The following is a 71,516-nucleotide window of genomic DNA, read 5'->3' on the forward strand; positions in this document are numbered from 1 at the left end:
CAGCTGAAGAGAGGAAAAGCTGTTCCTCTTTTCCGCCTTCCCCATTCACTTCACTTTTGATACAATATTTTCCTTCTTTGTTAAGCCGGAGAGAGAGGGGTCAAGGCAGACTTTTTAGTGACCCTTTTCGGAGCGTTTTGTTTAATGTAAATACAAGCTCCTTCACTCTTACCCGCTTGTAATTATTACTATTTTAAAAACAACCAGAGGCTTGGGAGGGCGACGGCTTGGGCTGATCTGTAGGGGGAAAAAAATTCCTGAAAAACCCGGGGGAGGACATTCAATAAGGGAAGGGGAAAGAGAGTAGGGAAAAAAATAACAAACGAGGGGACGGGGTGGGGAAACTGCGGGGTTTTGTTTTGGGTCTTGTTGGTGGAACTGAAGTCGCGGGCGCATCCCACGGCCCACGGTGAAGCAGCGGAGCTGGGAGATGCGGAGATGCTCGGATCTCCCGTTCTCCCACAACAAGCAAGGCCGGGCAGCGGGGCTGCTCTTCCCATAGAGGCTCCGTGCTCCTTTCCCCACCCCGGCCACTCTTTCCGAAGGTTGGTTTGTGCTCTTGCCGCCAGCACCCGCGGGAGGGTCCCTGCATTCACTCCCTGCACTCACTCCCTGCACTCACTCGGGAGATGCCGCATCCTTCACGACACCCAAACCCTCTGTCGAAAGAGACAATATCATCCCCGCTGCCCATTGAACAAATTCCAGGTGTTTTTTAGTGGCAAAGAAATCCCGCGTTAGCAGACGCTGAGCGCATGTGCTCTCTGCTCTCTTTCTATCTTTAATTCGCCACAATAAGCGCTGCTACTCTGCCCGCAGAAGCCGGTGGAGAAATTGAATCCAATTCACCGATTTTCCGGGGAAGAAAAGAAATAAAGAGAGAACACGGTGTATTTCGGCAGATTCCGTTTCGAGGGCGAACACCGCTTTTGCTCCCAAAACAACCTCCTGGATGGGAAGCGCTGCCCATCACAGAACGCCAAACCCAAGATAAAACCCCAACCTCGTTTGGCGCTTAAACAGCACAGCCGGGCTCTTCTTGCTCGGCTTAAATCCAGAGGGGTTCAGCAGGCAACAAACCTCAGGGTTTGGGGTGCAAAGTGCTCTCCTGACCTCCCGTAGGTGGGTACCCCAAACTCAGGTGGAGATCCCTGCTCTGCCCCTGCTCCCCGCCCTGCAATGCGACCCCTCCCCACTCCTAAAATGTAAATTATTTGCCTGTCCACCAGGAAAAGAGCTGCCTGTAAATTTACTTGAAGAAAAAAGTTTAAAAATTCCTGCTACCTGCCTCATCCCTGGAATAATCTGTAGGGAAAACCAAGGCACACGCGTTTGGGGACGGAACGCAGCTTTAGGCATGAGGGGTGTAAACGCCTTGAATCCAGGTTTTAAATTCGAACTTAGAGAGGCAGAAATCGCTGCCTAGACGGGAATATCCGTCCCGATAAAAGGCAGCAGGGCTGAATTAAACCATCAGGGAGCTGAAATGCCCCTGCCCCTCGCAGGCAGCCGGAGCCGGGGCATCTCCCGCTGCCAGCGCTGCCCGGCTTCCCCCGGTGCCAGGCTGCGGCTGCTAAATAAATCGAGCCAAGCAATCAGCTTACCGGGGAGGCATCTCTCTGAGGACAGGCAAGTAAACGCGATGAGACCGAGAAGACAAAAAAAGCACAGCTCAGGCGATTTAAAGATCAATGTCAAATTGTATAATATAAAATCCTTCTGCTGGGGAAAAAAGCTTAGCACGCTCCTTGGACCTGGCGTTTGGTCTCCTCCAGCAAAACCGCCGCAAAACAAAGCGAGGGAGGCGGATGGTGGGGACAGCCACGGGCACATCGCAGAGGTCCCGATTTGGGGTAATTTAGCCCCCGTTGTGGCCTTTCACTGGCATGGAGAACTGTTCATTCTCCATCTTCTCCTCGCCTTTGCCAGGCGAGGGAGGAAGCTTAGTTTCCCCGGCGGGGCTGTGCCCCAGCCATTCCTCTCCATAATATTATTTTTTTTTTCATTTTCTTCCCCTCGTTCCTCTGAGAAAATTCACCTCCCATAACCCCCAGCGCTTCAGCCCTTGGAGGAGAAGAAGCCGAGGCGATGCCGCCTCCTTCCCTTCCTCGGGCACCCGCATCCCCCGCCGGCCCCGTTCCCGCTCCTCTCGCCTCATCCCGGCTCCTCCCAGCTCCCTGCCTGGCAAAAACATCATCCCTGCTCCCAAGGACCGGCTAGTTCTGTCCTGCCGAGCTGCTGCTGAAATACCCGTGGCCTCGGAGATCTGCTCTGCGTAAACCGGCGGGCTTGGAACAGACACCGTCATTTCAAAGCAGATGCGAGGGGTCGTTCACCAAATATTTTATTATGGTTTTAGGCTGCTTCATACAGTTTCGTCCTGCACATGCTCTACAAGTCACCTGTGCACATAGAGAACAAGCCAAAAATAATAATAATTAATAATAATAATAGAAAAAAAATCTACCATAGCAATCCCTTAAATAAGTAAATAAACATTATATATATATATATAAAAAACCCTTTAAAGTAAAGCAAAACCCAACCAAAAGAACAGCGTCTTTTCAACATGAAACAACCCCGCGTGATAAGAGCGGGGGCTCAAACATTTTGCAACTTGGCATTCTGTTTCTTGATGATTTTTTTTTTACGTTTTCTGGGCTTTCTTTAATTATTTCTTTTTAGGCATCAATTCTGCAAATCCTTCGAAATAAAGGCGACAACGATTTTAATGACGTGTTTTAATGCAGTCTGCTGCGGGGCTGGGAGGGATGCGCGGCCGGGGAGCGCCCGTACCCCGCGTTGGGCACCGCCAGCCCCGCCGCTCCGGCCGCGTCCGAGGCACCGCTGGGCCGGGCCTCCCCCTCCGCCCGCTTGGCCACGGCCGTGGTGTCAGATGTCACATTCACTGTCGCTGGATGTGATGGAGATGGCGGAGGTGGCCGCTTTGCTGGAGAGGCTGGCTGCGGGGCTGGAGGCGGCCCCCAGCGCCTCCCCGCCGCTCTCCTCCTCCGCTGGCAGCGAGCGCACCGAGCCCTGCGTTAGGACCTGCTGCTGTAGCCTGCAAGGAAGCGGCACACACAGCATCACCGCCCGCCCTCCGCACCCCCCGGGTCCCCCCAGGGGCTCCCCGACCCTGCCCCGGCTCTCACCGCTCATACCAGCGATGGGAGAGAGGAGGAGCTGGGTGGGCACCCGGTTTCTCAGCTCTGTCTGGTAAACAGGGTGCCCACCTCAGGGTCAGGCCCGCTCCTCGGCTGGCACACCCAGGGGAAAGTTGTCCCTGTCCTCCGCAGCCTGTCCCCAAAGCGGGCCTCGTCTTAGGGGTCAGTAATGCCCTGCAGCAGCTCCCGGGCGGCGTCTCCCGGCCAGTAGGCCTTACACCTTCTCTTAGCCCGTAAAAAAGGGCTCGGGGTGGCAGCACCCACGTCCCCGACCTGCGACAGCCCGGCTGAGGGGTGACAAGGGGAGTTTTCCCCACCCCGGAGTCCTGGGCAGGATATAAAGGGGGAGCTCTGCTCCCTCCCCTGCTTGCCGGGCCGCCTGCTTGTGCCACTAGTGTTGGGATAACGCTGCTCCTTTAGAGCCGTGATTTTGTTCTGTAACATATATATTTTAAAATTATATGTATATATATTCATGCTGTATTTCTATTATATATTTTTATATATATAATAGAAACAAGAACAATATCCCAGGGAATGTTCCCGGATGGCTCCGGTGGAGGAGCAGGGCACGGCGGCTGCGGCAGGGCCCGCAGAGGGCATGGCTGGTTCTGCTCAGGATGGACATTTCTCAAACCAGCATTTATACGTCCGGGCAAAACTTTGGAGGGGTTTGTCTCTGCTCAGCCCCTGAACACGGCCCTTCTCCCGCCAGCTCCAGCCGGTGGCTGCAGGCGCCCCTTCTCCTGCTCCCCCTGTCCCGCTCCCCCACAGGGCAGCCAAAAGGGAGCCCAGGGCGGGGATCCTCCCCTATTATATCGAAGTAATTAAAAAGCCTTAATATTTTCCTGCTGCTCCTGCTTTATCTCGCTGAAAAATCTCCCGGGATCGTTTCCCCCATCCTCTGCCGGCAGTCTCGCACCGCCTCCCCGCAGGCTCCGGCCCCGGGGGAGCTGTGTCCTGCACCTTACCTGTTCTTAGCGGCTGCTGCCCTGTCCCTTTGCCTGCGGTTTTTGAACCAGTTGCCCACTTGCGTGGGGGTAAGTCCCGTGGCCTGAGCCAGTTCCCGCTTTTTGCTGGGGTTGGGGTAAGGGTCCTGCAGGTACCACTCCCGCAGCAAATGCCTCGTCCGCTCCTTGAAGCAATGTGTCTTCTGCTCGCCGTCCCAGATGGTGCGCGGCAGCGGGAACTTCTTCCTCACCCGGTACTTGTCCACCGGCCCCAGGGGTCGGCCCCGCAGCTTCTCCGCCTCCTGGTAGTGCGCTTCCAGCCAGAGGGCTTGCAGTTTGGCGTGGGACTCCTTGGTGAACTTGTGGTTCTCCAGGATGTGGTAGAGCTCCCGGTAGTTCCCCGTGTGGAAGGCCACGATGGCCCGGGCTCTCAGCACCGACTCGTTCTTGTTGAGCGCCTCGCAGGCCGCGGGGGCCACGGGCAGGGACCACAGGAAGCGCCCCAGGCGCTCGATGTCCCCGCTCTCCTCCAGGGTCTCGCATACCCCGGCCACCTGCTGCGGGCTGAAATTGAGGATGGGCAGCTGGAACATGGAGGCGGCGCCGGGCTCCGCTCCGCGCTCCGCGCACCCGCGGCGATGCCCGCCGCCACCGCGCACAGCCCCGCGGCGGGGAAGGGGCAGCGGCCCCGGGCCGCCCCTCGCTCCGCTGCTCCGGTGCCGGCCGAGCTGCCGCGGGAGGGACGGCGGAGGGCGGAGAGGCGATGGGGAGCGCTCGGCAGCTCCGGCGACTGGGGGCGGTGGGCAGGGGCGAGGCGGAGGAGGATGGAGCGAGGAGGGAGGGCGGGCGGGGGGGGGGAGGGAGTGAAGGGAAAAAAAAAAAAAAAAAAAAAAGAGGAAAAAAGAAGAAGAAAAAAATGAAACCAGAAAAGGCACAAGCGCAGCTCCCCGCCGCCGCCGCGCTGCTGCGGGAGCGGCTGATTCGCTGCGGGCTCGGCAGATTGGCTCCCGGGTTTCCATGGCGGGGCTGCCACTCACTGTCAGCCGCTGCCAATCACGGCGGAAGGGTCCGCACCGCCCCGCTCCCCGCCCCGCTCCCCGCCCCGCTCCCCGGGCACCGCGACCCCGCCGCCCGCCCCGCCGACCCGGACAGGGCAGAGAGCCCCGGGGAACGCAGGGTGAGGGGAGGGAAGGCGGCTCCCTCCCAGGCTGGAGGGAGCGGTCCCAGCGATAGGACGCCCGGGACCCCCGCACCCTCCCCGGTAAAGCTGCGGGCTCCGGCCCGGTGATGCTCCGGCACGGAGCTGCTCGCAGCCGCCGGCGGAGAGGGGGACAAGGCAGAGCTGAGAAATCAGATAAAAAGATTGGCTGCGTATCGGTGACAGTGATGCTGGGAGTGTCACTGACAATGGATGCGGCGGGAGCACGGCAGGAACAGCCGAGATTTAGGGAAAAACTCTCCCCTTTCCCCCTGCAGGTGACTTCCCATTTCGGTTAAGACGAGGAATTGTCCGCAAAGAGCCCAGTGTCCTTTCCCGTTCAATCACAGCGCTATTTTTTAATTTATTTTTTTTTAAACATTTAAACCCTTATTGTTTTCGGCTGAATGGTCCTGAATAGACGCCGAGAATAGTCGCGAGGAGTGAGAAGTCATCTGTAGGTCAGGAAAGCGACTTAAAGCAGATTTCGGGAATCTTTTGAAATATCGATCACCTTGTAATAATCATTCCCCGTGGGTTTTTTTCCCCCCTCGGTGCCCCGAGAGAGCGATCGCGGGGCTGGGTGAGAGGTGAGCCCCGGCCGCCCCTTCGGAGGAACGGGGCCAGCTCCAGACGTCTCGGGGTGGGATGAAATCTCTTCCTGAGCTACGAGGATACGATTTATTTTCCGTAGAGAACGGGCGGATGATCAAGAAGCCACTCTTTATTCTACAAATAGCTGCTCAGTGGTAATTTCTTCCCGGGAATTAGGGACCATGCTCGGAAAGGCAGCATATATTTTGAATTAAGCTCAATATGTTCTCCCCTCTGCTCTTTGCAATGTATTTTTTTTTCTAGTATGCTTGTCAAAAAAATCCCTTCTTAATTTGAAATCTTGTTATTGTCTCTTCCCGCCCCCCCTTATTATTTTTTTTCCTATTGTTTTTGTTTTCCTTTCTTCCCTTCTTTAAGAAAGCTCCTTTGCTAGTTGCCTGTAGACCGAAATTAAACAGATTTACATTTTCTCCAATCATTTCTCTGCAGAAATGGAGCTGGACTGAGGCTTGCCGTCTTTTCTTTAGTATCAAGTACAATTTGTCTTTTGCTTGTGAAGATTTGGTAAATCAGAAGGCAGATAGATAGCGCAGATGGTCGGAGGTGTCGGGTCAGATTATGGTACGCCTCAGTACAGTGCTAAGCTCATTCTGACGGAAAACCCTGATATTATTTTCACAGATCTACACAGTTCACTTGAAAAAAACCCTTCGAGCCATTTACATCATTTATGTGAGGCTCACAGCTAGCGGGATGGAAAAGCTTTCAATACTGCTCATTTTCATAAAACCCGACAGAGCTGGGGAGACATAAAAGCGCACACAAAACTCACGAGTTCAGAGACACTCCACAGAAACTTAAAAAAATAAAAGGAGTGACTTTTCGGCTTCACCTTCATCCAGGTTTGATTTGCCGATCTGCTTAGGGAAAAAAAAAAAAAAAAGGGAGGGGGAAGAAGAATTGTAGAAGAGGAGAATATAATGTATAAATATTGCTGAGGGTCCTCTTCCAGTCTTCCATCCCACCACTGTCCTCTCCCTTAGGGAAAAACAATTATTTGACCAAGTCAACGAATGATCCCAAATAACCTTTTCGGGCAGGAATTTAAAAAGCCTCCAGACCTCCTCGGTGTGAGCATCGGGCTTCCCCAGCGAGCGGGTGAGAGGGCGGCGACCTCGGCGGCTCCGGGCGCGGCCCCGCGGGCAGGAGCGGCCCCGCCGAGCCCCGGCAGCGTCCTGGGACGGGGCCGGTGGAGAAAAACCTCTGCTGGGAGAGAGGGAAGGATAGAAAGTCTGTGTTAATGGGTAGCTAATTCAGAACGGACAGATGATGATGATGGTGATGATGGAGGTGATTGCTAATATTACTGAAGGGGTAATTTTTAAATTTTTTGCTATTTTTTAAAAATCATGCACATGATCTGGCGAGGGAGTTGCTGGGCTGCAGCCTAATGACCATGAACAGAGCGAGACAGGCTCCGTAATGAAAGCCAGGACTGTAGGCTAAAGAAATGAATCCTCATTAAGTGCGGCTGGCAGGGGCGAGGGGCTGTCCCCCAGGTCCCCAGCCTTTATTCCCCAGAAACCGGCCCGGATGGGGCGATCTGGCAGCGCTGCTGGGAGGGGAGAGGGACAGAAAGAAAAGCGACACCGAAATGGACCCAGGAGCCTTGTGTTAACCATTGGAAGGGTCACGCAGGGCGGAAAACCAGCCCAGCCTCAGTAGCTCTGCACCCTCTCCAGATGGGAGCTATGGGTTCTGATTTTGGGAAGTGGCACTGGTGTGACAGGATTGTCCCTGTTTGGGAAAGGATCTTGGAGCTCCTTGCTTTGTGTCACCAGGGCCGAGAGAGATGAGTTTCAAGGGGGCCCCTCCATCCCTTTCCCAGCTCTCAGGGAATTTTATCCATGGTCTGCACCTTGACCGGTTCCCCGTTTCCCCGCCGCTCCACAGGAGCTCTACAGCCGGACCGGGCCGGGCTTTGCCTCCGGAGCGGGATCCGGAGCGATGGCAGCGACCCCAGGAGCGACCCCAGGAGCGACCCCATCCCCGTGGGACGCGCTGCCCGACCCGAAAAGCCGAGATTCCTGCGGTGCCCGAGCTCCTGCCTCAGCCCCGGTGTCTTGTTAGAGCTGCGACCGAGCCTGGGGGGCACTTGGCAGTGCCCTCTTCATTTGGGCCCTTTCCCCCTATTTTCTTCTTTCCTATATAATAAACACTACTTGTGACATTGATAGCAGGCAATTTTAACTATTTTTATTTAGATGACAGCTTTGACCCTTGCGATGAGTTAACCCTGCAGAGACAAACCCACTGGAGAACAAGAAATAAAATTGTCCATAATAAAATATTTATCAAAAGTATGACAGACATCTGTAGCATCTCGGCGGCCTGCGTGGACACGGGGGTTCTGGCCTCAGGATAGGACATATTCCCCTCTCTTCAGAACCTTAAAGCCAAAATACGCTGAGCAATATATTTATACACCTTTGCATCAGCATTTATCAGCTATCCTGGGTCCTAGAACCTCAGTCACTGGGGATTATTTATCTAGACGGAGTTTCCAAACGCAGCAGAGGTGCGACGACATTTTTAAAGCCCTTGATTGGCGTTAAGTAGTGAATTAAAAAATACCCTGGGGAAGGAGAAGCCTCTCTTCAAAGTCTCGGTAGGGTTGTCAGAGATGCGGGAGTTCATTAGGGGATGCTGACGGGCAGAAGGGGAGCGCAGGCGGTCCCTGGGGCGGATATCTGGGAATGCAGCCGGGATTTCCCGGCCTCGGATGGGTCTGGGCTGGTGCCGCGGAGCGCTGCGGGACGGGCAGGGCTGGGCAGGGCAGGAGGGTCCCCGTCCTGCCCCGGCTGGCTCCGAGCAGGCAGAGGATGCTCAGCCCCAGGACAGTGCCCGCTGCTGAGGATAGAAAAGGTTACTGAAATATCAGCCCCCCTCGGGGAGCCGGGACCGGGTTCTGGGGAGCGTTTCCCACCGAGCCATCGGGAGCTTTGGTGGAGAAACTCAAGCTCGGGATGCTGGAGTGGGGGATGCTCCGTGGGGAAACGACCTGTGTTTCCACGTGCTTCATTGCCCTGCTATTTTTAAGGGCGCCTTCATTGTGGAAATAGCAGCTATCAGTCCTTTCATTTCCTCCTAAAGTAAATTTGTATTTAAATCTGTAATCTCCTTAATATTAGAGAGTATGGGCAGGTTGGATACTCACTTAAGCTCCTGATACCTGTTGAAATCACCAGAGTCCCTAAAATGCTGCTGGACAGAGAGAGATGTTCACCCACTTTTTACTCTCACACTATATATTTCATTAAATTTTTGTTCTACACCATATACTCATTAAATCTTTGTTCTTTGCTGTATTATTTGAGTTACTTGTCAAAAAAGAAGTATCAGGCCATGGCTGGTATATCTGAAGTTAAAATAAAGTTGCACTGAAAACACAAAATATCGAAATTATTTTGAGATTGGTAAGGAAAGGCATTCCTTGTACAGGCCTCTGGTCAAGGCCATGGCTGCAGACAGAAAGGATCTACTGCCCAAGATTATTCTTTCATTTTCTTTCAGGTGTATGAAAGGTTTTTTGGGTGTATGAACCTGGTTTTAAAGTTTTGACTCCTCTGGGGTTTGTCTGGCTGCTGCCTTCACCTGCAGGTAAGTACACACACTGCCAAATCTTCTTCTACATTGAGATGTTCCTGTGCAATCTTCAATCTGCTTCCATCAGGATTTCACTGAAAATTTCAACAAGAGCAACAAAATCACGAAGCATTCAAATAAATAGATTTTTTTGATTGATCGTGTTTTTGTCCCACATTGCCTCTCCTCTCCTCTCCTCTCCTCTCCTCTCCTCTCCTCTCCTCTCCTCTCCCTTCAAATATTACAACTTCTCTCAGGACAGGGACGAGGGTTGTCACAAAAACATTTAGCAGAAAGCAGGAATGAGGACAATTCGCGGGTTTGGGGAAGATGGAGACCCACGTTCAGATACCCTGGGGTGTCTAAATGTTTCTGGGAGAAATCCCGTGTCCCCGCTGGCACTGAGCTGGATTCCAGCCCCTCCTGGAGGTGACTCGCTGTGGTTGAAGGCTGCTCAGGAATTGGAGTCGCTCTTTTCTTGGGAGGGAGCTCCTCTGCAGCTTTGGGAGTCAGGCATCACCCTGGGCTTGGGCACAGGTTTGGGACCACGGCTGCACAGGTTTGGAGCCAGGCTGCCTGAGCTCCAGCATTACAGAGCTGCTTCAAGGAGAAAATTTATCTCGGAGCCGCTTCATGAGGACAGGAATCTTCCATCCCTTATCAGACAGTGACATTTCCCTGCTTTTTTCTGGGGATATTTGGCTGGGTGTCTCCAGAGACCTTCCCGAACTCGATCACTGCTGTGGGCACTGGGTGCCCTGGGCGGGGAAGGTCCTGGGTTTCCATCAGCTGGAAGAGGAGCAATCAGGACCGGGAGGAGCAGCCAGAGCACGGGACAGGGGCATGGAGCTCAACGAGAGGCAGCACCGGGGCCGTCCGAGAACAGGATGATGTATTTGAGGGTCTGCCAGCAGTGGGGAGGTTTGGGAGCCTTCTCTGAGCCCTGACTTGACTACGTTCCTTTTCAGAGCAACACAACCCATTCATCATTGATTGGAGATGATAACTATGAAAGAGCCCTTCCTTCTTGCCATCGGTAATGAAAGTGGTTGTTTACGGCTTTGGGGTTAGCTGGGGACTTTTTAGAGGGATTCTGCTGGGAAACAAGAGAAAAAAGAGTCAGAACAAGCAGCACATAAAATTCCTCTTTCTGCAGCTTCAGAAGGGTTTTTTCTTTTGGTGGGAACAGAGTGATAACCTCGGTTTGAGAGTCCTTATAATAAATAAATGGGTAAAGGAGCTCCCGGGCCCTGCCAAGCCCCGGTGGGAACAGGCCCTAGGAGGAATTAACCGGGAAGTCGCTGCCGGCTTTATCCAAAGCCTGTTGAACTGAGTGAGCACCTTCCGGGCGAACTGGCGTCTGTGGGAACCTCAGCCTCCCTTGGCACTGCTTAAATCACCGGGACACGGCGAGGTGTTAATGAACATGTTATCAGTAGTTATACCTGCTGCTCTGCTGCTGAGCTCCCATTCAATCGAAAAGTTCAGAGGGTCTTTAAGGAATGGCTTAAGGCAGGTTAAGCTTTGAAGCCATTTCTCCTTGGGGAAGAAATCGAATGTTTTGGGAAGACCGAGTGGCAAATGCAGAGCTCCAGAGGCATCTAGGAATTAGAATGTCCCTAGGGAGCAGGGCAAGGAGGAGGCTCTCACCCTCCAGGACAGGCAGGGAGATAAGGGGAGATGTTTTGGGAAGGAGCAGAGGCCCCAGACATCTACCTTCTGAAAGAACACGCCTCTTTCCATATTCTTATCTTTTTTATTTCCATTCCTCGTGGCTGACCAGAAGCCAAGAAGCTCAGCTATTTCTCTTTGAAGCTGCATTTCTTGTTGGTTGAGCTGAGTGTTCTGAAAGCAGCGTCGCACCTGACTGACACCTGGGCTGCAGCTGGCAGAGAGTTCTCTGTGTGTCTCTCTCTTCAGTCCTGTTTCTCTATCCATTCTTCTTTCATCGGCTGATTGTTTTTTCCCCTCCAGTTTGTACCCTATCCCCAAATTTATTTTCCTTTGCTTGCTGATAATCTTAAATCCATCTTCCGCCTCAGTAATTCAGTTTAGATTGAGATTGATTTAGATGCCTAACCAAGTGTGGAGGGAAGCTTCATGTTCTAGATTCTTGTACTCCCAGACTGTGCATTTTTGCCTTGTAATGCTGCACTTCCACAAACAAACACGACAATTTTTGGAGCAAAACTTGTGTTGAGGCAAGGGGCAGCATTCCACAGCATCCTTAGTGTGAAGCACTGCTCCGGGATGAGAAGGGAGATGCTTTAATGCCTTTTAAAACTATCTGAGGGCCGGGCCTGTGAGGGATTGAAGGAAGGAGGATTTAGGCTGATTTCCACCAGCTGGGTCAGCAACACGAGTAGGACCTGGAGGGTTGGATAAAGCACATTACACTCTGCAGCTCCTTATTTTTGTGCCACATCCCGGAGCGTGTATGTGTGTAAAAAACCCCCAGCAGGCTTCCAGACGATGTCCCGTTCCAGCGGCGCTGCCTCCTCTCCCCGCCCGGCCACCGCCCACCTGCGCGCTGCCCCCGGTAGATGGAGCATCCTCATCGCTTTTCGCCCGAAGCCCTCAGAAATGTTGCTCTTTCCCTCATAAGTCCCGCTGTTCAGGCAAACGGGTGCTTTGTGGGGCACATGCGCCCCGCCGATGTGTCCGCTGGGGGAGCGGAGCGCCGCGGCCGCACGCGATAAACCCGCCCGGCTGCTCCGCTGGGTGAGCGGGCTCAGCCCCTTCTCCCGACTGCCGAAGCTGCTTCGGGTTTGCCCGGCTACCCCGGCTCCAGCCGCCCCTGCCCGGAGCGCGGCGGGCAGGTGGCACCGGCCGCACTCTCCGCACCTTTCGGCGGGGCTGGGGTGCCCCGGGCCGCGGGGGCTGCCCCGCGGGGCGCGGCCGGCGCTGAGGGGCCGCGTTCGGCGGTGAGGGGGGGGTTGGCCCCTTCCTCCTTGGGTGAGTCTCTGGAGGCTCCTCGCCCTTTCCCTTCAGGCAGCGCCCGAGACGTTGCGGAGCCGCCGCGTTCTGGTCGCTTTCCCGGTGCTGATGGCCCCCCAAAGGCAGTGGATCCCCTGAGCGCCCCGGCCGCGCTCTCCGCCCTGAGGGACTCGGGCCCCGGTTCTCACGCCGCCATTTTGTGGCGCTCCTGTCCCACAGTATGGGGGGTTCCCCTATCTTTTTTTCTTTTAGGAAAAATAGTTTTATTTTTTAAACCCCAAGACTTTAGGGAATCATCTGCAGTAAAGGCCTTTTGTTTGGTATGTCCTGACAAAGTACATTGTGGCAGTCCAATGGGTTCTCGGTTCAGGTCTCCTCACGCGGTTCAGGTCTTCTCCAGGGTTTCCTAAAACAGTGTGGTAAAAGAAGGGCAAAGGAGCATAAACAACACTAAGAGAGGCTCAGTTTTATTTTATTTTATCAACAGAGATAAAAAGTTACGAAATGTAGGCTCTTCTAAATTTCAAGAAGATTCACACAACCAGCCCCTTTACAGTAATGAATAGCACGGGAGAAGCACAGGTTTGCTCCCAAAAGAGCCTCCCTAAAATGAAAATTATTAATATAGAGTCAGCTGGAATGAATACTGTTTCACAGTTTACAACTGGTAGAATCGAGATATTGATTTTAAGGAAGATATTTACCTCACAGGTTATGGGTATTTTCCACCTTTTAATGAAGAACCTGGTTGTTGCCAGATGAGTTTCTGAGAAGTGACATTTTTAATGTTAGTGCTGTAATGCCTTGAGACCACTTCAGGCAGTTTGTTTGTGGGTTCTGCACCCAATACAATCTCTTAATATACCAAACTTTATTGCCGCGATTGAATTCCGTGTAATTACATTAATGCCGTGCAAAAATGCAAAATACACAACAATACTTTCCTCCTGGCAGCATTCTGAATAGCCCCATTAGAAAGAACAGATGAAGTCTGAAGCTGGTTTACCCGGTCGCGTGTAGTACATATTTATCTTTAACAAAAATATCAGTCACATAGGAGAATTTCCTCTGAATTAACCAACATCCTGAGTTGGCTGATGGTTTGATGCTACTTTTCTGCAGTATGTCCAAGAATCAGCCTTTGCTGCAGTCATATCCTGGAAGACATCAGATGTCAAAAGTTTATTACAGGCTGGTGTTATCTACTGTTTTAAAAGTCTGCAAACACCATATATATTACCAGTGCCATTGAATTTCTCAGCGTTTTCTACTGGTGACACGTGTATCCTCATAATTCACAGCACAGAATAACATTTGACATTTGCAGTTACACTACTTCTTTTTAACAATACCAGAAAAATAAATATTTTACATATTCATGCTTTCAGAAGCACTATTTTCTGCACCCTTTTCATATATTTTATTGTAAAAATACACTAAAAGAAAATAAACACTTTCGTTCTCTCTACAAAAACATTAGCACTCTTCTACAAAAATATTCAAAAGGTAAAATTATTTGTATTTTTTTTGTGATAATACAGTAGTCTCTATCTCAATAATATACAGCTATACAGTCTGCTCTATTGATAAACTTCGTGTTGCAGTTTATGAAACAGTAAATAAAATTTCTTTGCCTTAATCTCTTACAGTTTTTATGGGAAGTTTCAGAAAACCAGCTAATAAACACTTAAATAGTTTCTTGAGAACACCTTTTTCACCTTTTTAATATATGCTTTTTTTTTTTTTTTTATTCTAAGGAATTACTTTGGATTTTTTTTTCACATGGTGAGAAAGCAAAAATATTCTGCCTTGATCTGTGGCTTGAGGTAGTATTTCCTCATATTTTCCTTATTATTTTCAGAAGATTTTTTTATTTGCTACCTTAAGTGTTTTCAGGCGCTAGGATATCAATCCTTTAAATACATTTGGTAAAACTATTATCTCTTTCTCGGAGTTTTTACCGCAGCCTGTGCTAATCCAGTCCCTTGGATTAGGTGTTCTGATCCCCCCTTAACGATGAGACAAATTCATTTCTGTCAAACACCCCGCCTCGCCCCTCCCGCTCCCGCAGCCCCAGTGCTGCAGGATGGAGCCCTAATGCCACCTGAGTCCAATTCTGCGGTTGTTTTCTATTCCCCCTGATCCTGGGTTAGGGTCTCATCCTCAGCACCGGTTTGCCGTGGCTTTGCTCCTCTCGCCGTGTGATGGGGAAGCCACGGTGGGACAGTCAAAGCCCAACTTTGCTCGCTGTTAATGCACCTGAGCTAACGAGCTGTGCCCGGAGCGTCCTGATGAGCGGTGTTTGCAGCCCTTTTAGGGATCGCCATCACCCCCCAGCTCCACAGACTGAATTTCTGCACGTAGCAGCACGGTACAAACAGAAGAAAGGATTTATAACAATCCGTTTTACATTTAGTGAGAATTGTGTCTTTAATCACACCTAGCGTTCCCACACCTTTGATTTAAATGGACTTGGTGGTTGGACAGGAGGAGTGTGCAGGATGCTGGAGGAGCTTTTCCATCAGCAGCACCGAAGTCCAAAGGCTCAGTAACCAGCTGGAGTACAGGTTAAACATCTTGTACACAAACATCTCTCCTTGCTTTCTTCATTGCCTTCTGAGAACATTAAACCTCTCAAACACAACTGCTCCAGGAGCAACGTTTTACCTAAATTATAAATGTCCTGTTTCCCTAAGTGTGGTTTAGACTCTTACAAATCCCTTACCACCATTAGTGAGAAATTTGGTTCCATTAGATAGTAATTCAAATGCAGCTAAAACTACTTTTCTCCCTTTTATGTTACAATGTGTGGTATTGTCTTGCAATTTTTACTTGTTTATTGTGTCAACAAGGCTTTTGACTGTGTAAATCCTTGAATTGCTTTTTTCTTTCGAAGTTTAAGAAATGAGTGGCAAGGTTTCGATCAGCTTGGACAAAATTCTGGTCAAGTTTGGTAGGTCATTATATCATACATTTTTTTTATTAACAATTACTTATGCACTTCATACAGTCTGCTTTATTTTCCGCTTTAAACAGTTATATTAACTTCAAATAAATGTATAATATTAAGCTTTTGTTCTTTGGCTACATAATGTTAGCTGGGAGGTTAATAATAGTAAAATTTCTATTTAGATATTTTACTAAAATAGTTGTTAATCAGAGTTTGTGCAATTAATGCTGCACAGCATGTTTGTTTCACAGCTCCACTCGTATATATGTATATAATGAAGGGTTAATTTTCTTCTTAAGCTTACCAGATAGAAAAGAATCACAGTGCTAAGGAACATGTGGACCATCAGATAAATTGTGAGTAGTGATAAATGATCATTTTACTGGATGCTGAACACTGATTTTGTTCCGTTAATCCTGGGACATGCTCTGTGTCGCGGGGGCGGAAGCGCGATAAACAATGGAAGCTGTCCCGTGTCCTGCTCTCACCCTGCCTCGTCTTTAGCCATCAATACTCGCTCATTCTCCCCAGCACACTTTGCTTTTGCTCAACACTTTCAGCCGAGGCTGCTCAGCTGCCTCATGGACAGGCAGCTTCATGCTGCGCCATTTCCTGCTCTGACTCTGCAGCTCCTCACAGTCACTGGCAGCCCTTTGATTCAGCTGTGCTTGCTCAATACATCTGCCACTCGCCTCCCTTTCTTTCTTCATGGTTTTTGTTCTTTCCAGATTTGGACCTCTGCCTCACTGCATCTTCTCTCTTTCTGTTTTCTTGACATAATGAAAGTTCTCTCAGTTGCTGCTACGTACTCAAGCCTTGTTCTTCTTTTTTTGCAATCAAGCAGCTGGTTACTTTATTTGAAATTCAAAACACTAAACCCAAAGAGAAAGTCTTGCTCTGCATCAAATTTGCTCTGTCCCAGAGCTTCCAGACAACGCAATACTATGGACTTATGTCTGGACTGATTATCTAACCATGTTACTATGTGGAATCACTTCATGAAGTCTGAAGAATAGTTTCTCTACCACAAACAATCTGAGAACATCTGTGCTCACCTCTGGTACTTCACATGCAGATTTTCAAGCACATAAACTCCATAAAAAAAAAAAAAAAAAAAAAAAGGAAAAAAAGCAGAAGAAAAAATTCTGGTCTAATTTGTGTTCTTTTTGATTACAACATTTCTAATAATCTTCACTGATATGTCCAAGTACTTATTCATTGAGGAGATTATCACAATTGAATTGAAGCACCTTAAACATGAAAACATCTGTAACACTAAATCTGGTACACCTTGGATTCTGGTTTAACTCTCCAGTCACACAACTGAACCTCAGAGATAAGGCTTTCCTTAACATTTATGCAGGCTTAGGGTAAATGCTCTTAGGGAAAATCCAAGGGCTGTGTAGTAACATGGCATAGCTGCTTTTGTGTTCAGAGATACCTAAATATGTGTAAACACACAGCCAACACTCAGGCTGTTAGCAGTTTGGGTTAAGTCTTCCAAAAACTTAGCAAAAAATAGTGACACTGATGTAATTTTGTCTCAGTGTGGGTATTACTTGGCAGATGAGCAGCTGTAGCATTCAGCCTTGGACTTTTGGTGTGAGATCCATCAGGCTATTTGGCTACAGTCCCTTTCTTACCAGTGGAGGGAAACAGGCGCTTTTAGGATGTGATTTACCTTATCCTGAAGAAACAGTTTAAAGTGGGTTAGATAAAGTAAACTTTTAAAATGCCAGCTTCTCTCAGCTGGGTGTAGCTGCAGCCATGGGTGAGCTGTTCTGAAGAAGGTCCCTGTACTTTGGGGTGAGATGGATCTCACCCACCAGGTCCTTGGGAAAGTGCAGGGTGAGTTGGACAGCTCACAGAAGTGCTTGTCTGTAAAAAATACTAAATAAGATGTGAAATGTTTATTCTGTTAATGATGTTATGTTTTGATAAATCTCAAAAAGTCATCTACAGAGTTCTGCCGTACTCAGCTATTTACAGAAATGAAGCCATGTCAGTTGTCCAGTATTTATGCTTCATGCTGAGTAAAGACAAGTTACTGACTTTAGATATTGAAAATATTAAGGGACTGAAGATAACCCAAGGATAACTCAAGATATTAAATTATACTGAGAAATTTTTGCTTTTCACTGACTGACATTTCTCTGTGAGAAGTGGTTTATTTTCTGCTATAAATGCAGAGGCTGTAGAAAATTAATATATAGCAAATAGTTCAAAACCAGAGTCCAAATTCAGGAAAACTGAAGTTTCAGAGCAGTAATTCCAATAACTCCAGACCCATCTTGCATCACTAAGATGCTCTTCCCAATGGAGTAGATGAGAGAAGGGCAGGATGTGATTGACTTCTGTGCTGGGCCACCCACTCTGGCATTTAGTGCTTCAGGGCAGCAGTGATAGCAAGGGATGGTTTAGCACTGATAAATCTGAAATCTTGCATAGAAAAAAAGAATTAAAAATGCAGAGAAAAAGCATTCACCAAGTTTGCCTATTGCATTGCAAGGTGAGCGTACATGACAGCTCTCACAGCTTTTACTTGTGAAGAGAGCTCTGATCACGTTCAACAACATGGATTCTCCTCTAGCCACTCATTCAGAAAGTGCTATCAGCTGTCTGCTGTCAGAAGAGGCAAATTAATTTTGCCTTAAGAATCCACAAATATCATAGTCCTTGAGTACCTGTCATTATAATGCACTTTTAAATTAATTAACCCGTGTCCTAAACCAATTTATCATACATTACACATTCCTACATTGAGCTAAATTCCTTTTTATTGTATTTTTTCTCTTTCTGTTTTCCACTAATTGCTTATATGCCTTTTGTGGTGTTTTTTATTTTTTTCTTTATTGTAGTCAGCTTTTCCAGTCAGAATATTTGACATTCTGGGCTTCTGCAAAAGAATACAAATGTTTGAAAGAGGGTCCTGGTTCTGGCTAGAGAATGAGGAGTGTTTCAGTGGGAGCACAGAACTGGGGAATATCACTAACAGTTATTTCAGTTCTGTACAGACTGGGATTCAGAAACAGCACAAACCATGGCAGTCTCACAATATTAGATGATAATTAAAGTTCTCACCACACATCTGAAAATCCCTATGTTTCGACTGACTTTGTTGTTACCTTGCTTAACTGCAGGCTGTCCACTCACCTGGCATTATGGAGATTAAGTTTTTGGAAGGAATTTTTAATCAATATAAATGTATACTCATTTTTTTAATGGATTTGTTGAAAATGCATGAATATACTTTTAAATTTATTTTTTAATTCCAGCGTACACTGCAGAAATCACAGAAAAAAAGAATGAAATTGCTTGGTTGGAGGCAAATATAAAGAAAAGCAATGAGGCAATTGCTGATTTGCAAAAGCACAACGAGAACAGCAAGAGGCGCTGTGATGTGTGAGTATGGGAGAGCCTGAGCTCTGAGCTGGGGCTGCCACTGAGGAACTCACTGAGGAAGGAAGGGAGAAATAAATGTGGGTGTGTTCTGACAGCAGTGATGTTAAAGAAAACTTCAGTATTCTCCTGTTTATTTTAAACTGCAAATTTTAGGTATAAAAATTTCAGTATTAGCCATCTGCTGAAGAAGAATTATAGAAAAGCAGACTACATTTAATTTTGGGTTGGTTTTTTATTTAGATCCCCAGTTTTTAGAAGATCACAGGTACTATCTTTGCAGCATGCTAAAGTATTCACGTAGTAAGGTAACAGAAGAATAATTTTTCTACACTTGGATGCACCTGAATTTTGTCAAATTAGACCAATATTAAGAATGCTGTTAAAAAAAAAAACTTCCTGAAATTGAACATCTTTCTATCCTTTCTTCATAACATGTTTCAAGTTACTTTTTCTCCTATACAGATTTTTACACAAGATGTGCCATAACTGCCTCTCCACACATGGGTATGCTTCTGCTGGCAGATTCCAGTATCAGTTTTGCTCCAGACTGCAAAATTTGCCTTCTGGGCAAAATCTTTTGATGCATGCAATGGGCTGCAATTCACAGTTTTCCTTACATAAATGTTTGTATCGATAATTAATTCAAGTTTTAAATGCTGATCACTTTTGGATCTTAGTAATTAGAAGCTTTTCAAGACACAATTTAGCTACAAGGAATTTCATCTTCCTGACACATAATTTTTAAAAATTAAAACCTCAGGTGTTTGTCAAGGGTAGCTGGAAAGGCAAATCTATATTTGACAATACAGAGAATTTTTCCCAGCTGATAAAATCCACCAAAGTTTTCCATTACTCCACAATCTGACTAGTTCCTCAGAAGCTGGAGTGAGGATTTTTTGGCAAATTCTATTTTGTTTTCTTACAATTCTATTCTAAAGGTAAGTACTTCAATAAAAATATCTATGACATACATTTGAAATTTTTTTTTTGCAATATGAATGGAGAGTGTGGGTGTTTCTGAGAATAAAGATAAAAGTAAAGATGGCATTGGGGTCCTTTCTAGGTTTATTTTGAACTCTCAGAAAGAAAAAGCAAGAATGGAATCATTAGTGAATAAAGTTGGTATAATGGCTGGCTCATTTGAATGAATTGCCATTCAATACTGATTTGTAGCTTTACAATAACATGAGTTGGAAAAAGATCTGACCTTGGTAAATAAATTCTATATTTCCATCACATTAAGTTCTTGCCTCCAATGTAGTATAAAATGAACACTTACACAAGTTTATGAAACCATCCACACTGCTTCCCTTGATATCTTTTTGAGGCTGCAAATCTGTTTGCAAATGACAAACTGTTAAGTGATGCAAATGAAGGAGTAAAAAATTAAGGGTAGGACTAAGGATCTGATCTAAATTTTAATCATTGAATTCAATGGGTTTTGGCTCAAGTCCTACAAAGAATAATTAATGGCATTAGTGTAAAGAGACTGAAAATGAGAAGTGACTCATTAATGAATACATGTATTCATAGAAGGACAATGCTTGCAGAAGAGTAGAGACTTTGTGTCTTAAATTATTGGAAATGTCATTTAACGACAGACTGAAAACTGCAATAAACAAGCCCTGGCTATAAATCAGACAATTAGAGCACTTACACAGTAGAATCACCCCAAACTTCTAAAATTTATTCTAGTTGACACTCCCTCTATACTGGACATGATTCTAATGTTGGTTTTGTAAATTCAGATACTGTTTTGGAGTCACAATCACCCTCACAGCTGACTAATTGCCAGTGATGGAGCTCAACAGAGCTCTCAGAGAAGCAACATTTTGTCTGGGTTACAAGACATTCTGAGTATATTGAAGCAGATTTGAAGACTTTGAACAAAATACAAGCTTCTTATATTCAGCAAGTTTAGAGAAAATATGATCTATGGGATAGATGTGTTGGGATAATACTGTGTTTTCTGAAGAAATCCATATTGGCCTATGTAAAAAAGACCTGAAGGCAGAAAATGACCCAAATGAAAAATTTTTAGAGAAGTGATGACATTTTGCTAATATTTAGTTTCTTGAAGGATTCAGACTAGAAATGTTGATCCCAGAGCAGTAAGAAAGGGTGAAATGCTGCTGATGGAACCTATTCCAATTTTATTGTTTCTCTATACAATTTTTAAATTTGGATGCAAGGATGGTGGGATTTGATGGAAATAGAAGATAATTTTAAAAAAAGCCACTTGAAGTCGGAATGTTGTTAGTTAGGAAAATAAATTGTTTTCTTGTCCCAAGACAAACTGCAGGATAATTTTATTGCTTTCAGAGTAGTGTGGTTAAAGATCTTTTCTATACCCTGGCTGACGAAAGGAAGGACAAATAAATGTGATGGCTACCAAGGACATCCATGAGACAGTGATGCATTTTGCAAACAAGTAAATGAGCTGCTTGAATCCTGCATGCCTGGCTGTGTTCACAAACCACTGTTCTTGTACCACATGTTCTTTCATGTCCACAGAATAGATGTGAATAAAAAAATGTAACTCACAGCATGGCTTGTGCTCTGATTAATAAAATCTCTATGAATTTTACATCTTATTTTTTTCCCTACAAAGTAAGTAATGGAGTTTTCTGAGTAAAAGAACATAGTAGTGTCTGGTGTGCAAGCACATTTTTATATAAGTATGTTGGTTTCTGCCTTTGAAAAAAATCTGACCCTTTTGAAATTCAGCTTTCTGCTGAATTTGCAGGAGGAATGGTGAAGTAACATTTTGTAGTTCCACTTTTAATCACCAGTGGTGTCCAACAATTTGTGCCAGGAGTGCTGGCTGGTTCATGCTTCTTATACCAATTTTTTTCCCCCGACAAGATTCTTTCTTTTCTAAAACTTTTTAATATGCCTCTCCCAAAGATGACATCAGAATTTCACTTGAATCAGGAAGTCTATCTGCCTGTTTTTCTGGTATTCCATATCCAAGGCAGAGCTATCTCTAATGCCTGGATGTTGACAAAGTCCTGCTCTTTCAATAGTCCCAAGAATTCTGTGAAGCTGCTCTGCTCTCAGTACCACCTACAGCCTCCTGCTGCAGGAAAATCACTTTGATGCCTTCTGAGCAGGACTTGCTTGGCAAATGGGGAAATTCTGAGTGCATTGGAAATTCTGAGTGCCTCTGGGTGTGAGATGGGTGCTGGTGATACTGGTGAGAATGAAGTTGTGGGCGTCTCCAACAAGAAGATTCAACATATCTAAAGGATTTATTGATGGTGATGTGCTGAGGACCAAAATGTGGATTTAGATGCCACATTACTTAGCATTAGCTCCAAAAAAATTTGTGAAGTTCATTCCATTAATTTCTTAAAAAGTGCTTTGTAATGTTTCTTAATTCTAAATATATATATTTTTTTATTTCTTCTTGAATTTGCAGGTTTAAAATATTAACAAAATAAATGTATGCCTGCAAAAGACTTCATTTATATTTAACTTTCAAAAAATTAATAAATCATTTGCAAGCTAGCTAAAGTATCTAGGTGTTTTCTTTTCTGAATGTTTTTTTACTAAGAAACACCACTAATATGCTTTTATTTTTTGTTTACTTTGTTCACAGCTGGAAGTCCACCTATGTAATTCTTAAAAAGCATGGAGAATATTTGAACAAGGAAATGAAAGCTTTAGAGGAAGCCACAGAAACTGAGAGGTATCTATGATCACATAAGATGAGGTTTCCAGCAGTAGTACTGACTAAACTGATCAGCAAAACTAGTGCTGTCTGCAAGAAAAAATTGTTGCAAACTTTTCAGCTTATAGTCACTTACAAGTGACTGAATAATTGAAAGAATTTTTATTTACATTACTATGAGATCATATGTTATTTTTTAATTGCTAAAGAAATATGATAAAATATGAATTCTTGAAAATCAGTTGCTTCTCATTGTAATGACTATTATGATTTTTCAGAGAATTGTATGATTGCCTACTGTATCAAGAAAAGCCCAATACATAAAAATAATTAATGTTTTCAAGTAACACTTAGAAGCATTTAGATAATTTTATGCTTTTCCTTATTTTTGAACATGAATTGCATAGCATTATCAGAATATACAAATCAAGTTTTTGTATGCTGTTGTATATTCTTCAAAATAACCACAAAACATGCAAACTCAGTCTTAGGTCCTGAAAAATGAGAAAGTGGCTCAGAAAAGCCTGGTCTAAAACCATTTTAAGACTTTTTGTGGGCAAGCTTCAGTCAGCATTAATTGCAAATTCAATTCTGTTCAGTGCGTGGCATCTCAGCTCTATCATCTTCATTAATTAGACTCAGCATTTAAAAGAAATTAATAATTGTGTGATGTAGCTGCCTACAGTCAACGAAATAAAGAGCAGACCCTGAAGATTCTCACAGAAATGAGAATATGCTGTGCCAAAAATGCTGTGCCGAGGAAACCCTGCAAAGTTCCACTGAACAAAGTAAAACTGATCTCCAGTTTGGGAGGGCTGCTCACCTGCTCTGCCTCTGAGGGGGTGGAGGCTGCTGCCCTGGGTGCAGAAGTCATGGCAAACCCCTCCAGATACCTAAATACCAGTTAAAATTTGTAAATTTAAGTAATTTAAAACATTGGTTTTGTGTTTTTTGCAGTAATTCTTTTTGCCAGTTGTCCAGGACAGCAGAAACAGCATGCCTGAGAGCCTTTAATTAACTCACTTAGTAGCTTATCTTTCTTCTTCCTGTTCAGAGCTCTAAATTTGGTGAAAAATAAGGCTAAATTTGCTTTCTATGAGTATATGATTAAGCCTTTTTGGCTTTCACTAATTTGAGCTGACAAGCCAAAGAAGCATTACTTTTAAATTGCTTCTTTAGATAACTAGTTTCAGTTCCAACATGAAAGTGTTTGATCTGTTTTCCTAAGCCTAATTGTGAGACATCATGAGTACAAATCACAAAATAAATTTCATTCATGCATTTTTCAAAACTGTGCCCCAAATATAGTCTCTCTGCACCAAAGCATTTGATGATATGTTCAAGTCAGCAAGATGTGCATTCAGTAAATTCTAAATATTTAAATTAGGAAGAAAAAGAAGTGTTTTTAGAACTTTATGAGCTGAATGTTCTTTTTAATCTGACTTTTGGGGGCACCGAGGACATGCTGCTTTAGATGGAAAGATGTGTTTTAAAGATGGGCAGATCAGTTCATGTTTAATTAGGCACTTATACTGGAGGTTTATAAAATGTTCCACATTTTTTTGTTGTTATTGGTTTCAAGAACATATAAGAATGCATTTATGAACTGGAAGTTAATCCTGAAAATAAGTGATATGAAAAGGAAAAAGTAATAAATTGCTTTCCACATAATGTTCAGGGGGTTGTGAGTGCTGCCCTTTTCCTGTTGCAATTAGATTAAAACTTTTGCAGATTAATGTGAACAGTGGTGAATTCTAAATAGTCTGTGTTATCTGCATGAACTGCAGGATGTAAATTACTCAGAGAAAATACTAAAAATAGTGGTGATTACTCAAGACTTCTAAACTACATATGGCCATAAATATTGTCTGTGAAAAATAGATTTTGGGAAAAGAATATAAAGTTTTAGGATTATATTCACAGGCTTAAAATGTACCTGCTAAAACAAATTCTTTTACTTATTTGTATTATTTTAATCTATTTGTAATGCATTGTAAGTTTATTAGCAAATTTATTTTTGATCAGTGATTGCTGTAACATCTATTTAATTAAATAGAACTGAGTATTTTTCATCTTTCATGCCTGAAAAATTTTGTACAGTATACAGAAATATTAAGTAAATAAAAAAACCTTAAATTCCTGAGGCCACCTGTGTAGAAAAGCACATAGATTAGTGTCATTTTCTATGTGAAGTTTGGGAAATATCAATTTCTAGGTTTGATTCACAGTGTTGACCTACAGCTTCTCTCCCCTACATTTTAACAGTCAGTTCAACAGGAACTCTTGCCTGGAGTGTAGTTTGATTTGAAAATTAGAATCTGACTGTGTTTTGCCTTGTGAATTTGTTTTCTTTTTGTAAGAGCAGAAGATTCCAGTATTGAATGTAGACATGAGTTTTTCTCTCTGCCATTGCCTGGCACAGCCAGTGGGCAACCAGAACTCTCAAATGCAGCCTTTCAGCCATGCTGCAATTAAATGATAAATAGCAGTTTGAGATAAAATGTGTTCCTTAAAGGGAAGTCCTGTGAGCTGTGCAAGTGGTGAGAGCTGTTCTTTAGTAGGGACGGGTTAAGAAATGGGATTCTGGCTTTCATTGCTTTTAAGCACCCTAGTTCTTCCCATAAAGGAATTTCTTGCTAATCCTTAAGTGTACTAATAATATAATTTTTTAAATTTGCCTCTCCATTGTTCACATGAGCTTTTCCTGCATTAATTGATGTAACCTACTTCATTAATTCATAGCTCTGTGCTCACATGGTGTCAGTGAAGTTACATTTAGTGCAACATTAATTTACAGGGCAGCCCCACAAGAAGCTGAGCATTCTGGCTCTTTGCCACTTAAACATTTAAGTGTTTGCTTAACCCTAAGTATGAATAGTCCTGTTGTTTCAGTGTGACTGGTGTGTGTGTTTAAGGCTTCCCCAAGATTACTCAGCATCTCCTTGGAGGCAGCTCTCAGTCCAGTGGTGCCCCAGGCTGCTCTGAATGTGGGAGCTTTGTCCAAATTCTCTCCCACTGAAACTTGGATCCAGCTCCACCAAAACTGATGGAATTGTGCCAACATGCACCAGCAGAGACTTTGGCCTGCAGTGAGTTTCATGATAGTTACACAGCCAAAAACACATTTGTCATCTGCCAGGCTGCCTTTGAATATGGTATGGTCCACATTCCCCTCAGAACAGGGAGATTTGCCTGCTTTTTACATCATATTCTTTGTTACATACAGCATAGCCTTCCTTGACTATAACTGGAAAAATAATGAACCCAAATATTGCCATAGAAATATAATCTGACTTTTCTTCCTATGACAGTAGCAAATTAACTGAGTTGATGCCAGAATTTATAGGGTTTTTTTTCCTTATAAACAATGGTTTCCTGTGGAAAAAAAAATTAAATTACATGTGTTTTTATAGGAAAATATATGAGGATTCCATAACCCAGTGTAGGATGAATTTGGAGGAACACCACAAAAAATATACAGAAACTGCTCTGGCCCAGAAGTATTACCAAATAAAGGAAGAAGTTGAAGAAATTCAAAAGGGAGTTTTGAAATGCCTTGAAAAATACAAATGGAAAGAAGATGCTTGCTTGGATATTCTGGGTACTGCTATTGTCAATGCTTTTGCAATAAAGCTTTTTGGCAGTGCACTGCACATTAAAGGTGCCATACAGAAAACCTCCAATTTTCCAAAGTTTCCTTTAAGCTAATAAAATATATTCTCTTTGTCACACCATTTTTAGAAAAAAAATTTGTAGTAAATAAGAATTTAGATTATACATATTGATACTGCTTCCTACCACCCATAAATGTAATGGGGAGAGAATTGTCATTGAACTTCTTGGGGTGAAAAAGTTCTAAGATTTCTTTAGATCGAGCCTCTCAAAATTATAAATTTAATTTTCATCACATTTTAGTGCTGTTATACTGCAATTTTTGTTATCTGTACCAAGCCAGGATAAATGCTCATGATCTATTATTTTATCTTGTATTTGTTTAAGAAACTTGATTTGTTAGTTAATGATCTGAAGGTAAATTTTATTTTTGCAGAGGCTGTTCCTTTTGCATCCATAAATAATTGGGCTGTACACATGTATCCTTGATTTCTAGTGTTTGCTCAGTTGTCAGGAAAGAAGTTTTATATTTACCTTTAAAAACTTTCTATTAGAAAAGATAGTAATTATTTATATATTTATATATTTATTTATATATTTATATATTTATATATTTTTATATTTATAGATGTATAGATTTATACATGTATAGATTTATAGATTTATAGATTTATAGATTTATGTTTAGAGTGGCAGCATTAACATTTGTCTCTGAGAAAACTGGAGGTCAAAGTCAGCTATTCAGTTTGAATTTATGGGAGCATTTTGGGTAAAGGATACAAAATTTCATTTAATAACATATCCATCAAAATGCTTCATTTAGGAGAAGCTTAATAGATGTTAGAGTTGAAAATTTGCCAAGAAAATGCAGATTTATCAGGGCTTCCTGCACCTCTAGCATTTGTGTTATGTCATAGAGAGGTCAGGGATCTGGTGGCATCCCTTGCTTGAGGAAATATATTGTAAAATATATTCCATATATTGTTGTAAAATATATTCCATGACTTGGAAGTGCCTCCATGAGGAAAAAAATACAGGAAACCTTGCAGCTTGCTGAAGCTGCTGCACAGGAAACCATCAAACTGGAAAAAGAAGCTGAAGAATTACAAATGAAATTTGACTGTTTAACAAAGGTAACTGTATCCTAATTTTATTTTATATAAATATATGTTATATATGTGGTCCTACATAGCACAGTAACATTTTCTGAAACACCAAAAAAGTAGTGTATTTTCAATCTCACAGACAACAGAATGATCCCAGCCTTATAATTACATTTCTATAGCATCACATGAGTTTTTTTGGAGAAGAGGGGCCATGGATGTGAAGGTTTTTACAGTTTCCTTTCTGCTGACCTCAGTTTGTGCCACAGTTTCTGCCAAGGCACCGTGTCACCATGACTTTGGTGTCACTCAGGAGAATACACTTGAAAACAGATCAGGGCCACTCCTCAGGGAGCCCCAGGGTTTGAGTGTGTAGCTGTCACACACTGGGTGAAAGCTGCACACTCTTTTTCCTACTGGGTTTTTAAAGGTTTGCATTTAACTAAGTATGCTTTACAATAAGAATAATGGAAATTCCTTCTCTTCTTATTTTTTTCACCAAAATACACGTGTGGGTATGTAACACCCAGAAGAAAAACTGGCTGATTGACCAGGAGAAATGCTGATTTCAAAGGGAGAATCTTCAAAATAATCAAAGAGATTTTATCAGTACAGAATTTGGACTCACTCTTCTATAAAAGGTCTTTTAAGCCTGAGTAGCCCAGTCTTGTAAAGGTTTAATAACTTTTTATGGGAATTGCATCTGGGTGCTTTTACCCATCTGTCTGGAGCAGATCAAGGACTCCATTCCCTGCCTAGTGCTGATAGCAGCACGTTTTGCACAGGTGCTTTTTCTGTTTATATTCTGTCATCCTGTTTGACACTCCTGGTTCCAGACTGAAGTTCCCAGTGTGGTTTGTGCTGTGTAAACAGACAGGGAGAAGGGAGGATTTGTTGAAGGAGACCATGTAAAGAGCTCCAGGTTCTGACATTTACACCCATGCTCCAAAACTTCTCTGTTTATTCCAGTTGTTACAGTTGACCCAAAAAAAAAAAATTCCTCTTTTTAACCTTGTTCTCCCCATTTCTTCAGAACCTCTTGGCTACAGAAACTACTACTATTTAGTATTAGTTCATGAGCACTGATTCATGAAGTTTAGAAAACTTTTGCAGCATGTAGCTAAAATAGTTCAAGTTTTGTCAATTTTTATGCCATTTGTTCTTTATCTTTTAAGAGCATCAAAGAGACTAAAGAAGATCAAAATAAATCCGAAAAGATTGAAGGAAAAAATCAGAAAAGTCTTGAGAAGCCAGAACTGTTTAAAGAAAGGTACACTTCAAAATATTTTTCCCTTGCTTTTATCCAGGATACTGTGTCAGAATTTACACAAAGACTGCTACAAAACACAGATTGCTGTTCAGTAAGGACTGGAAAGCTTCTCTAATCCTGATCATGTGATTTAATTATGAAATTTAAAAAGTTTTATATTTCTGAGGGTTAAGATAGTGACAACTTTTGGTTCTTGGAAGCTCAATGTATCTGGACACATTTTCTATACTATTTTGTAGAAGCATTTTCTCCTCAGCTACTGCTGAGAGATCTGTGTGAGTAGTTTTGAATGCAGCTACAGTGACTGTGCAGTCAGAGATAAAAGAACATTAACTCTACTAAATATATGTATTTGGAAAAGGAGCCAGGGTTCCAAATGTCAGTTGTCTTCACCTCTGAACTACTTAAGAAATTTAACTCTTAATTTAGCTCTTAAAAACAAGCATGAGTGAAAGTTTCATAGACAGGATTAATGGCTTAGTAAATTAGTCAGTGATCATTTACAGCTGGGACTCACTTTAATTTGAGCTCAATTACAATGACTGAAAATCACCATGAGGACTATCTTGCACTTATCTGGAGTCCTTGGGAATGTTAAAACATCTTCTGTTGGTCGGGCATTTTTAGACCAAAATCCATTTTAAAGCAAAAATATGTCTGAAAGACTTTGTCTAAGTGATTTTATATTATGGTGTTCTTGAAAAAGAATCCTTTTAGGGCTTTAAATAGGCATTTAGTGGAACATATCTATAAAAAAGTGTCATTTTAGTAATTCCTAAGATTTTTTTCACAGGGATCTCTTAAGTCTTTAGTATCTTCTTACAGACCTATGAATCATTGAGATGAACATTTCTTTGTGGTGTAGCTTTGCACCCATTCTACCTTCTCATGTAAGAATTTTGTAATTGGCAAGAACAGAAACATGGGGAAGCAAGAAATCCCCCTAGTTTCAAGGCAAGGTAAAAAAAAGATGGAAAGCACTCTGAATTTTCAAAGAAACCATGTGTGTTGAGTCTGCAGAACACAAAACACCAGTGAAAGACCTGCTGTAAGAGGCAGAGATCCCTGCTCTGGGTGTGGAGGGGTGAGAATCCCTCAGTGAGGTGTGTTGGCTCTGTTTTGATTTCTCCCTGCTTTTGACTCCCTTTATCTGAATTTACAGAGACACCAGCCACACACATCTTGTTTTCTGTAGCATTCATTCTTGTCACATGTTTATCTAGAGCTAATGTAACTGAGAGATTTACTTCGGGTTTTAGTTTTTTAGGTGGTAGATATTTTGTACAGTTTGTTCAGTCTCAGTCCAGCACAGCACCAGGTATAAATGTGATTGCAAGAGAAAATAGTCCTTTTCATCAGAGATACTTGGCTGAGGTGCTTTCTATGTACATGACTTTAATGAGTTAGGTCCTTACATTTAGCCAGAGCTTCTCAGTGGTATTTTTTAGTGTTGCTAATTTTACTCCACACTATCTTCTTAATAGAAGTGTATTCTACATTTTATCTTATTTTTGTTTGTGGAGAATTCCAAGAAGAATATAAAGACTGACTCAGTTCTTCATTTGTTCTGAACAGCATTGTTCAGTCAACTACAAACCAGATGTTGTAGCTAGAAGCACAGAGGCATTAAGCAGGAATGCCAGAGAGAAAATAAAATAGAACTCATTATTCTAAGAAATAGTAAATGTTCCTGTGCCAAACAGCCACTTTACTCTTCATTGTTCTGCTAACCTTTGTCTTTCTGCACTGTAAAGGGCTATTTACCCTACACAGATAATTACCCACAAGTGAAAACACTTGCTGCAGTTTTCTCTTTTGTGTATGTGTAGTGTGAGTATTTCAGACAATCTCAGAGAGAGAAAAAGTGGTTTTAAATGTGAAAATGTGATTTCAGAACTACAATAATGAGGCACTTTGATTAAAGTGTAAAGCTCCACAATATTAATTCTTTTCTTTGATACTGACAAAATTTAAGCCAACAATGTTCTTATGATTGGCTTATTATTCTTTATGGCTTCTTTTTCAGAGATATTCTCTCTCTGATATTATTTAAAGAAAACCTCATTTTTGTCAGCTACTGGTTCTGAATGTGGTAGAACTTCCTTAACAACATCCAATGCCCTTGAGAATTCCACTTATTTGAAGCAGCTATATTTTATGATTTCTTTTCTTTTGCAATGAGTAATTTTTCTTTTAAATTTAAATTTGTTTAGGGTCTTTGAAGAGCGTGAACGCCCATCTTTGCCAAAGGGGAAACATCAGCTGTTTAAAACATTGCATGTCCCATGTATTCCTCAGAAATTTGTCCAGTCTGTACAGAGTTTTAGATTCTCAAAGCAAAGACCAGAAACAGGTGCAGTGTGTTTAATGACTTCAGTGAGCATTTTGGGTTATTTTTGTGCAAAAGAATGGGTAAGTGATGATAACAAATCTAGTGAGCTGCTCAACTACTTATATTTGAAGCCAGGCTTTCAATGAAAGTTGTGTGCTTACCTTTTTTTATGTTCTATAAATCTTGTTTGATTTCTCCCTTATCTGTGCAATGAGTAAAGTAACATGACAGATACACCCGATGTGTGGTGTCAGAAACATCTGAAAAGAATTTAATCTCAAATCTAAAATACCTTTAACACTGTTTGCATTAGTACAGTAAATATTAAACAGCTGTTATTTGTTTCATACGTTCATACTTTGTGATAAAGTTTCTTTTTGCTCTCTATTAAAAGGAAAATTTATAAGGTTTGTTCCCAAGTTTGACAATGCCATACTTTAGATACTTAATCTTACTGACAATATTATGTAATATTTGTAAATTTAGGGAAAGAAGAAAAAGAGAAATCAGTGGAACTTTCAGTGGCCACCAGCAGCTCCTCTAACCTTGCAAAAAATTTATCACAGGTGTGTTGCTCTCCCACTGGTAAAAATATGAAGTTATATAACCTGTTTTATGTGGTTGTCTACATTTAAAACACTTCAAATATACCTCATGGTATTATATCTTACATAAAACCTGTTAGCACTGTAAATTGCTAATCCTGGTAATCTGCAATTGCTTGGTAATCACAGCAAAAATCTTTCTTTTCATTCTGAAAATATCTGTGTTTTTAAAAAGTGCATTCTAATGCCAAATCGAGGTGGACCATCTTACCAACTCATTTTGTATAAGTTTTTAGCATTGAAAATAACCTCTGTAGATTCTGTATGTAGCAAATATTTGGAACTCTAAAGGAGGATCAGAACCTTACTGATGAATCATGAACCATCCACCCCATAATGAGGGGTTTCATAAAGGACTGAGTGTACAGGACAGCCCACAGCTAACAACTCCGTTCTGAGGTTTGACCAGAAACAGAAATCTGGGCTGAGAGGAATAAAACCATGAACAACACTCCTTGGTGCAGTGCAGGAGCCCACAACTCCATTTTCTATCTCTCACCCATAAGACTGTAGTTACTATGACATTTTTGAAAAGGTGGAGTGAATTGCATCTTTATTCAGATACAATATTTTTTATTCAAATACAATAAACTAATCCAGGAGAAAGCTGGAGGTACAACTTGCAAAGCTGGGAAAGCCACCAATAGTCTCATGAGGTGCAAAACCATTCATAGAGCAATAGATTGTTAAAATATTAAATGGAGAAATCAGAGGAAGTAAGGCCATAAGGGGTAGAAGAGTTTGTGACTGTGTTTGCTGTGCAGGAGCTTGGGGAAGTTTTTATCTCTAAACCATCTTTCTAAGAGACATCTCACTGGATCTATTTAAAATCAAAATTTCACGAACAACAAAAAAATCAGTTAAAAAAAGTGAGCATAACCAGTTGTGATTTTCTTAAGAATTTCAAGGGAACTGAAGAATGAGGTGAGCAATCACTAAATGGTTTAGAATGAAGTCTCTGTGGAAGACAAAGCCTTCATATCACAAAACAAGATGAAGGATAGTGACAGGACTGAGTGGGGCAAGACCAGAAGCAATTTCAAGCAATTCTGATTTGTGACTGGCTTAGGGAGTTGGAGGTGATGAGGATGATAGAAGGGCTGTTGCCAGGGTAATCTAGAGGTGAGGCTGAGAGTCTGGGACCTAGAATTGCACCTAGACAATTGTAGGAAGCAGTAAGTCAAGGTTAAGAGAACTTTAAGAAAGGGTGATGGCAACAAGGAAAAGAAGATGGAGCCTGAGGAAAAATAAAAAGATTGGAAGAAAGAAGGTTGCTATGCTTCAGCAAAGGTGTGCTGTACATTACAGGAGTTCAATGGCAGGCAGATTCTGCAGAACCAGCTCTTTTGTCCCCTACTCTGAATAGAAATCAGTTGATACATTTTGTTAATTAAAAAGAAAGAAGAGCTGTAAATTAATGTGTTATTTGATGCTGAGGCATAGATTTGTGCCTTAAGGCACAAATACATGCTACAGAGAAGAGTGATGGCTTCTGCTCTGATGAAATTCTGTGAGGTTGGGAGTATTTCCATATTTTCTGCAGTTTTTCAATCCCCACATGAGACCTGTGCTGACTGAGACTGATGTGGATGCTCAGTTTGTCTCCAGAGGCAGAGCCAGGCCTGGCCCCAGCCCTTTCTGCTTAAAAGAAGGGATTTCCACTGTCTAAGGAGAAATCAGAGTGATTTCTGAGAAATCAGAGGGATTTCTGGCCTCAGCCCTTTCTGTGTTCTCAAGCACAAGCAACCAGGCTGCAGCAGCAGCAAACCTGCTGGAAGTTTGTAAATGGCACAGTACTATTGGTGTTAAAGTGAAAAGTTAATTCATCACATCAGTGCTGTGACCAAGTATTAAAAATTTACAGAATACAGGGCATCATGTTGTCAAACTGCAGGTAAAACAAATAAAAAGTTTTTACATTGTCTGATCCTTAATTTCTGGTTAAAAGAAGGGATTTCCACAGTCTAAGGAGAAATCAGAGTGATTTTTGGCCCCAGCCCTTTCTGTGTTCTCAAGCACAAGCAACCAGACTGTGGCAGCAGCAAACCTGCAGGAAGTTTGTAAATGGCACAGCACTACTGGTGTTACAGTGAAAAGTTAATTAATCACATCTAGTTAGCAGAGCTGTGACTAAATATTAGAAAATTACAGAATGTAAGGTATCTAGCTGTCAAAATGTAGGTAAAACAAAGAAAAAGTTTTAATGTTGTCTGATCCCTTATTTCTGGTTAAAAGAAGGGATTTCCACAGCTTAAGGAGAAATCAGAGTGATGCTGTTGAAATGCAAATTTCACTTGCTGCCTCATGTGAGTTTTTTCTGGTTTTTAGACGATGGTTATTGAGACTGCAGGGAGTAATCGCCCAGAAATTGCCCAAGTTCCATCAACAGTAAGCATAAAAAACCAAGTGAAATTCAGGTAAATTTTCTTTAATAAAATAGCTTTCATTCCTGAGGTTGGGGTTTATGGAAATAATTCACATTTAGGCAAATATTAAACTTTGTCTTTTAGACTGTCAGATCTTCCAAAGCAGTTGACTTCCTATCAACAGTTTGAGAGTGAAAATGCAAGAATGGGTAAAGTATTACTGTAATTTTTTTTATAAGGTTGGATCATATAGTTGTAAACTAGGAAATTCTAGGCACCAAATTTTAACTCTGGCATTGAGAGGGCGACCATTTGCATTTCTTTTCCACCTTGATTGTTTAGCTCAAAATTTGAGTATAGCAGACAGGCAGAGTCCTAATTTAAATAGAGACTTAACTGCTCAGTAATTTGGGATTTAGTTTGCACTGACCATTGTGAGGGAAAGGATCTGTCCAACATCTCTTGTAAATTCACACCTGAATCTTAAATTACTTGGGTAAAATGAAATCCAGTCTTAACATCTAGCTAGAAGGCATGAAAAAATGCAAAGAAGGGAAATATAGTAAACTCAGTAATTTAGGTATCTTGAAGAATCAGATCAAGATTATTAAAGATGAAAATTAGCTGGAGAAAAACATGCAGAATGCTTACAGAAAAAAGCCAGGGTAGTTACAAATACACCTGTAGTTTTTGAAATCACAAGGAACTGAACTTCAGTTTAAATATTTCTTTTTCTAATTGAACTTCTAATTCAGATGCATGTAAAGATTATAGCCTAGATTTTTTTACAAAGAGAATATAGGACCTTAACCCACAGTGCCTGAGACATAGCACAGTCTGAAATTTAGAGCAGAAACTCTGACAGCAGCAATTCTGATAATGTTTCTTCTCATTTCTCCTCCTGACTCTTGCCCAGTTCTTTAAACTACACTTCATCACTGTCACAGGGATGTGCTTTTTATATTGTTCCCACCTGTTCCTATTGACTACTAGCCCTCTCAGAGGGTAATAGCTGGAGTAGACAAACACAGCACTCTCAGGAACAATGGGCAGGTTTGAAGAACACACCAAACCACAAGCAGCAGCCTGAGAAATGCTTTGACAGCCACGAGTGGCAGAATAAGAGGTAATTGTTATGGACAGAGCCACAAAATGGGTTGTTGAGAAAACCACAGTCAGAACACTTCCTTCCCAATAGCAATGCCAAGCTAGTGAACTTTTCTCAAGGATTCTTTCCCACAATGTCATTTTTATGTGTCTGGTTAAAATGCTGTTATAATACAGGCAGTGCTGTCTTTTTTGTGCAGCAAGCCAGGAGGCCAAACATGTTGATGAAGAAGCAGATGAGCACATGGACTGTTTGTATGTACCTCAAGTAAGAAAAACCTTTCTTGTGTCATGAGTAAGAAGTTTATTTAGAATAGTCTAAGTATTTTGACATACTTGATTCAGTTGGCAAGAAACTGTTAAAGTGTCAATTGGTGCATAACATTTTCACTAATGTGAGCTGGTGAATTGTTTTGGAAAAAGTCTGCATTTAAAATTCATTTCTTGCACAGAACTATAAATAAACAGGCTCAGTGCTGGCTCCACTGAGAACATATTTACAGTTAAAAGGACTAATGGTATTTTGGGAAATGTTGTATGTTACAAACATCATTGTTTATTTCTTTTTAACAGGATGTGCACACAGGTTTTAAGCCAAATGAAGATAATCCTGCCACAGAAGAAGAAAGTGCAGAACCTTTGTTAAGAGCACCTAAAACACCTGACTTAAAGGGGAAAAACCCACACTTCTCAAAAACACCTCTATTTGACCCGTATGATTTCAGCTTTTATTTTGATTCTGAGCAAAAATTTGTACTCACAATTATTGTATAAGCATTTCTGCTCCTTTTTGAAAGATAGTAGTGAAATAATTTTCTAGAAAGCTCTTCTAAAAATATTTAGAATTTTTCCTGAGTTATGCTTGATATTTATTAAGTTTTCTTCCTACAGTATCATTTCCAGTTGAAGCTGTTTTGAAAGATCAGTACTTTGCTTAGAAATATATTATACACATTGTCTTTTCCTGCAGTAATATTTGTCACTTTGATTTCAATCTTTAATAGGCTTTTAGGTGTTTTTTTTTTGTTAAGAGGGCAGGGAGTTTGTAAGAACATCACCTCCCATTACTTTAAATAATTGTGTTATCTGTTCTGTGATGCAAAAAACAATTATTGATGAAAGCTATGGGGATGTAAAACAATGAAAAAAGAGGAAAAGGAAAAAATAGAGGGGAAAAAGCCATCTACACCACTTAAAAAGCTATTAATATAGTTTCTACATTTCTGTATTTACAGCATTCAAAATTTAGATTGTGAAGAAGGAACATCAAAATCTCCTGCTTTCTTTTCTCACATGAACTTCACCCAGAAGTCACCTGGCTTCAATTTATTTGATTCTTCTCTGTTTGGAGCACAAAATTCATCTGATGAGGTAAAAAAATGATTAATTGTGAACATTACATTTCCACAAAGCAAATATTGTGAACAAAACAGCATTGACACTGAATGAGATTTTTCAGACTGGTTATCTTTGCAGCAAACATTTTTTTAATGTCTAGGTTATGAATCTCTCTCACATGGATCATGTACAAATATACAGTGACTCAATTCACCAAAAGGCTTCTGGTTCGGTGTTACAGTGCAAAATTCAAGTCCGCTAGCAGAATGCACAACTCACATGCTTCTCCTGTGTGGTTTTGTCTTGAAGTGAAGAACAGTGAGAAGGGAAGAAAGGAGAGTCTATCAGGGTTACTGAACAGCAAAAATGGATTAGCCATACTCAAATGGAGGAGCTAGGCAGGCAATTAAATGGAGCAGGGAATGGAAACCAGGTCGTCCATTTTCTTTGCAGTGCTGTAGAGTAATTTTTCCTCTCCTGGGCTCTTAGGTAGATAACTGGGGATCCAGGATAGATGCATAGAACAGGGCTTAGCATGGCCTGTGTGTAGGAGAGAACACACTGGTGTGTGGTTTGTGCATTGTTTAGGAATGAGGTGGATTTAAAATCACCCAGTGCTCTCAGAACCCACATTATGTTGTGCCTGCTCAACAGCAGAAACCAAGAATTTACCAGGCTGTAGCAGATCTGGGATTCTTTAAAGTTAAATGGGAGTTTTGAACAATTCCAGCATCTATTTTAAATCTAAGAACTCATTTTAAGAGTGACAAGTGATTATCCTGCTACTCTTTCTGGCAATATGAGGTTCTATTCAGTAGGAAGTATTTGTGTTGTTGCTTGGAGATTTTAGAAAATGTCACAATTTGAATAGTTTTGAATAGTTTTGGTTTAAAAAATCAGTATTAAGTTAGGTTAGCTTTTGGACTGTTATCAGTCTGGTATTTTCCTAGAAGAATGGAGGAAGAACGTTTGCAGCTGCATGTAAATATCATAAAACTCCTTTGGACAAAGAACTTGCCTTGCAACTTTAGGGACTGATAAATACCTTTAAATCCAGATTTTGTAAAGCTGCTAAATTCACCGAGACAGTGTTTTTCTCACAAAAAAGCACATACATATCAGCAATAAAGTTTACTTTTGCCTTTCTCATTTGTTAAATAAAAAATCTGTTTACATTTCAGACAGAGGAAAATTATCCTATGGGAAACCTGAACTCTCTGTCCTCACATGAAGATATTGGTAAGTCTGAAACTCAGATGTACTTGTGTATATCAGCTCTTTTCTGCTTGTGCTCCCATGACTGACAGGCTCATGATCCAGCTTAACAGAGCTCCTTTGGTTGTCTGGAAGGATGTTCAGCTGTGATAATGTAGCTCAGGGGTTTATTGTGCTCATTTGTGTTTTAACTAAACCTTTATGTTTAGTTAAAGCCCAACCCTTGCATGTTGGGCTCTAAACATCTGATGGATCATGGAAAAGAAGAGGTATGAGAAAGAAAGAAATAGGGATAGTGTTAGGTGTGTTTGAAGCAAAATGAGAGGATTTGCAAGGGAGAGGACAAAGTCCAAGTATTTCAATGAGTCATCACATTTTTCTCTAAATAAACACTTTTGCAGATTCTATTTACAAACACCTCTGTTGCAAAATGTATCATGCAGAAGTGTTCTGTTATTCTAAACCCTTCAAGTGCTCCACACTTTATCCCATGTCAGTTCTAATAACAACTCCCTGGAAATATCATCTCTGGTGGAGCAATACACTCAAAACTGTAGGGTGATTCTCAGTGGGATATTTGGCACAATATGTCAATAAAGAAGCATGAGCTGAATGCAGTGTTCACTCAGATTTAATCTAATAACAAATATTATCTGTATTCCATATAGGAAGCTTCTTTGGGAAACCAGAAAATGAGGATGCATTTGCCTTTCCCTCCCCCTCGGAATCAACTTCTCATGCATTTGGAGATGGAAAAGATGATGTTAGTTTTTCATTTGCATTTGGACAGGATCAGAGATCACCACAGTCTCCTTCTATGAAAGGTTTTCATTCTTCCACACAAAATACAAAGCCATTTACATTCTTTTGAATACCTTTGACTTCCTTTAAATTATTTTCCTACTTAGCCTTGACAAATGTTTCCAGTTTCTTGAGTTAAAGTACAAAGCATTTCTTCTCCTTCCATTTCTTGTAAGAATACATAATTGCAATTGCTGCAAAGTGACATCATCAACCCCACATTCTGAGATTTTCTTACTTATCTTAGAAATGTATTTGTTCATAAACTGTTATTATATGCTCTTGCTAAATTGGCACTCACAAACACAAATATCATTTTAGGGTGGTGTGTTAAGTCAATATCTGTGAGAACATTCAGCTTCTGATATAAACTTGTGTTTTCTTATATAATTACTTATGTTATTAAGAATGACTGTTGTAGCAGTTAAAGCTGAATTTGAATTAAAGACAATGTTCTTGAGTATTCTGTGTATAACAGCTGATTCATAAAATATTTGAAATAAACATTTTTATTACTGTTATGTTAAAGTTTTGTAGGTATTTCTTAATATCTGAAGTGGAACAATGATGCAATTGTAATACTTAACATTTCATTCCCTTTCCCCTCTCCTTTTTTCCTTTTCTTTTTCCTTTTCCTTTTCCTTTTCCTTTTCCTTTTCCTTTTCCTTTTCCTCTTTGCTTTTCCTTTTCCTTTTTCCTTTTCCTCTTACAAAACCCCAAGGGGAGCAGAGTCCCTTTCCCTCTGCTGCCCTGCAAACCCCTTAATGACCAAAAGCTTGATAATCTATGCTGCTGTTTCTTTTATGCCAATCTCCTAAATTTTAGGCCTAGAGATTTGTGAAAATTTGATTTTTTTAAACTGGAAGTGAATCAGGAAGTTTTAGTGAAATCCTACTGAGGTCTAGCTACCAAGAAGTGAGACAATTTTTCTAATTTCCTGCATACCTGTCAATCTGAAAAACCCAAGGTAGAGGCAGGTTTGATTCTCTACCTTTTATTTTACACTGCTGATAAATATTCTGAGATTATTTAGAAACATAAACGTTTGATGTTGTTTGCTCAGTTATTCCATAACCAAAGACCTTTCCTGATGAGTTCTGTTATCCATGCCTAAGATGTTACAGGGTACAGAAGGCAAGGCTGCAGTGGGAGAAGTAGGAGAAACCAGAGTCCTAGGTCTGATGCAAATTGGATAGGCTGATTAATAGCAAAGCAGAGAAAGCTGCTTCAGAAGAGGCAACCTCTCAGCATTTGGGATACTCTTCTGAGGCCTAAGACCATGAGCTGCTTATACACACTGGGATTTTTTCATTGGAGCCTGTCAAATTCCACCTAGAAATGATCCCTGGATATGCCTATAAATCAACAGCAGTTGTGTTGATGGGTTGCTGACACTGGTACACCTCTCACTGCCCAGTGTCATTTTGGTTTGCCCTTTACACACCCATCCATTACATTTTACACCCATTTCTAGCCTGAAAGCTGAGTGGAGAGAGATCCCCTTGTCAGTGTAGCAGGGGCTGCTGTAGAGCAAATCCCAGGTGCTGCAGGTATCCCACACGTGAGCAGCTGGGCTGGAGCCCAGGAAGCTGCAGAAGCAGCAGCAGCTGGGAGCTGTAATCCCTCCAAAGCTGTGCAGCTGTCAGCAAAGTGACAATATGGTGACACTGTGCATGGTGCTGGCAGTCCTTGCAGGTGGGGGAGCCTTTTTGTTCCCTCCTTGGACTGCACCGAGTAAAACAGAGTTCAGGCTCACAGCCAAGCCCAAAGGTACTAACAGCAAAAACCCCTCTTGAATAAGCAGGGCAGGATTTGGACTTTGAATCTCATAAGAGTATCCTAACCAGAAGGTAAATGTTTATTTAGAGCCCTGGTATCTTTGCTGTTCCACTTAGGTTTTAATGATGTTTTTGACAGAAAACCACTTCACTTAAAATATTGCTTGTAAAAGCTAATGTGCCACACTCCATTAGGTTAAATAAATATTATAATAAATATTTTGTGCCACCAACCTTGTGGGAAATACAATGATACCTGAATAAATAAATTTTTGAATTTGTTGAGTAAAAAACTTTGAAGAAGTTTACTAACAAAATTTCCACTCTGATCTGCTGCTGTGCTGAGGAAGACATGGATGCCTCAATTTTCTTTCTCCCACAGAAAGAATAGGTATATGGAAATGTCCTTTTTCTGATTAGAAATAACATAGAGAGCATTTCTACACATCTGCCTTGTTCTGTAAAGTGGTCTTCCAGTAAAAAAATGATTTTAATTTCCAAAGTAGCCTAACATCTGGAGCACCATCTGCTATTTTACTGATATGTAAATGTAAAGCATGTTTATAAACAGTTAGGGATATTTGGCTGATAAATAAGCAACTGCTGGATAAGTTTGACTCTAAAAGATTAATTTAGAAACTATGAGGTAAAGACTATTGTAATGACTTCCAGGGGTTGTGGAATATAATATTTATTTTCATGTACTGCTGTTTTATGTCTTCAGACACCACTTTTAATAGGAAATAAGGCATTCAGCAAGCTGTTCTCACTCAAAAATCAAGTTTCATGTTCAGAGCAATTTATGAATTTTCTGTAACTTCAGTCCAAGAATATCAATCTAAAGTGCATATACACAGCATAACACTCTGCAGGACAAATTTTGCTGTCCTTTTATGTATAATGCTTAAGGTGATAAAACCACAAGAGTTATTTATATTTTATATCAGAAAAAGTGGATGAATAGGGCAACTGAGAGTGTTAAAATTGTCTCTTAACCACACTGAATTGTCAATGGCAATGTGTGAATACTTTGAGGAAAACAAAAAGTTTATGTCATGATAATGTAGGGTCATTTAATTGCTCGCTGATTAACAAGAGCAACCAGAATTCTGAGTTGGAAAAACTGCAATGGTACAAATGGTACAAACCTGGAGTTACAACCCACAGAGTAGATCAGAGAATGTTGTATAGAATAGTGGCTTTATTTCTAACTACCTCTTAAACTACAGCACTGAACCCCATAGAAATCCTCTCCATCATTTCATCCCCAGTCTGGGCTCTGTGCAATGAAAAAAATAGTTGAAATTTTTCATTTCAAGACCATGAACATAATTAAAACTTTGTGTTGGCAGTAACAGGACATCTCTGCATGTTTGTGTGTAAATGCAGGCTTTGGGGGCAGGAGCAGGTGAATCACTGCATCCTAAGAAAACAATCTTACACTACAGCATTAATTCGTTTAAGTATTTGAAGGAAATAAGCTTTAAGTGCTACATATTGTAACAGATTGGAATGTGTAGACTTACAGTATTAGATGGTCATAATCCCCCCAGTGCAAGGCTGATTGCAGGGGTAGCAAGAGTTGGCTAATCCTTTTGGACCAATGGCATAAAACAAGGATTAGTTTTTCATTTACTGCAACTGAGTGGGTCATTAGGATCCAAAGACACTAATGAGCCTGAACAGGCAATTGGATTCTGGTTTCAAAGTTATGGGCCAGTTTGAAAGGAGATTGATTGTGTCTTTTAATGATTTAAAACATGATGTTTCGGTGACCTTTTGCCTGAGAAAAATGAATGAAGGACGTAACGGTGGAACACAAACCTGGAATGCTGACTTTTTTCCTCCTGAGACTTGAGTTGTTGCCAGACTCGTTGCCTTAGAGGCTGAATGGCTCATTTAGAAATATCTCTGTTGCCTTGCTTTTATGTTCTGCTCTTGATGTCTCCAGAGTTGACACAAGTCACATGCGATCAAGTCTGTATTCCTGGTGGACAGGCACTGTCCTAATATTCTCTGACTCACACCCAGGTTGTTTGCAGCTCAGCAGTTCTGCTTCCAGACACATCACTTTGTGTTCTGATGCTAACATCTTGCTGAGAAATTGCCTCTTGGCACGTTGTTTCTTGGATCCTGTACCTTGCTTGATTTGATGTGAAGATGATGCTCTTTTTAGCACTTGCAACACATTACCTTTGGAAAGGTAAATCTTTGCCCCCACCTTGCTACATCCCACAATTTTTTCTTTTCAGGAATCACTTGAATTCAGCAGTAATAGGTAGCTTCTATTTGGTTTCATTCAAATTAAGCAAGGGTATGAAAGAAATATCAAAAGATGCTGATGCCATGCTAATAGAATGTTTAGACATACACAAAAGGAAAATACTTTGACTGTTATGACTCCATAGGAGAAATAGTGTCTAAAATTTTAATAACATGGACTTCATTTTCTGTATCATACCACAGTCCACAAAGCATCCATAAAATTATTTCATACAGCACAGGACTTGATCCATAATCCTTTGAGGCTTGGCTTGGGGAAGGGAAAGAAGCAGAAGAACAAGTACAAAAAGTTCTTGCTAGTGGGGAACCAGCTGCTCTGACTGGTGGGAAGCTTGGAACATGACAGTCCAGACTGAAACTCAGTTTTGAGCCTGCAGTTCTCATCCGCTCCCTTCTGCCAGAGCAGGACTGCCTTGAGCTAAGTGTGGTCTCTTGCTGCTCTCTTCTTTTTCTTGAGGCACATGTGTGGCAAGTTTTAACTGTTTCCACAAAATTCCTCATTCTGTGGTCAGTGATGTTGCTCACTGCCACAGCTGCAAAGGGCTCCTGACCAGAAGTTATGGGTAAAAAGTGGTTAAAAATGTTTCTTAACAATTACAAAACCCCAGAAGTGCTGTTTCCACTGCATTTCAGGGAAGTGCCAAGCCTCTGAAGCACTCTAGCCATTACCCAAGCTGAACAACACAATTTCAAATTGTGCTACATGGACTTCAAAAATCCCTGGGCACAATGCATTCTTGAAGGTGACTTTTTCCTTGGGAATGAACACCACCACTCGTGTATCTCACTGTACATACACTGAAGGAGTTATCATGGGCAGCTGCTTGTTTATTTTTCACCCTCACAGTTAGAAAAGGCTCTGCCGGTTGTTACCAGTGTGATCTTTAGTGAGGAGGTGTTTAACCAAGGCCTGAGCGCCTCTGCTCAGTGCAGACCCAGTGTTCCACTGCTGCTGTTTTGCTGAAGGACAGTGATGCAGATCCATGGTTCTTTGACTTTTTAAAAGTTTTCTTCTTGACCTAACACTTGTGAGTCGTCATCAGAAGCTAAAGAGCAGTAAGGCTCTGATAAAAAAATGTATATAAATCACAGATTACATGGAAATCACCACTGAACTTCAGGGGTGCTTTTGAACCCAGGTTGGCCATCCAGAAGCTGGTTCTGTGAAGTAGGTCATGACTTCATGTAAACCTCCACTTCATCTTAGGTTGTGCTCTTCCCAGCTTTCCAAAAAATAGATCCTTAATAAATTTCTAGCACACAAGAAACATTCTAATCCCTTAAACAGGGGGATCAATGTTTGGGTAGATTTTTTTGATTATATCACTTGTAGACAGAGTGATGTCAAAATTACCAATTGTAGTGACAAGTTTTTGAAGAATTGTAAAAAGAGCCAATACTTGGATGGACAGAAGAGATGAATACTCCATCTCTTTCTTTTAAACAGTGCTGAGATATTATTTTTGCTTATCAATATGACTTTTGGAATATTTATATATTATATATGGTCCTTAGGTGAGTTTTGCCACATTATCACAATCACTGAGGATCTATAATCCTCATTACCATAACAAGAGTTTGGGGTTGGATTGTTCTAAAGCAGAAAAATTTCTGTGTTGCCAGAATTTCCTTGGAATTACCTTGGGAGTCTCTGTGATGCAGAGCAGAAGCAGAGGGTCAGAGTGTTGAAGCACAAATCTTTTTTTGGTGTGTGAGTGCCTTGTTTCCAGCAGTGTAGAGCTGACAGCAGCATAAGCTGCCCTGAATGTTTATCACAGCTAGCTCACATATTGCAGTGTCAATATTTTATCAGAGAACACTTTACAACACAAAAAGGAAGGGAAAAAAAAAAGAAGGCTGCTCCGGTGGATGCTGTATATGTTTCAGATTCCTCTGTTGAGTTTTATCTGAGCTGACATTACTGGAATAAAGTAGATTGTCAAAGGCTGGGCAGAGTGCTTTTATCATTTGCAAGTATTGGCATAGAGTAAAATAATGATTCAGATTTCTGCTTTCTGTCTTTTGTGGATTACTCTGTCAGTTACAGTGATGCTTTTGACAAGGGAGTGCTGCTGGGTTAGGGATTTCTTCCAGAGCTTCAGAAACAGTGAAGTTATCTGTAATCATCATCAGATCAAGGCTGACAGTTGATGGTCAGTGCTTACATATTGTCTTTGTAAATTACAAAATGAAGTTAGGAGTAGCAAATGCATGTCTCCACTTTTACAAGGCTAATTCCATGGGATTATTTGCCATCTACTTATATCCAGACTTGGTAAAATTTTTGGTAGTAGTTAAGTTGTGCAGAACAACCTCAGATAAGATGTTGTTTGGGTTTGATGGGCGGTTTTTAGTTTGTTTTGTTTTTTATTGTTTTGGGTTTTTTTAGGCAGGGAAGATAAAAGTTCTACACTGAGCATATCTATTAAAATATTGTAGTGTTATGGAAATATTTAGATCTCTACAAGTTCCTGAGTGGAAGCTGTTATTAAAACAGGTGTGGGCTTCTATTACTTGTTTTTGGACTTCTATTACTTGTTTTTTGCCACATGTCACAGTACAGTGACTCTGTTGAGTTTGTGAAGATCCCCAGGACAAAGTGAGAGATGAGAATCTGACTCCATGATCTCAGAAGGCTGATTTATTATTTTATGATATTATATTATATGAAAAGAATGCTATACTAAAACTATACTAAAGAAAGAGAAGGATACAGACAGAAGGCTTTACAAGAATGAATAATAAAAACTTGTGAATGACTCAGAGAGTCTGACACAGCTGATGGTGATTGGTCATTAAGTAAAAACAATTCACATGAAACCAATCAAATATTGACAAGTTGGTAAACAATGTCCAGACCACATTCCAAAGCAGCAAACACAGGAGAAGCAATCAGATAATTGTTATTTGCATTTTTCTTTGAGGCTTCTCAACTTGCCAGGAGAAGAAATGCTAGCAAAGGGATTTTTCAGAAAATATGACAGTGACATGACTCTGTCACCAATGTAGCTTTATAACCTAATGATCCACCCAGGTAACAGTTAACGATACATGAAATTTCCCCAGCTGAAGCACTGCTCCTTATATAGTCAGTTCTGTTATTGACGCTGTAACATGAGTACAATTTAATCAATGCACCAGCATACTGCAGGGGCATGTAGTGATGGGACAAGGAGGAGGGGCCCTAAGCTGAAGGAGGGTAGATTTTGATTAGATATTAGGAAGAAATTCTTTACCCTGAGCCTAGTGAGGCACTGGAACAGTTTGCCTGAAGCAGCTGTGGAGCATCATCCCTGGAGTTGTTCAATGCCAGGTGGGATGGGACTTACCTGGGATAGTGGAAGGTGTTCCTGCCCATGGCAGGGGGCTGGAATTAGATGGTCTTCAAGATTCCTTCCAAGCCAAATCATTCCATTCCATTATTCTATAATTCTATATTTAAAAAAATAGGGAGAAAGAACAGAAAATTTTAATTATTGCTGTCTAAAATAGCTAATAATAAAATAGCTAAAATTCACTCACATGAAAAAATGATAAATAAGTATCAAGGTACACAACTAACTGTCTTGTGCTTATTTGGAATGTAGACCTGTGGAGCTGTAAAGTATAATCAGTGTGGTTGAGGTCTGGGCAAGAGAAAACTATAGTCACTGCTGGATCATATTGATAAATGTGGCTGAGATTTCAGGAGTCATGTAATAAACAAACTAAAAAAACTAAGTAAAGCTTAGTTTTATGAAATCAGCTGCTCCTAAATAAAATAATCAGCTGACTTTTTGAATCACTGCGGGTGAGAACTGGGTAAATTTTGTGTGCATACTCCTAGTTGGAAAAACATCACTGCTGTTATGATTGACAGATTGTTTTGAGATCAATCCTTCCCATTCCCCATCAGTGGAAGTAGGGATGTGTCTGAATTACTGTGCAGTTATAGCTGGGGGAGCCATGCAGCAATTATCATTTATTTTAGAGTGCCCACAGGGCACAGCTTCGTTTAGGGCCTCATTGTGTTACACACAATAAAAGATTCCAGGCCTTAAACATTTTACAGTTTAAAAAGACTGGCAGACAATGAAGGGCTGGATGATAAAATGCTGAAGTTCTAAGAACCAAAAGTTCTAAGCAACTTGACTGGAAGTCAAATGTGACCAGTGCCTTGCAATACCAGTCTGAGCTGTGTAGAATCCATTAAAAAGAAAGTATCAACTAAAATAGTAAAGAATAAACAATTCCCACTAATTTCATAGCATTTGCAGAAGGGAGAAAATCTTAAACTAAATTCTAAGCCTTTGGAAATTGTGCTAGTTGGAAATAAAATGGAATTCCTCTCACTGGCCAGGTTTTGTTAGGATATTTCAGGAGGGCACTGTGCACCAAATTCCACCCAGGCCATTTCCACCAGATCAATGTTCCTGACGAGCCGTGCTCTGAGCAGAGTTGTCACCAGGAACTTAAGCTGGGAGAAATTTATAAAATCTGAAAAACAGCAGCTTTCAAAGTGTTGAGTGTCCTTTCAAGTGCTTGTCAGTCTAGGAAGATGATGAAAGAACAAATCTGATGAGGGAAAGAGAGGCAAATGGCAAGGAGGAAAAAGTTGTAGGGGAAAAAAGAGACAAACTAACAATTAGTGCCTGAGATGTAACACATTTCTTCCTGCTTGCTCCAAGATTGTGGAAAGATTTTAGGCAGGATTGATCAATTTCTGCATGTTTCAGTGCTTTCAGAGCTGGATTCAAGCAGAGGAAGGTGGATCTGTGGCTCAGGTGCACATCCCCAGCCCTTGGCACATTTCCTTTTATCAGGGGCTGCAGCAACAGCTCCTGTGCAGGGCAGGGTCAGCCACAGCATGAGGGACTCCAGGCAGCCTGGGAAACCAGCCTTGCTTTTCCTATCATAAATACTGGCTCTGTTGGGGCCGTTTTTATTGTCCTCACTCCAGTCAGCCCTGCAGCCTCCGGCAGCTGCTGAGGGAGGTGGAAAGGAGGGCGCCCATATGGCGAGAGCATCGGACCAAAGGTGCCTCAGCGTTGGGGAAGATCCCTGCAAATGTCACTGGTGGGTCACTTCAGGCCTGATTCTAGTTCAGCAAAGTCAATAGGGATTTTGGCATTTATTAGTAGGAGCAGAAACAAAACCTTAATCCCTGGTAATTCTGTTTGTATTACATTATATGCAGTGTCACAGATGTGCACAGGATACTGTGAAAAACACAGGGTCATGTGCTGCTGTCACTTGCTCTGCCAAAACAATGGGACTGAAGCCAGGGTGGACCTGCAGGAAGGCAGACTTGGACCACTCTTTTAGGCCACCAATTTCATTTTTTTTTCCATCCTCTGGGAGAAAAAATACATTTTGGGGAAGTAGGTGCGTGTCACTAAACTTATTAATGCCACTTCCAGCCTCACTGCTGGTGCTCTCAGGATGCTGAGAGTATCACTTGGATCCAAACACTTGGATGCAACCCTAGCTCCTGCATGGGTTGTAAGATCTGGAGCAGAATGACAGACACGAAGTGAAGGCAGGGGCATTGAGACAGAGCTTCAAGCAGGGGAGGACAAGCAGGAAAACACAAAATAAGCAGGAAAGCGGGATATGAGAAAGAGAACAGGATCATGAAGCGTGAAGAAGGAACACTGGGTGGGAAAATAGATCCCCAAACGGGTCCTGTTAATTCCAGCTGAGTCACTGTTCTTTGACCCAAATTCTTTATCTCCTCAGTGTCTCCTCCCTGCTGTGTGCTGGCTCCAGCAGCGCTGGGCACCACTCTGAGGCCGTGCCCAAATCCTGCCAGGCAGGGACCTCTGCCTTCCTCCTGCTTTTGCAGCTTATTGTGAGGACCTCAATGGCTGATTACATCAGCTTAGATGGGCAGTGAGCTGAGGAGATGCTGAAGTAAAGGCTCAGCAAGTAAAACCATTGCTGAGATAGTCAGGAGCAAGGAAATGTGGAAACCCTGGTGCAGAAGTGCCCAAGTGTCCGTGTGCTCCCACTTATGTAACTCCTGTGCTGTGCAAAGTGCCAGCCCTGGCACTCAGCACTGCCACTGGCCTGGCCTGACAAGGCATCAAGTATCTTCTCATTTGTGCTGGCTGACAACGTGCCCTGTTGTTCTGCAGGGCTGACCTGGGCAGGCCCGAGCGGGTTTGTGAAGTGGGCTGCACTTAATCCAGGCACTGCTCCAGCCTTGCAGGCTCCATGGAAAGAGTGCACCATCACAGCCGAGTGCTGGCAGGCTGCAGAACAGCACCTGTGGCTGGCCCGGTCTTGGACACACTCCTGGGAATGCAAGGACACCAAATGGAGGATGCCCCTGTCGGTGTGGTGGGATTCGTGTAAAGGATGGAGCAAAATCCCTGAACTCGGAGCTCACTTCTTTCCCCATCTCTTTGTGACAGCCAAAAGTACCTGCTGAACTCCAACAAGTGATTTTGTTGAGACAGCTATCCATAAGTGGCAATATTTATAATGTGATAAATTTGTTTTGTTTGAAGAGTTTGTTTAATAAGAAGTCAAGTGTTAACTCAGCCTGGTTGCACTCCAGAGCCAGGGAAAGCAAGGCAAGGACAAAGCACAAGTTGCTTTTCAGCTTTGTTCCCCTTGCTGGTGCTTACAGCCTGGTACAAGCACCACTCACACGCTCTTTTATCTGGCAGATCTGGCTACTTGTGTCCTTATGAGCACAAGATCTTTGTTTTCATAAACTGAATATGTGCAAGCAGAGGTGTGTGCACTTGGAAGCAGCACAATCCCTGCTCCACTTCAGCTGTCAGCTCCTGCTTCCCAAGGCACACGTGGGTGCAGAAAGGTGTGGAATCAGTGCAGAGTCCAAATAAACTGATGGATTTAAGCCTCTAACAGAACCCCAGAATGGCTTGGGTTGGAAGGGACCTTAAAGATGATCTAAGACAATTCCAACAGCCCTGCCACGGACAGGGACACCTTTCACTAGAGCAGGTTGTTGGAAGCCCCATCAAACTTGGCCTGGAACACTCAAGGGATGGGGCATTGACATCCTGGTGTGCTAGTGCCATTAAATTAACTTATAATTAAAAATCATGTCACCATTTCTGGGGCCAGTCTTATTTTATTTAGGTCAATGGCAAATCTCTAAATTTATTTGTTTTATGTAACCTCTGCAGAGCTGGGCTATCTCTGGACAGTCTCCCAGTATCTCTTGTTTTCAAAGGGTGTAAAAATGAACATGTTAACAATGGCTTTGTCACCATCATTGTTATTTTTATGTGCTACAAGGTCCCACACATTTTTTGAACACTTCCAGGGATGGTGATTCCACAGCTTCCCTGGGCAGGCTGCTCCAATATTTTTATTAGGCTGAACAAGTGGGAGAAAAAGCTAAGGTGATTAATTTGATGTAATTTCAGTTGTGATGGTGCATATTTTGGTTGTTTGAGCTGCATATTGAACAGGGTAAAATAAATCTTTTCCTGGAAGCAAGCTGAGTGCCTCTTACATAAAGGCTTATCCTCAGAGCATGGAGTCATGATTCTGATAAAGCTGAATTATGATCTTAATAATGCACAAACACGATTCACCCCAGGATTCCACTGCAAACAGACCCATACGCCACTGAAATGCCACAATCATAGAACATTTATGGGGAATAAATACTCTGAAGCTCTGCTGAGCTTTTAGCTCCAGGAGTTTTAAGTGAAAATCTGCTGCAAGCAATTCTAAGTTTTGGTGGAGAAAAATATTTTGGGTTTTATTTATTTTTTGTTATTTATTTTTATTCACCAGGAGTACAGTCCTTCTTTCCAGGGAGGACATGGACTTTCTAAAGCTGTTGTCAGGAGGAGCCAACACTGCTCACTTGGACGTTTAAGGTGTGCACTCGTGCTGGGGCTCTTCCCTTTCTGAGCACCTGGAGCTGCTGTGGCTGCTGTGGGCATGAGTTTGGTCACATCAGCTTTTGTCACAGCCCCAGACTCTCAGAAAGGGGCCTCCCTCTCCCCAGCAAATAAAGTCTGAAAATAGAACACACTCAAGATGACAATCACTGTCAGACCAGAGCCCTGGGTGTTTATTTGATCAGGGAAGGTATTTTGCTAACACTGGGGTTGTATTTGAGCCACTCTCCTTCCCATGCTCTAATGGAAAGACTGAATCACCCAGCATCCAAACCTCTGCTGGGGAGGCAGAAAAACCCCCAATTCACAGAATTTTCAGCAATCAAGATACAACATTTATTGACTATTTTCTCTTACATCTCAACAATTATCCCTCGTGCCAGAACATCTCTGAACTGGTCTCTTCTTTGCCCCACAGATGCTGTTTCCAAGAGCAGCTCACCTCCTGCATGTGCAAAACAAACCAGACTCTGCTCTACTTTCATTGTGCTTTGTGTGTGTGCTTGTGACATCATTTAAATAAGCTTATCCTGCTCAGAAAGAAAAAAAAAACAACATTCCTACCACAGTTTAGGTAAACCAAGCAATTATTCTGTTACTAAGTGTAATTAATGCCTAATGATTTGCTTTGATTAATAGGACAATCAGCATCTGCTCCTAGAAATAGGGATTAGTAACCCAAGCCATCCCTAGTATTAGAAGGTAGGGGGTCCTTTTGTGCTAAACCCTATTTTTCCACATTCATCTGCAAGCAGGAAAGTCCTGTGCCGTGTCCTAAAAGCAGAATAAAGGGAAGGTAATATATTTTGGAAAAAAAAATACAGAGAAAGCTTTGTAATGTTCTCGTGAATTTGTGTTTTCTGAGTGAAATCAGAACATCTCCATCATTTAAGAAAGAAATTACCCTGATCTAATTCTCTGGTAATTTTTACAAGCAGTTACAGCCAAAACATTTAAGATTTTGCATCTGCTAGGCTGGAACAGCAAACTGAACAAAATAAGAAACTGTGTTTGATATTTCTGAGAGGCTGAATATTCCCAGTATAGGAAGCAATAAAATGGTGTTTTATAGACACGATGCTGATTTTTCTAAATCCCCTGATCAGTTTATCGTTTTTTCTCCCCTCTGTGGCTGAAGAACCCCAAGACACAGCCCAGCTAATCATTCTTTAGCATCTTCCATTGATCCTGGAGACAGAGCTGGAGTGGGGTTAGGCCCAAGCACTAATCCAATCGTATAACAGACATCCCCATATGGTTCCTCCCCAGCTTTGCCTTAAGCCAATCAATAATCACTTTGACAAAGAAAAATATGTTTGGATTTTCTTTTTTCTTCCCCTGTGGAAAGGTTGGGCTCTGAATGCTCCATCTACCAAGTGTTCTGGACTTCTCAGTCACTTCTGAAACAGAGCTTGTAGGGATAACCAAGGGAATGGTCTCATTTCTGGGATTAGTACGCAGACAAGGACAGAATTAACTTGAGCCACACTTCTTGCTTCTGAAAGTTGTTAAAAGAGACTGAAAACCTTGTAAATGAGTTGGGCTTTCTTTTTAATATAAAAATACCCTTGAAGGAGCAATGTCAGTCGGAGCTGTTGAACTTGGGAGGTGTGTGGGGCTCATCAGGAGGCTTCTCCTCACTGCTCAGGGTCTGGACAACACAAGAGCCCAGACAGGGTCTGTGTTGGGCACCTGTAAGACCTTGGTTTATTCCGTTAATTGAAGTTTTCACAGGAGTGTTCATCTGCAGTGATGAGACACCATAAATGCCAACTTTTCATGTGGCTCTACTTCAGCTCCCCTCTGAGTCTGGCTGCTTGCGGGCTGCCTCCTGTTTTATGCCACAGAAACACCAGCTCTGAGTCCAGAAACTGGGTTTCCAATCCCCTTGCACAGGAATTCATGCTGCAGTTGCAAGAGGACCCTGCCAGGTCAGGGCTGGTGGTGATGGCTGAAGATCAAACACTCCCTGGAGGTTCAGGTTGACCCAGGGATTAATTCTCTGCTACCTAAACTTCAATATTCAGAATGAGCTGCCTTTGGCCACATGGGGGCTGAACCAAAAGGACAACACATGGACAGTTTTAGGTATTTTTCCCAAGCAGGTCTTTTAATTAAAGAATCCAAACACCAGCAGGTGCCAAGCACTTGAGATGTCAGAAAGATCTTTGTAAACCAGAACACTGCAAGGTAGGAACCCAGCAAAAGTAACTTGCCTAAGAGTTGATAAAATCCAGCTTCTGGGCAAAGTCTTTCCTGATCTTCCTCCAGCTGGAGGATGAGAATGTTCAGGTGTGTGTTCTCCAGTGGGTCCCTGAACTCCTCATTGCACTGTGATGCATTTTCTACTTTTACTTATAATTAGAGCTGATTTGGGCTTGATCTTGACAGCAATTTGAAGTGGATTTTGTTCAGAAATGTCACAGGAAGTAAATTAATGGAGAGATGCCAAAGGTTTTTAAAGATACGAAGTCCCATGTTACAATGGAGAGAAATTCTTGTGTATATGCCAGTGCAATCTTTGAAATATAAAAGCAGAGACAAAACATCCCTGGTGCTTCTTTCCTCCCTTGAATTCCATCTTTCACCACCCTATTCCCTTTGCAGGTTGGTGAGTGGCTGTTGCTAAATATATGCATAATAGTGAAAACCACTACAGAATGCAATGCATTGAGAAAAGGTCCTGCCAGGCTTCTAGGTCAAGGGAAGGAATATCTCTTTCTTCCCTGGTTAGCTTATCTGCCCATTTGTCTCCTTTTGCTTTATGAAAGAGCTGATGGGGAAGGTCTCCAGCTGATGGAGCTATTCAGAAAAAGAACTGACATTTTGAATCAAAGTTCAGGCTGCCTCCAAACATCGTGTCCCTGGTGCTATTAAACAATAATAAAATACCATGAAATTCATATTTACTCTGAAAACAGAAGGCACACAGGTATTTGATTTCAGAAAACCCAGGTAATTGACTTAGAAATGAAATCTGTGACAGATGGCTGTGGAATGGATGATTTAGGCAGAGCACGAAAAAAAGTCATGCTTAAACCTTTGGGAAGAAGAGACAAGAGCCAACAGCAGGCAGAAGCACAGAGGTTTGCACTCTTATTCTATAGAGAAGTGCATAGAAACATGGGGGAGAAGGCATGGAAAGGGATCCTCACCAAAATCCACCAGTGGGGTCACAGTGAGTGTGGTGACAGACCCAGCACAGCACACAGTGCCACATGCCAGGGACTGTCCCTGCCTGCCTCTCTGGCACTGACAGTGATTTTAACACAACCCCAGGCTGTTAAATTGGCACCTTCAGTGTGTTTAGCACCTTTATTGCATGGCAGTGAGGACCTGGGTGACACTGAGAGGATATTTTACCCCACCCTGTGGGTAAAAGCTGAAAGTTAGAGAGAAAAAAAGTTAAAGTTAGTAGAATGGCACATGCCTGCCTGATTTATGCCCAGATTCCTTCTTTGCCTCAAGCCTGTCATCAGTTTAAGCTTTTTTTGTGATAAATCCCCCAGTGCTTGAGAGCTTTCTGGAGATCAGCCGAGGCAACAACTCGACTCTCATGACAATCCATCCGCATGTGGATGTTTCAGAGGAAGCTGGGGATAAACATCCCCAAAACCTAAAGCTGTCAATAATTGTGGATAAGTCTTCTCAGAGTCTTGGAAATGGTCTTTCAGACCTGCAGGTTTTGTGGTTGTGTGGTTTTGTCTTGCTGATCTCACCACCTTCCTCAGATCCCACGTAGTCCTGACAGAGATTCTGCTGCCATGGAAATTGTCACAGACCAAGCTCTGTCCCACTCCCCTGAGCCTGTGGATGGAGCACCTGAGAAATGTCTCTGTCTGGGTGACTCCTCCATCCCTGGTGCTCAGAGCTGCTCTTTGTAAGGTGATTCCTGAGCTGAGAACTGATCCTGTTGCACAACCAGGCAGGAATTACTGGAGTGTGCTCCAATTCCTGACCATGTCAGGATGTGGCTTTGCTTCTCCTGTCCCACTCATGGGTGTGTGATCACAGGGGATAATGCAAGAGCACAAAGCCAGACAGGTGAAGAAGGGTTTTGTGTGCACTTTGTCACCCTTTAAAGTGTCAGTGACAAGATGACCATGCTGCTGCTGCTGCTGCCAGGAGCTGGAATGAGCTGGAGCACCACGAGGACTGGGAGAGGAGCATTTAGGTGAAGATCCACCTAAAAACCTGTACCTGTCCCACAGAATTTCACAGTTTCATGTCCCACAGAATTTCCCACAATTTCATATCCCACAGAATTTCACTCAGCCAATACTTGTATAATGCATGTCCAGGCAGGGTAATTCTGCAGATTTGATGACCACAGCCAGGGGTGGTGCAACTTGGAGATGCTTCCTGGCCTCTCACCTGACAGCATCCTGGGACCTGAGCCCTGCAGCAGGATGAGCAGGCTTAGGGAGGTGCTGCCATCCCTATAAGATCTGTGGTGCTGAGACAGGAGAGCCCCAGAGCAGCAGCAGTTTGTGCAGGCAGAGTGGATGCTGCAGGCTGCTGCTCCTGAGGGAGAATCTGTTGGATTTCTCCTGTTGAAATCCCCCTGTAAAAGCTTTGCTGACTCTCAGGGATGTGCACTCACCAACACTCATCAAGGTGAACTCATCTGCCTGCTGCCTGACAGGACATCCCAAGGCAGCAGAGACTGCAGCATGCTCCATGTCCTCCAGAAGCTGGATAAGAAATGTCATTGAGCTAAATAAAACATCAGCATTGCTAAAGCCACCCTCTGTGCTTCATAAGTGAAGTGACTCCATCAGTTCCTGCTCCTGCCCTGCCAGTTGCAGGTTTAAAAATCCTGCACCAATACACATCTTCAACTCTTCCAGGGCAAAGCTTCCCTCCGAGTCCTCACTGCACCTCTCAGGCTCATGTTCACAAGCACAGGATTCAATGTAGAATCAACACCCACTCAGCACAGAGATCATTCTTGACACTGGAGGAAAAGTTAAAGTTAATGTATGAAGGGATAGAAGAATGTGTAACTGATATTTCCCCAGAGCAGAAAGGAGTGGAGGAATCTGCCACTGCACATCATGCATCTCACTAACAGATCCATATTCATTGTGCTTAAATTTATTCTGGTAGTTCTTATGTATTCCTTGGAGTTCCTAACAATTCCATCTGATCTCTTTGTTAGGGACAGAAAATGCAGGCTGAATAGGATGTCAACAGACAAGGAGTACAAAGTAATTGCCCATTACTCTATAAATGTGCTATAATCATTTGCCAGAGGGAGAAAAAGTCTAATTGAATGAAAACTCTTGATGGTTTCATTATGCTTCTATTAAAAGGCAGTCAGGCCTCCTGATCCAAAGACAAGGCTTAACTCTTCTTTCATTTACGTCTGTAAAAAACTGGGGGCAGCCACAATGTTACTGATGGGTTTGCAGCAACAGAGAGCTGGAGTAAGAGCTCAGAGTAAGCCCTGAGCATTTCTGAGTCAAGATGAAATAAAGACATTTACCACACATGTGGCAGAGGAAGAAAAGTTCAATACAAACGACAGCAAAGCTGAATAAAATACCAGAGCTGTTCCCAAAAATGGCAAGAATCAAAATTTGTGTGTGTGGAGAAACCAAAGGAAGGGGCTAAATTCTGCACTCGTAAAAATCCACTCTGATGATTTCCTTATTAGTCATTAAATAAAACTTCCTTTTCTCCATCCTCCCTCCCAGTCAGAGCAGAGCTGCTGAAATCCTTTTCTGTCTTTGCCAGGATCAGCCCAGCCTTTCACAGCCCCTCACTGACTCCCCCTTTCTCTGCTGCATCTCATTCGAGCTCCTTGTCCTTGTCCCCGTGCCCTGCATCATTCCCGCTCTCCCCGCATTTCCATGCCCTCTGCACCAGCTCCTCTGCGCTTTCCCCTCCTGCCACCACCCACAGCCCTCCCCGGGTGCTCCACAGAGTCATCCCCTCCCTGACTCCCAGCAGTTTTTGCAGACCCCTTTTCTTCCACGACCTTAAATAAACAAAACCCTTGGTACCTTCATCCGCTCAGCACACGGGGACTGCTGCTCCTCTCTGCATCCTCCTGTCCAAATGTGGGTCTCCAGTGCTGTTTGTCCCTGATTTCCCAGCCCACCCACCCCAGTGCCTGCTTTGGAGTCATTTTTGGGCTCTGTGGGTAAATTACAGAGGGGTCTCACCCACCCTGTGAGGAAAAATGGAGATTTGGGTGTTTCTGAACTCAGCAGCAGGGCATAGTGGGTGAGAGGGGATCAGGCTAGGAAAGGGTGAGGGGTAGCCATGATTTAGGACTCTGGAAGAGGAATTAGCCATGATTTAGGACTCAGGAAGAAATTCTTCCCTGTGAGGGTGTGAGGCACTGGCCCAGCTTGCCCAGAGAAGCTCTGGATGCCCCATCCCTGGGAATGGTCAAATCCAGGCCCAATGAGGCTCTGAGCAGCCTGGTCTGCTGGAAGCTGCCCCTGCCCATGGAAAGGGAATGGGACTGGGTGGTCTTCGAGGTCTCTTCCAACCCACACCACTCTGATTCCATGGGTTTTGGGTCAGCCTGGGACAGTTCCTGGTCCCCTGCCCCCAGCAGGAAGCCCTCAATGTCCCATCAGCTGCCCACAGACCTCCATGGGACAGGATTTGTGCCTGGGGACTCCTGGACACAGGAGAATTTTGGGATGTGGCTCATGAGGTCAGGTGTCACAGACACATTTTATGAAAAATCCTTTCCTTAGGATTTTTTCTCCTGAGAAGCTGGAAGGCCTCAGGAACAAAATGTAACCAATGGTTATCTGCTGCTGTGGAATGCAACAGGTGCATCTGTGATTGGCCCATGTTGGTTGTTTCTAATTAATGGCCAATCACAGTCAGCTGGCTCAGACAGAGAGTCTGAGACAGAAGCTTTTGTTATCATTCTTTGCTATTCTATTCTTAGCCAGCCTTCTGATGAAATCCTTTCTTCTATTCTTTTAGTATAGTTTTAATGTAATATATATCATAAAATATCAAGCCTTCTGAAACATGGAGTCAGATCCTCATCTCTTCCCTCATCCTCAGACCCCTGTGAGCACGGTCACAGTCAGGGACTCCCCTCAGTGAAGCTGTTTCAGCAAAACCACTTTCAGCTTGTTTTCACTGACAAATGTCTCTTTTTCCAGCAGGAGCAAGCACTGAGATTTCATGCCTTTTAAAGGCTGGCTTTTCTTAATTGCCCTTGGTGGGTCTCTGAAGCGTCACACAGAGATCCCTGAGGGTCTGCAGCCCCTGATGGGAGAGTGTTCAGCACTCACTCCCTGCCGTCCTCTGGCCAGGCAAATTACTGAAGCTGCCTGAGCAGAGGAGTTTGTGTGAGCTGGGACAGCAAGGAGCAGAGATCTCCCTGCATGGGGATTTCAAAGTGGTTTTAAAGGCAGACAGCTGCCCCTCATGCTCCCTTGCACACATGCAAGGTACTTGTGTAAGCTATAAGACAACAGAAAAAGCCCCACCGGCCATTATATTGGTTGCAGAGATGATGCTCTAGCTAGAATAACCCAAAACAGAGAAAAAGTAAATATCTATATACTCCTAGCAGCAAATCTTTCTGGCCCTCAGGCTCCCCTGGCATTCTGTCTGAGCACCTGCCTACCCAGACATTTTGTTGCATACCAAGTCTTTTGCAGACTGAGAATGCAGCAAAATTTTGCTTTCCCCCTCCCCTCTCTGGATCTGGGTCTCTCTTAGATCTGTTCTGAGCTTGTGCCATTCGCCACCAGCACCTTTTCAAAGCTCACATTCAGGGCTCAGCACAATGAACACCTGAGCTGGTTACGTGAAAAGCTCAGCACTGAAGCTGATGTTTGGGCATGTCTGGCCCTTCACTCTAATTTTTGGAAGGATGAACCTCTCCTTTTCATTGGGTTTGTTTTTGAGGGAAGCACACTGTGCTTGGCCCAGCTCTGGGCCCCACTGGCTGCTTTCAATCACATCTGAAATGTGGATTTCTTTGCAGGTCTGCTGAGAAGGAGCAGGAGAGAGGCAGGTGAGTCCCTGGGGGAGGAAGGACAGGCAGGGCACAGCTGTTCCCTGTGCCCAGATGTGAACATCTGGCCAAGCAGCACCTCAGCTGAGCAGAGGGGAGCTGGGGGAGGCAGAGGGGGCAGAAATTTGGGGGACAAAGGAAACTGCAGCTGAGACACCACAACCTGATGTTACAGCACTGCTCCATTACCCTGTGCTGCATTTTTACCTGCATTTAATTACACAAACCATTGCGTAATTCCTGGATTGTGAATCACAGAATTATTCAGCTTGGAAAAGCCCTACAAGGCCATCAAGCCCAGCTGGGCCACCACCACCCCATGTCCCCAAGTGCCACATCCACACATCTTCTACACATCCCCAGGGATGGTGGCTCCATCCCTCCCCTGGCAGCTGTGCCAGGGCCTGACAAACCCTGCATGGAGAGATTTCCCCAAATATCCAAACTAAGCCTCCCCTGGCACAAGTTGAGGCCGTTTCCTCTTGTCCTGTCCCTGGTTAGTTGGAAGGAGAGGTTCTGGGAGCTGTAGAGAGAAATTGCTGCACATTGCAGTACACAGCAGTGGGATTATTGTCCCTATCTCTGCTGGTTTATATAAATATAGATACTCTCTGCTCATTTAGAAATGTGACTAAAATTCTGCTCTCTGAGCAGCCCTGTGTGCTGGCTGCTTTATTTCAGACTGTTGGGAATAAAAATAAATGGAGTGACATGATAAACAAAACCTGGTGTAAAAAGATAAACAAGGATCACCAAACCCATGTTGTTTAAAGATTAAATATCACTGTTGCTTTAAACATTACAAACCCCAGTTCATTCTAAAATATCAGGAAGGTTTTATCACTTTTGGATTATATCTAAAACTCAGTGGTTTAAACATTTTCTTTTGGTTTAATACAGCCAAACAAAGGATATAAAAGTGTTAGCAGATATTAAAAGTAATTCTGCTAAAATCTTTAGACAAAATTTTCAGCCCGAACATGTTAAAACAGATTTATAAATATTTCTTCAGAAAATCTGACTTTTAGTGAGAATTGAACTGATATCTTTCCTGGTCTTGCAAATCCCCTTCAAACACATTTACATTCTGACTTCAAAAACATCAATATTTTAAATGTTTCATATGATGTCTTGGAATTTCAGTCCTGAGAGGGAAAAACACAACTCTGTTTTGGACAGTTATCAAAGCATAGATTTAGGAGAGCAATTTTAGGCACCCAGCCTTGAAGTTTTGAAATTTTCTACATTGGTAGAAACAACAGCAAAGCCCCAAATCTGTGGAAAATAACAAAGCAGAAAGATCTTCTGAAGGGAGGGCAATCCACCTCCTGCAAAAGCTGCCAAGGATTACTGTAAAGCAATAATTAATGACCATTGCTTATGGGGAATATTGATATAATCCTATTAGTGTGTTGCTCTCATTAATGTACTTATGTCAATTAGCTGAGCATTTTAGCAGAAAGGTGAATTTATGATTTTTCCCCTCCATCCAACATAGATTTCCATTGCAAAAATCAATTTTGAGCAACCACCAAAGATCAAGGTCCATTAATGAATCTTATCTGACACTAATGTTGTCTAATTACATTAAAATGTCACAACTAATTTAATGGCAGCAGAGCTCCCCACTCCATAAACAAACATAAGTTTAGTTACATTTCTAAAGAATTTAATGTTTGATCAGGGAAAATAATGAATGGAAATTCCAGTTTTGATAATTTTCTGCATTTCTGTCATTCTTGAGTGTTTTGAAATAAAGAGCAGGAAAACCCTGAGCTTAACAGAACATTCCAGGCCCTGAGGGGACCTTGGAACTCCTTCCAGAGCCTTGAAAGGCTCCAGGAGAGCTGGGGAGGGACTTTTGACGAGGGTGTGGAGTGGTAGGACAAGGGAAAACGGCTTTAACCTGACAAATGGCAGGTTTAGATTAAATATTAAGATTATTTTTCACTGTAGGGTAGGGACAGGTGCCCAGAGAAGCTGTGGCTGCCCCATCCCTGGGAATGTCCAAACCCCACCTGGATGGGCCTTTGAGCAACCTGGCAGCTCAAAAAGAGGGACCAGAGGCTGCAGGGGTGTCGCAGACATCTTTTAGGAAAATCCTTTCCTTAGGGTTTTTCCTTCTGAGAAGCTGGGAGGCCTCAGGAACAAAATGTAAACAATGGTTATCTGCTGCTGTGGAATGCAACAGGTGCATCTGGGATTGGTCTCATGTGGTTGCTTCTAATTAATGGCCAATCACAGTCAGCTGGCTCAGAGAGTCCCTGCCACAAACCTTTGCTATAATTCTTTCTTTTCTATTCTTAGCTAGCTTTCTGCGTAGAACTTTTTCTTCTATTCCTTTAGAATAGTTTTAATGTAATATATATCATAAAATAATAAATCAAGCCTTCTGAAACATGGAGTCAGATCCTCATCTCTTCCCCCATCCTCAGACCCCTGTGAACACGGTCACACAGGGGAGACACAGGGAGAGTTTTCATCACTCCCACAGACCTGAGCCTTGGAAATTAGTTAAAATGAGACACTGAACCAACAACTCCTCACATGACTGAGAACTGGGGCAAGGAGGGGAGATTTTAACCCAATTCCCACTGTTTTTTTTTTTTTTTCCTTCAACAAAACAAAACAAAACAAAACAAAACAGCAGACTCTTTCACAGTTGCCTGAGCTGGAGCCTCAGTGAGAGATGATGAGGGATGCAGCCAGTCACTAAATTCGGGTACAAAAGCATTTCTGATTGGCTTCCCACAAGATGAAATTCTGTTATAAAACCTGCTGCTCATTTTCCATTGAAAGAGTAATTTGGGAAACTGTCTCTCTTTGTGCTCTAACTAGGCAGCAGATGGCTCCAGATATGTTTTACTTGGTCCTATTGATTTCACTGCACGAATTAATTTTATTTCTCAGCAGAGCAGATTAAAATATGTGAGATGCTTCATAGGCCCCTGAAATGACAGAAACCTGCCCTGAAAAAGCTCCAGCATCAGTCCCTCACCACGAGCACCTCTTTTCCTTCTGTCAGAGGATATCCCTTCCTCCCCACAGTCTCCAGGAGCATTTTTTGGGTCCAGGGAATGGTGTTGGAAAAACCAGGGCAAAATACAGACAACAAACGGCCAAAGGAGAAATGAGAGATACTGAGGAAAAGAGGTGCAATGTAGTGTCTTTTTTTTTTTTTAAAGCCCATCCTCAATGTGCACTTAATAAATAATTAATTGCTGTTATTTCCAAGCTCAGACCCATTTTCACACAAATGCACTTGTAACTCCGGTGATAAAAAAAAAGGATGCTTTTTTGTTGATTCTTCTTCAGTGCAGCCTTGAAGCAATAAACCAAATTGACTGCTAAATTTAGACAAGAACACAGTCTGGCCAAGTCATCTCAGAGTCCATAAATTTATTAATAAGTGAGATCAAGATGAGTCAGGAAGCAAACCCTGAGATGCAGAGTTGCTCCTCCTTTTACTGGGTCAAGGATAGTTTGGGGTATGAAACACATGTTGTACTCTCTAATTTTCATCTCTAAATCTGGATTTATGCTCTTAACTATGAAAAAAAACCTTCGTGGAGGAAGAAAAGCTTCCCTGTTTGTTCCAGACCTGTGACTCCACATTCTCCTTGTGCCCTTAGGATTCCTGCTTTTCCAGCAGAGACAGGGGATAAGTAGTACTTCTGTATTTTTATCTCTATATTTTATCTTTTGTAAGTAGCATTTCCTTTGTGTCCCTGGGAGTGTGTTTGAATCCCACACCTGCATTTTTGTGCAGAGCAGGTGTGGTGGCTGATGCTCAGTCCCATTCCTCACACAATTCCTAACTTTTTGTCTCAGGTATGGCGTGAAGGTTTCTCCCCCATTTTTCCAGGTTAGAAAACAAACCCACAGCAAGGACAAGTGCTCTGCCTCCAGGGCTGCACAAAGAAGGGCACAGCCAATTAATTACAGCCAAGGTGGGAAAAGAGAGAGGTGGGACGTGAATGGGGAATCCACTCTCCTCACTGGAGAGAGGAACTGAATCTCATCTTCCTGGGGGCAGAGCAGACAGGCAGGTGTCACCTCAGGGTAGATAATGCCATGATCTGAACTCCTGCTCTCCATCATCTCCCTGTGTTTCACAGCAAGGCATGACAGGAACCCTCCTGGAGAAGCCTGGCAGATAATTGATAATTACCTTGCACTGCACACCAGACCTGGCCTTGAGGAACATCTCCCACTTCTCTCGTGACCTGCCTGCAATGCCAGCACAGCTACAGCCAGCAGGGTCATGGATTTTACCACAGCTTTATGTGCAACACCTGGGAAAAAACCACTTTGGGCAGACTTTGTGTCCAGAGAGTGGTCAGTGCTGTGAGAGGGACCAGGCATTTCCTGGAGCTGCCCCTCTCTGTCATTGTCACCTTTCTCCCCAACCTTTCCTTTCACCTTCCCAGCTCTTTTCCATTCATGCCTGGGGATTGGTGCCTGGAATGGGCTCTGCTTTGCAGAGACAGATTGTGGCAGCAGCTGCATCTCCAACAAGGGCTGCATTAAAAACTGGAAAAGCTCAGAGGGAGCTGGAAGCTGAGGATGTGAGGAGGAAACATGAATGGATGCTGCAGGGGCTTTCTCTGGGGTTAGAGCTTGCACTCAGGACAATTACAATTTTAGATACTTTGCAGAACTTCCCTTTTCTTTGCCAGAACATTTGTGTGTCCATCACCCTCAGAGGCAGGGAGGGAAAGGCAAGGACTTGTTCTGTGCTCAGAGCGTGAGCCCCAGGCTGGGGCGGTGCCGTGAGCTTGACCCTCTCACTAACAGAATGTAATTTAATCACCAGGTTTTCAATACTGATCTGTGATTGGGAATATTTCAACTCAGACTCTGCCACAATTATGGGTGAAAGTCTCTCCGTTCACATCTCCAGGCTACAAACTTGAGATCCAAGCTCATGGAATCACAGAATTGTGGAATGGTTTGGTTGGAAGGGGCCTGAGAGACCATCCCAGCTCCAACAGGAGGGTTAGAAGTGGATGATATGGTGGAGGGATTATTTGGGGGGATGGTTGGATCTAGATGATCCCTAGCAGATGATCTCTGCAACCTTCCACTATCCCAAGGTGCTCCAAGCCCCATCCAACCTGGCCTTGGACATTTCCAGGGATGGAGCATCCACAGCTTCTCTGAGCACCCTGTGCCAGGACCTCCCCACCCTCACAGTCAAGGATTTCTCCCTAAATTCTAATTTAACCCCGTCCTCTGTCAGTTTAAAGCCACTTCCCCTTGTCCTATCACTCCATGCCCTTGTGGAACATCTTCCTCATGGACATTAATCAGGTGGTGCTCATTAATCCACCCACTCCTGGTGACCAAGGCTGCCCCCACAGGACCCTTTTGAGAGAAGCTGATGGAGACTGACACAGTTTACAGTTCCTGCTGTCAGCAAAACCTTTTGCACTGGTGAGGAAAGAGCTCCTGCTTAGAAGCAGATATTTAAGAGTCTTTGGGATTTTTTTTTTCTTCCTTTTCCTTTAAATTGCTCAAGTCAAGCACTCCACTGAGCAAAGAGGGGACAGTCCCCCAGAAGCAACAACTGCCACCTAATTTCACCAGCAGCACTTCTCCCATCTGCCTGGCCATTCTTCTTAAATTGCTGTCTAATTTTCAGTATAAAGAGTGTCCAAGGTACACACTTCCCATGATCGCAGCTTTATTGCAAACCTGCGAGAGGAAAAAAGAGCTTTTGTTGGTTTAATTCCTTGGAACTTCTGAATTGAGCTTCCCCAAAACACATGCACAGAAAATGAAGAAAAAAAGATGCTGTTCGAAAGAGTGCAAGGAAAAAGCAGCGAAGCACATTTTCTTGTCATTCTTTTTTTAAATAAAAACCCCAAGAAAATAATCCCATATCTGCAATTAAAACATTCATCAAACACCCTGTATTTTGAATTAGCTGTTGGAATAAAACCTAAAATTAAAATAAACGTATTTCTGGAGTGACTGATGGGGTGTAATTCTCTAACACAGATCCATCCTCAGAACAATGGGGACCTTCACAAATCCAGCTAATGGCTGAGCAGCGGGTGAAAAATAAGAGCAAAAATAAGAGTGAAAAGAAGCAGGGTAAACACTTGCTGTTTGGTTGACTTCTGCCACTACAAATCTAGGCCAGATGCAGCCCTGGGTTTCCAGTCATTGAAGAAAGAGCCTCGTATAAAGAAAAATCTATTTTGCAAAATACACAAGCGAGAGAGCTTGGAAGGTCACCAAACCTAAACAGTTAAAAGCAATCACGTTTCAATTAAGATGAATTGAAACAAACAGGCTTTAGAGAGGATGGTAAACACAGCAATGTTTCACTGGGCATTAGGATGAACAAAGAGCATACATCTCCTGAAATGCCTTTTAAGAGCCATCTCATCCCAGCCCCAACACGAGACGCTGCGCCCAACTTCTCCCCGCCAAGCAAAGCACAAAAATTAAACAGTTTCCATCCTCCCCTTTTGAGATGAAATAACATGGGGAGAACCACGTGAAGCAAAAGGGAGAGAAATGGCTGCGTGGCATTAAGAGAGTTAATTATAGATGCAGATTAAAAGGCAAGGCTGAGTGGTGGAAGAAAAGGGAAGAGTAACCTCCGGCGCAGAGATAGTGACATGCAGCAGTTGTCAGTCACCTAGCAACAAGTTTCCTATCCCTGCTGTGCTCTTTAATTCAGCAAATCTGCTCAGGATGTTGGGCTGTTCTCCTGACAAAACGCATTATGTAGTAGACTAAAGGATACAAAAATCCACTGTACACAACACTCTGCTCCCTATTGACCACTGATCCTTTCTCTCAACCCACAAAAGAGCCTTGCATAATGCTCTGAAAAGAGAAAAGTCTCAACAGAGAAAACATTTGCTTGTAATTGAGATTGACTACATAACGAAAATGATGTTCTTTTTTAAATTCAGCTTGTTGAGGCCACGCTTTTTGTCTCCTGGCTCTCAAAACCCATCCCTGCTGGGAAAAGGGGCAAACATTGTACAAACTCAAACCTGTGGGTTTTTTTCCCTTCCTTTCACTGGGAGCACACACGCGCACGCATGCACGCACACGCATTCTGTGCCTGAATGGGCAAGATGGGCTCCTCAAGACTTAAACAAGTTTAAAAAAAAAAGAGGAGACAAATAAGAAAATTGTGGAGTGTCTCTGTGTTGAAGGGAAGATGCCTTACTACTGAATGGAGGCTGAGGTGTGGAGGGCAGAATGCATTTTATAATTGCTGTGTCTGATTAAGGAGCAGCACTGTCTGAGGAAATGAGTTGTTTTATTCCCAAATCCACGCAGTAAGTTATCAGCAAACTCAAGTATCACAGAATGGTCTGGGTTTGAGGGCATCTTCAGGATAATTTTTTTCCAAACCCCCTGCCAAGGGCAGGGATGTCACCCACTAGTTCAGGTTGCTCCAAGCCCCATCCACGCTGGCCTGGAGCTATCCCAGGGATGGGGCAGCCACAGCTCCTGTGGGCAGCTTTGCCAGGGCCTCACCACCCTCACAGCCAAGAACTTCTTCCTCATGTCCAAGCTAAACCTACTCTGGCTCCCTGACTGCATTCCCAGACACACACACCCCTACATCTGCATCCAAGTCAGGACCGTGCTCTGAGATAATAATTATCTAAATACCAAGAATAAAAAAAGGACTGAGTTTAAAAGATCTGAATTTGGACACAATGAACTCTACTGGGGCCCATGGCAGAAGTTTGGGTGAGTGCTGCTCACAGAGTGGCTGCTCCAGCTGAGGGGGCTGGACCAGCAGTGCCTTCCTAAGAATAATTGTTGGGTCTCATCGGAGTCCAGAAGGAAGCAGAATGAGAAAAGGTGATGGCAGAGAAGCTAAAGCCCCATGCAGCTCACAGCAACCTCAGGAGAAGAAAAGAAGCCCCTGGAGAGGGGTCTAAGTCCCACTGGGGACTCAGCTCTTTGGGGTGGGAGTGGGTGCAGCTTGTCCACCTTACCACAGCCAAGGATCAGCATCCTGGGAGCTCCACAAGAGCAGAAAATGGCAATAAATCACGTCAAACTCTTCTGCTGACATCAACCAGCTGAGTTAGCAACTGTGCAACTCCAGATGAGCCAGTGGTAATGCCCAAAATCATCTGGAGTTCTTCCACCAGACCAGGTGGCTCTGAGCCCCATCCAACCAGGCCTTGAACACTTCAAGGGATGGGGCATCCACAGCTCCTCTGAGCAGCCTGTGCCACTGTTTTTCCATCCTCATTGTAAAAACTTACATTCAATCTCACTTGACCCTCTTTTAGTTTAAAACCACCCTGCTAAAAATTTGTCACCATCCTTTGGTTCACAGTATCAAAAAAAGAGAGGTGGCTGTGCACCAGGAAATGCAGCAGCGCAATTTCTCCTCCAAAAAAGCCACACAAAAGATTGAGAAAACCCCTTGGTGCTCCAACTGAGAGAAGATGGAAAGGTGTTTGTATGATTTATGACATGAAGCTCACAGAGCAGCATCACTGGGAGACTGTAGCTGGCCAGGGTGAGGCTGGTGGGTACAAAACTTCATCCCAGGTAAACAAACCCACTGGGAATTTGCTCAAGCTCAGCAGTTTCCACCCTCAGCTCTCCTAGAAAGGGAAGGCATGAAAGGCAAAGACCATCATTTACTCTATAAATTACATATTTCCATATTCCCATGGATGGTGAAACACATTCCCCACTTGTATCTATAACCCCCTGAATATACCACAGAATATAACAAAGACTGTTCATGTTAAAGGATTGGGAAGGGCTGACATGAAAGTGTTATTCAGACACAACCAAGAAAAAACAGACTCTTATTTTTTAGGTTCTCTCTCTTAAAAGAGAACTTTTGTTCCTTTAGAAACAATCAGATTTTTTTCAATAAATTTTCTCCCCTTTCAAAAAAGAATAAAAATTATTTTCAATCAGAAAATATAATATAAATTATACAAGAATTTATTTCAACTGATAAATATGAACTTAAGGGAGGTCTTCAGGAGCTGGGAATGTTCAGAAGGTAATGAGCAGCAGTAGGAAAGGAGGCTTTGTGAACCCCCTCAAGAGACACTGAAAATAAAAATCAGGAATAGCAGAAGGATTAGAGGAATGCAATAGGGAAAAAAAGAAGATGTGAATAATTGTAGTGCAGGGAAAATACACCTTGTTTTCTTCATAAACAATATAGTGTTGATTACTATAGAATTTAAGACTCTGTCATTCAGAGAGTGCTTCAGACAGATTTCATAGATGTGACAAAGAAAATTCCATGTGACGGAGCTGGATCAATCCTAGACTAGAATATGCAAGAGTCCCAAACTACTGAAAGAAGAAAAAAGAAAAACAACTAAGCAATAAGTCCTAGAAATAAATAATTAAAAGAACACAGAAAAAAGTATTTTCACACAGTTTCTGGAGCTTTTTGAATATGGTCTGCAGGGATATTTGTTGAAATGCACCTCCAGTAACAACCAGTGTAAATCTTGCCCTGGTTTAGCCCTGGGTAACCCAAACAAGCTGCGAAGGGGATTTTGTCTCTTAAAAGCAGAATTTCTGCTAAGCAGGATATGAATTTTCAGGTATAGCTTTTGGAGAAGTTTTCCCTCAGAAAAGCTAAAATTAAAGTGGACACCGGGGTCAACCCGGAATAGTTGGATCACGTCCGACCAAAAATAGGAATGGCGAGGGATTCTCCTGTTGATATTTTAAACTTTTGTCCGTGCAAGTTTTAATCAATTAAAATGCATTATCCACCCTCTTAACTTTCTCAGAGAGGATTATCTGACATTTACTATTCACCAGTTTTGCTGAAGAGGTTAATAGTTCACGGGCTGGGGCTGGGGGTAAACAGAATTGATCATTGCTAATGCCCTGGCTGGAACGGAGGGGCTTTGTGTTGACAGGCTGGGGGATGTAATGAGCCTCTAGTACATTCTTAAGGCTTGTTTCATTTGCCCTGTGAATGGGGAAAGTAAAATTATAGTCTATAGGTGTTTTCCATGGTCCTTTCATAAGCAGGCCTCCTGACACCAATTAAAGAGATTATGTCATCAACTGAAAAGAAAGCTATAACCTTGTATGCTAATGCCGTGATTACTTAAGACAGGGTCACTGGGCCCAATAGAACAGGGAATGACCTTGGTGAAATTAACTTCAGAGCTCAATTCCTAATTAACTGTTTTCAATGAAAGAATGTGTGATTTCAGGCTATTGGTTAAAATAGTCACTTTTTTCTGTACAAGGACTTTGCCACCAGAAGTTGGTCTCCAGCAGCATTAAAAAAAAAAAAAAAAGGAAAAAAATCAGATTAGGAGATGGCAAACAGCATGTTCAGAGCTTTATGAAAGCAGATATTGTCCCCTGGATATTTTGCCTGAAAAACCTTATTCTTTTGAGGCTTCTTTGCCCACAGTGCAAAATTTACAATCCTCGGGAGGAAATGACGCATTTGAACACACATCCAGGGCAGGAGAAATTGGAAAAAAAAAAGTATTGAAAGCACAACACTACTAAAAAGTAGCTGTGTATAAAATACAATACTGTATTTTTAGCATTTTAAATTTACCATTTTTTAAATGGAATTGCAGCATATGTAAAAATTTGGCCAGGGAAGCTGTATTTTGCAGCATTGGAGGAATATAAAAAGAAGGCAGGGAAGGGTTTTAAACAGCTGTCTCTCAGGTAAAGGTGGTAGTGAGGTTCCAGAAGGATGGCAGATTCCCAGGGCACCCCTGCACTTTGAGCTCTATTGAAAATGCTCACTCAGAGATGCACCCTCAGTCCTGCTGAGGGCACTGGCAGGGGCTGCCCCTTAAAACCTTTTTTTGGTCTTTAACCTACCTTGGATCTCTGGCCAGCTCTGCTAAAGTCACACCTATACCTGCTTTACTTTCCCAGGAAGAAATACACACCTGAAAACATTTTCAACATTAATATCCAGCTGATCTGGTGGTAAAAAAAATAAGTTTAACCTGTCAGCCTTTTTCTATTTTGTTAAACAACTTTTTTAGGTGTGCCCAAATCATACTCAGACTAGGAGCACAAGCCCTGAAGGTGTTGTGAATCCAACACTCTAGCAAAGAGCAAATTCCCTTTCAAAATGGTTGCAAAGTTAATGGTAATAGTGATGTGTAGAAACACTTCAGCCCTGAGCTACCCCTCTGAACAGGTTCCACTCCCAACAGGTTGGGTTTCACACAATCATTGAATTGTTTGGGTTGGAAAGGACCTGGTAGGGCCCAATCCCCATCCTCAGCTGTGGCTCACAGGGCTCAGTGTGATCTCTGAGCAGGGCAGGGGTTCCTTCCTCTGGAGGCTGCGAGCAAGGCAAGCAGGGAGGATGTACAGAGTGTCACTCTGTCCAGGGTGTCACTCTCTCCATGGTGTCACACACTGTCCAGGGTGTCACTCTGTCCAGGGTGTCACACTGTCCAGGGTGTCACATTGTCCATGGTGTCACACACTGTCCAGGGTGTCACACTGTCCAGGGTGTCACATTGTCCATGGTGTCACTCTCTCCATGGTGTCACACTGTCCAGGGTGTCACACACTGTCCAGGGTGTCACACTGTCCAGGGTGTCCCATTGTCCAGGGTGTCACACTATCCAGGTTGTCACACTGTCCAGGGTGTCACAGTGTCCATGGTGTCACACACTGTCCAGGGTGTCACTCTGTTCAGGTTGTCACACTGTCCAGCATGTCACGCTGTCCATGGTGTCTCTCTGTCCAGCATGTCCCACTGTCCAGGGTGTAACACTGTCCAGGGTATCACCCTGTCCAGCATGTCACATTGTCCATGGTGTCACAGTGTCCAGGGTGTCACTCTGTCCATGGTGTCACACTGTCCCCAACCCAGGACAAGCCGTGGGGCTCCGGATCTGCTCCTGCTGCAGAATTGGGAGATGAAGCTGACTCCCCTCTGATCTGTGATGGGATGAACATTGAAGGGGAAGCAGGAACCTCTCCCCTCTGCCCACATCTTATTCTAAAGCAGTGGTGACACAAAATGTCCCAGAGAGGGTCGGGGTATCTGACACTCAGACACAGCGGAGGAACCTCTGTGCCATGGGCAAGACCCCAAAGGGAGCCTGCAGCAAAGCCAAGGATGAACCAGCTCCCTTAAACTCCACCTCTGTTCCCAATCCACCTCTGTGCCAGCCACAGAGCATCACTGGCTGACCCTGGGCCAGGTGCTCCTCTCCTCACGTGGAGCCAAAACCAGCCAAGGCTTGGGCACAGACATCAACTGCTCATGGGAGCACTCTGAATTATCACTTTAAGACTTCTCCCACTATGCCCAGGTCATCCAGCAGCCTGTTCCAGTGGGGACCCAGCTCTAGGGCACAGCTAAAGGGACTGGCACTGGGAATAACTCTGGTGTGACCACTGATACCTGCCTGGAGACGTGGCCAGGGATGGGAAGGGGTCAATTTAACATAAAAGTCTGTGAACCTGTGCCCTTGTATCGCAGGCACAAAACACTCAATTCCCTTCAAACCTAACCAAATGTGGGCAGCTGCTCTCTCTAAGAACCAAGAAAACAAAACCTTATAGGGCTTCCTGGCTTTATTTTCATCCCTCTCACACAGGACATGGATGTAATCAAACAAGCCCCACGGCTGGGTATCACCACCCTCCCAGAGCACACTTTGCATAACCACCCTTCACACCCCAGCCCCTGGCAAATAAATGGCAAAGGAGCAGTTGGTAAATTTGCTGAAAGGTGCAATTAAAAGCAAATAGAGACATTCTGCCTGCTGAAGGCAGTGTATTCTTTACTGCTTGTTTGGGGAGGAGGGAAAAGAAAAAGAAAGGAATAGATTCCTCCCTTCCCTGTGGACCACCCATGGAACTTTTTTGTCCCCTAATTCTGACTGCAGAAGAAAAAGAGGCACTTGTTGCTCACAGCTCCCAAGCACACCCCTCCCCATACAGTAAAGCTTTGGGAAGTTAATTGCATTAATGTGTTCCCTGAGTAAAAACAGGTGCTGTAACACCTGCATTTTCTAAAGCTGGATTTCCCTAAGAATGGGAATTTTCAGAGGGTTGGAGCATGTGGTTTATACAGAGGTGATATTTAAGGGACTTGGGACTGCACAGAACGGCTAAAATGGGAAGGTTCCCAAATAATCCCCCAAATTATTGATGACCAGAGCTAAGCCTGGACAATCCCAGCTGTCTGCAGGAGTTCAGCATTGGAATGATTTTCAGGGAGTGTTTCACTGGAGTCCCTGTGTGTGGTTCCCCTTTTGGCCAGTGCTCAGCCCCTACCAGGACCTGACAAAGAAGATCAGCACTTCCCAGGATGCAGCCCCTGAGCCCACGGGACTAAAACCTGCAGGTTCTGTGCCACATCTCCATTGAAGA

General features: G+C 42.9%; 2 protein-coding genes across 2 annotated transcripts; one reads left to right on the top strand and one right to left on the bottom strand.

Moving 5' to 3' along the window:
* Window positions 1–2,892: 2,892 nt before the first annotated feature.
* On the bottom strand, window positions 2,893–4,775 carry SIX6 (SIX homeobox 6). Its single transcript, XM_054286793.1, has 3 exons — window positions 4,757–4,775; window positions 4,136–4,721; window positions 2,893–3,061 (listed from the first exon to the last, which is right to left on the bottom strand). The coding sequence occupies exons 2-3, from the start codon at window positions 4,705–4,707 to the stop codon at window positions 2,893–2,895; spliced, it is 741 nt and encodes a 246-aa protein (XP_054142768.1). The 5' UTR covers window positions 4,708–4,721; window positions 4,757–4,775.
* A 10,578-nt stretch (window positions 4,776–15,353) lies between these two features.
* CUNH14orf39 (chromosome unknown C14orf39 homolog) lies at window positions 15,354–38,293 on the top strand. The gene is made up of 14 exons (XM_054286689.1): window positions 15,354–15,402; window positions 15,699–15,755; window positions 18,675–18,801; window positions 22,403–22,492; window positions 25,888–26,075; window positions 26,523–26,565; window positions 27,099–27,219; window positions 28,365–28,459; window positions 30,673–30,812; window positions 31,278–31,357; window positions 35,070–35,137; window positions 36,105–36,240; window positions 37,389–37,446; window positions 38,091–38,293. The coding sequence occupies exons 1-14, from the start codon at window positions 15,354–15,356 to the stop codon at window positions 38,291–38,293; spliced, it is 1,455 nt and encodes a 484-aa protein (XP_054142664.1).
* Window positions 38,294–71,516: the final 33,223 nt, after the last annotated feature.

This window comes from Melozone crissalis, unplaced genomic scaffold, assembly GCF_028551555.1.
Source record: "Melozone crissalis strain CALT ecotype California unplaced genomic scaffold, PUWL_Pcris_2 ptg000056l_1, whole genome shotgun sequence".
Lineage (NCBI taxonomy): Eukaryota > Metazoa > Chordata > Aves > Passeriformes > Passerellidae > Melozone > Melozone crissalis.

Bases quoted from the DNA above. Each gene is read 5' to 3' on its own strand.
- CUNH14orf39 (XM_054286689.1), top strand. From the start codon at position 15,354: ATGAGTGGCAAGGTTTCGATCAGCTTGGACAAAATTCTGGTCAAGTTT. The intron at 28,460-30,672 runs GTACACTTCAAA...AAATTTGTTTAG, and splicing joins CCAGAACTGTTTAAAGAAAG to GGTCTTTGAAGAGCGTGAAC. The intron at 31,358-35,069 runs GTGTGTTGCTCT...TTTTTTGTGCAG, and splicing joins TTGCAAAAAATTTATCACAG to CAAGCCAGGAGGCCAAACAT.
- SIX6 (XM_054286793.1), bottom strand. From the start codon at position 4,707: ATGTTCCAGCTGCCCATCCTCAATTTCAGCCCGCAGCAGGTGGCCGGG. The intron at 3,062-4,135 runs GTAAGGTGCAGG...GCTTCCTTGCAG, and splicing joins GCAGCAGCCGCTAAGAACAG to GCTACAGCAGCAGGTCCTAA.